This window comes from Gavia stellata, chromosome 13 (assembly GCF_030936135.1).
Source record: "Gavia stellata isolate bGavSte3 chromosome 13, bGavSte3.hap2, whole genome shotgun sequence".
Taxonomy (NCBI): domain Eukaryota; kingdom Metazoa; phylum Chordata; class Aves; order Gaviiformes; family Gaviidae; genus Gavia; species Gavia stellata.
The window spans coordinates 3,837,043-3,909,131 of NC_082606.1; the positions used below are offsets into that span (position 1 = coordinate 3,837,043).

General features: G+C 39.5%; 1 protein-coding gene across 5 annotated transcripts; it reads right to left on the reverse strand.

Annotated features, from left to right (window-relative positions):
• Positions 1–11,908: 11,908 nt before the first annotated feature.
• Positions 11,909–56,620, reverse strand: HMG20A (high mobility group 20A). 5 transcript variants are annotated; one of them, XM_059823793.1, is made up of 11 exons: positions 56,605–56,620; positions 53,917–54,035; positions 31,513–31,605; positions 29,272–29,419; positions 27,675–27,890; positions 24,583–24,715; positions 24,170–24,201; positions 18,938–19,013; positions 17,885–18,100; positions 17,084–17,227; positions 11,909–14,681 (listed from the first exon to the last, which is right to left on the reverse strand). In XM_059823793.1, exons 3-10 carry the CDS (start codon positions 31,599–31,601, stop codon positions 17,091–17,093), a joined length of 1,047 nt encoding a protein of 348 aa, XP_059679776.1. In that variant the 5' UTR covers positions 31,602–31,605; positions 53,917–54,035; positions 56,605–56,620; the 3' UTR covers positions 11,909–14,681; positions 17,084–17,090. The 5 variants fall into 5 exon arrangements, with proteins under 5 accessions (XP_059679776.1, XP_059679777.1, XP_059679774.1 ...); XM_059823794.1 differs by lacking the exon at positions 56,605–56,620 and adding an exon at positions 56,336–56,382 and having other exon boundaries at positions 53,934–54,035; XM_059823791.1 differs by lacking the exon at positions 56,605–56,620 and adding an exon at positions 56,336–56,382.
• Between the last annotated feature and the right edge of the window lie 15,469 nt (positions 56,621–72,089).

Sequence of the window (72,089 nt, forward strand, 5' to 3'; positions counted from 1 at the left end):
CTTTGGAGCTTCACAGATATAGACAGCTCAGGTGCAAGGGACCAGGAAGAAAGGGAGAGAGAGAGAGAGAGAAAGGATTATTTATTTCTTTTTCTAAACCAGGGAATGTTGGACAGGAAGGATTTTCAGGGATATAACCTATGAGGCTCTGTAGGGAGTGATAGGGAATGGCTCCCCATGAATAGAGAGACTAAATGGTCCGAGCGGCGAGTAAGAGACTGTTTGGTCTGCAGGACAGGAAGGGAACGGAACTATGAAGAGCTGTTTTGAAGCACAGGGACAGTTATAGAGGGAAGAAAATCAGAGATTCTCATGTAGAGAGCCTCTTGCACCCTTATCCACCATGTCTTTTCACCAAATCTTGAGGCTATTAAGTATTAGCTGTAATTCATTCATTCCATCGCCCTCTCCTCCTGGGGATGGCTGGGGGTCAGGCAAGGAGTTACCTTGATAAAGCTTTTTAAGTAGATTCACTAATACAGAATGAAGTTTAAAAAAAATGCTCCTGGCACTTTGAGTGGAAGCTGCATTTGTGATGACTCTTTGTTCTCCTAAGCACTGATTTCTCAGTCTGACATTACAGGCAGATTTGGAAGGGATATGAGATTTAGAGATAAGATAATTCCACCACCACCACCACCACCAGATTAGCCCCAGCCAGTACAACGAGCAGTTCATGTCACATCATGGCAGTACAGCTCCTTAACTACAGCCTAAATCCCTTCCCACTGTTTTCATGGCTGCACTGGCTTTGGTCACTGAGAACCTACCACACGTGAAATTCAACCGGTTAGTTTCAATAATTTGGGGGGGGGGGGGGGGGGGGGGGAACAGGTGACAACACAAACATACACACATTCCTGAAAGCAGAGCTCTACTAGGAAAAGCTCCTCTCCTCCATCTCTCCTTGAGCAACCAAGCATATGGAAGAAGCAGGCAAGATCAAAGAAACCATCTCCCTGGAGAACCTGAGGGTAGGATTTGTAAACGCAGGTGTTTCTGCAATTGGGCATATGGACTTGCCCCTAAAATTCAAGCTGGTCAAACCTGAGAACTATGAATTTTCAACTAAATCTATGCATTTTTTCCCATGGGCATAACTAAAATGGAATCTTCTGACAGAAAGCCATTTTGACAATTTTCCGACACATTCTCCCCAATACTGCCTACAGCAGGAAGCAGCAAGATTACATGGTAGAAATACCACCTTGTGGGAGAAATAAGCTCCAGGTAGTGCCAGCACTTACATATGGTTGAATATAACTGCTGCAAGCATATTTCCACTTCTGTCTCCATCAGGCTGGCAAATTATTGCATATATATTCATCTGATACAAAGAAAGTGGGCTCTTTGAAGGTTCTGGGGTTTTTTTCCTCCTCTGGAAAAAAAAAAAAGGGGTTGCTTTAATTGGAACTACTGGCTAAAAGCCTTTTTTTGGAGCAATTGCACCAATTCTGTTCCATTAGCCACCATATGAAGCCAGATTAGGAAATAACTTGATACGTAGCTGAAAAAAGAAAGTAAATGAGAACAGTACAACAAAACCCTCTGCCTAGAAGCAATAAAGCATCCAAGAGTATTGTGGGAGGGGTTGTGAAGAATGCATACCCTTATTTATGTATTTCATTCTTTTTTGAATGATTGCAGAGTACATGAAAGCACAGGACTGACAGCAATAGCTAATGCTCTCAGAAGATGTCATGAACCATGGTGAGCACGTCTAGATAGAGAAGGCAGGTATCTCTGCAAGCTCTAGTGATAAACCTCCATCCTAACAGATAGTCGTCCCTGTAGTTCCAAAGCATTTACTCCAGATGCCCAACAAGCATGTGTCTGATGTGTTTGCTCTCTCCCAAGTTCATCAAGAACAGCTACCCAAATAACCTTAGTCTCTCAAGGCAAAATTGTATTATCAGTTCCACCACTTCAGTCAATACATTCAAGGGTCCACAGGAGATCAAAATTCTGCTCAAGTCCTAGATTATTAGAGCTTGCAAGTGACAGTGGCTGAGTCTTCAAAGTGTTCTGAAAGATACTAACTACAGACTATGGACATATTAAACAACAAGGTACTGTTTTTGCAAAATCTTTCTGTAGTAGAGTTTATTCAGACAGATGGGAGGGCTGTCCTCTGTGTAAGGCTCTGTTCTAGAAGCTCAGAGATTAAAAACAAAATGTAAATTCAACAAGTGAATATTCATAAGATGGTAACTTCACTATACTATTTTATATTTAGAAGCTTTTGCTTGAGAACATACCTCCCAAAACCAGACATTTAAACTAACGAACCACCCAGACTGACACTAGCTCTGAACCTTCTCATCACAGAAGCTCAGCAAACAATGTCTCTTGGGAGATCTGGAGCTGATGGGAACCTTTCCCTCGTGGGCAGCAAATGAGCCAGCTCTAGATCTACCAGTGAAGCCCAAAAATCTGATGTGTTTTATCCTGTTCACTCCTCTTCTCCCAACTTCACACCACAGTAATAAAACAAGATTTCTCACCTGTGACTTCCCCCTTGTGTAGAAGAGAAAAGGTGGGAAAAGGTCATTTTGACTAACTAGTTTTCTTCTGTACACAGCTCCATCTTCCCAGCATGATGACCAGCTCTTAATCACAAAGCAAGTTTCCTGGCAGCGGCAGTCCTTCCTTAGCTGGAACAGCACTCTGTATTCATGCTCCCCAGTTAAACCCCTCGTAGCAGCCTGTCATTTGTTCTACATCTTCCAAAAAGCAGTGGAAACACACTTCACCCTGACCTGAGTGAGGAGCAAGACTGAAATTCAGAAAAGACTAAGCAGTGAAAAGAAGATACAGATTGTGGAGCGTGGAGAATTTAGGATCCCGAGAACAAATCTTCTGTAATGGTAATTATTTAATATGCAGTTTCTGTAGACAATAAACCCAGACAGGGTTCATTAGTATGCTAAAAATCAGTTTCTAAACTGATACAGTTAAATTCTCTAAGACTGTATGGATACTGATTTTAATACTGGATTATTTCATTTTATTAATACAACCACACCAAAATTCAGTACTTTGATAAATATACGTCCAGACAGACTACAGCTTTATGCTTAAAGATGGTTTAAAAAAAATATCACATTTTCATTATATTGATAATTTCTGGCTAGGTGAACAAGCCCAGTCAAAAGGTTATTTCTGGCTCCCACACTCATTCATGTCACTCCTTCTCTTTTATCCACTATAACTTCCTGATGCATTTTCTGACTACTATGCCATGCAAACAAAAAGGACTGTTTTCAGAAGACTACACAAGACCTTTGCCACCTCCTTGTATAGACAGCATTTCTACTTGCATTCTTAAAGGCCAGAGCTTAAGAATAATGAAAGTAAGATTCAGCTGCAATATTTGTACTATTTTAGGCAGCACATCTCAAACAGAAAAGAGATATCGCAAGTCTACCTTAAATAATGATAAAAACACCAACAAGAAATTACTATTTCCAATCCCTAATTCTTTTAAACGTATCCAAAACTATCATTAGAGGTAGATGATTTAACAGAATAATGCCTATAGACTCCTATTCAGATCACAGTGATATTTCCTGGACACTGCTGACACAGGCTAAGACACAGCCCCTTTTTCAGGCAGCACTCAGTCTAAATGGATGATGTTTACTCTCTTCATTTGCACAATAAAAAACTGAAGCAGAGAAAAACTAATGACATGCCCCAGAACTCCATCTACACAAGTTCTTTTATCATCCTCATCACTGAAATATTTTTCGCTAGCATGTTGACCAGACCATGAGCCAGAAATAGTATCTGTCACACGCAGAAAGACTCTCTCAGACCCTGGAAATGGAACCTAGATGATCCGGATCCAGGCTCAGTCCTCTCACCTCACCCTGACAACACCTTCCTCTCAACAGATCTCCTGTGATGTGAAAAAGCATTGGCCCTGGATAGTGAAATACTGGATTCAAGGAATTTACTGCTACAGAACTTCAGAGTCAAACTGAAATTTCCTATCATTAAGAAAAAGTAGCAGCAGTGAGGAAAAGTAACAAAAGCGTTTAAGTGACAGGACTGACATTTTTGTGATTTGAAACTCTCTCATTTCTAGGATTTTAAAGTGCTGATATTTTATCATCAAATTGGAACCCAGCTGGTAAGTATCAATGATATGAGAAACTCAGCAGAGAAACACTGACCCCATTATATGTGAAAGAGCATTGCTGTTTTAGCTGAAGAAATGTTTGCTTTTTCAGTCTTGTATTGCATTGCAGGACTTCCTCTTTGATTTTTCTTAGGAGAAACCCCATGCAGATTCCTCTGTGAAGCTGTACTGCAGGATTGGAGATACTGGACAAGTCTAGGAAAAGCTGCTGAGCCAGTTTCGGCTTCCCTACAGATTGATAACCCATAACCACATATATAGTTGCTGAAGACTGCAGATTAAATCCTGGCTCTATCGAATTCAGTGACTAAATTTTCATTAATTTCAAGGCAGCCAAAACTTTCCTCTGAAGCTTTGGCTCTACAAAACAGTCAATGTAGTTGTGAAGTATCTACTACTAAATCAAAAATGTCAAAACCACAAGACAACAAACTGAACTGAGACAAACAAACCTGATACTTCATATTAGTTCAGGGCATAGGTGTGCTCCAGATGAGTTTCTGATTAAGTTAGTGCTGTCTGTCCTCTATAACCAGCATAAACACCACATAATGTATTCAGGCTAGTTCAACATAAGTGACATGGTGTGTCTCATTCACATTAAATACATACTGCCTAGCAATGCAGCAACATCCAAATGGTTTTTAATGTTCATTAAACTGTTGCCTGTGCCTTTATCATGAGGAAGTTGTAAGACCGCCTGTGTAAGAGGACTGAACAATTCAGCTTTGTGTCCTAAGGCATGGATGCTGATCTATGCCATTCTTCCTCACAGAACAGCTGCATCTGAGAAAAGGCTTTACAGAAGTCTGTCACGCTGCACAGTCAGTCAACTTTAAGTTGATTTTTGTTCTTTGTCTTTGATTTTCCCTCTGTCTTTGTTCTGCTGATGCTTCAGCATTAGAGGAACCCATTTCTTTAACATTATCATGATCTTGGGCTGTAATTTCCTGTAGGTTCTGCTACAACATCATTGAACTCAACCACCAAAGAGCCTTATTAGTAAAAACTGACTTCAGAATCCACTGTTGTTCTTATGCTTGCCCGCACTGCCAAGAACATTTAACACCTCTTTTCTTGTTGTATGGGACTGCGTCAGGACAAAACAAGATAGGAAAAACAAAAACAAAGCGTGATAAGCGTTGGTAGATGGTAGTCTATAGCATAGTTTAACTAAAAATTGAATGCCTAGACAGCAATTGTCCATGAAATACCACGTGACACTCAGTATTGAGTTGGTACCAAAGCAAAATTGCATCTGTGTAACAGTCACTTCCTAAGGAGGATCTTGGAATTCCTTCTGCAGTCACTTATATGAGAAAAGGAAGTTTATACAACGTCAAAAAGATTCAGAAAGACGAAGAAAGCACCAAATGAACGACTCCATGCAAGCCAAAGAGCAAACTCCAGCAGTGAATCACAGGGGAGGCCAGGACTGAAGGTGAGAAGGCACAAAGATTAAGTCAAGAGTTGTGATATATTGAGGAAGATGTAGAGATCAAATCCTGCCTGTGGTTATGCCCATGAAAACACGCAGAAATCAAAGGGCTGCATTAGTCCAAGATGGGCTACTAGATTTGGAAACAGACCAGGTGCAGTACATATAGATCTATTTCCTGAAAGAAGGGAGATAACCCTCAAACTCAAAGTGGGACTACCAGAAAAAAAGAGATGCAAGAGATGCAATGAGAAAATATAAACATCACAATAAGGCAAGCATGTCAAGGCATCATTGCCAAGCTCAGCAGGTATGTTACAGAGTATATATACACTTCATCTGGCTTCAGACTGTTCCTTTTGCAGGCAATAAAATTACTGCACAAATCCCAGAGAATAAACTGAGTTAATACCCCATTAAATACAACAGACTTTCAATTCAAGGTAAGGACGTGCCCAGATTAAGCTACCCCTGTACAAGCTGGCCCATGGGTAATATACATCAGTTCTACTGACTCATGGTCTACAAAAAAAAAAAAAAAAAAGAAAAAACTGAGACGCCTGGGAGTAAACACCATTAGGAGGAATTTCTACAAGGTAAGAAAGGATACGTTCTTTGAAGCATGCTTAAACATAACAACATATTCTTTCCTAAATATTCTTTCTACAGTTGAACACATACCACAAGGGAGAAAGCTAGGAATTTGTTATTTTGTGTATTTTCTTTTATCAGCAACATGATCTTGCCCCTCGCTCTCCTCCCCCCCAGATTAAGCAGTCTTGATTTTATACCTTCAGTTTGTTTTGTCAGTATCTGGCTTGGAAACTGGTACCAGAGGGAATGGCGCTGTTGCTGGGTTGATTTGTTGCCTCCATTTCACAGAAGACAAGATAATTTAAAACACTTATTTCCATAGTTTTGCCTTTTCTAAACACTTCAACTGCTGTAGTTGTGGGCCCCTTCCAAATTCACTACTCCTCCAGTAACATACGTTGAGAAAAAGCTATCTCTATAGAAAGTCTTTGTTGGCAGAGACAGTAGATTTTAGCTGATTTTAGGCTGAAACAGCTTAGCACAAAGGAAGAGGGCAAGAGAGGGAAAGAAAGGCAGGACAGGAGAACACACAGATAAGGGCAACAGCATAAAGTCAGGAGTTAGATTTAGATTGTCATGTATTTACTGACAACTTTAGGTGCTGAAAAGGGGATGGTTCTCTACAGTCTGTGCTCCCAAATAATTTCAGCGTACAGTCTCATGAAACAGTGAGCCAAAAATGCAAGCAGGATACCTCCAGAAAGAAGTTCCTGCTTCTCCCTTCTCTTCTCTCTGATCCTCTGCTTACTTTGCGCAAATCCTAGTGCCTGCCAGACCTCTACATGAGCTCAGCCAATTCACAAAACACAGAAAACTTTCTGCAAGAAAAAAGCTGGGTAGTTTTCTACTATTTTGATGAGTTAATGAAGCTTACAGTTGGGCAGGAATGCTCTTGGCTGGAGTAAGATCACAGTGAAGCAGCTACCACCATGCTGTATACGCTCTAGCTCCAGAGAGCTGGCAGTGCTGTTTAAGTGTGAAGCTGTTGCAGGCTCCCAAAATGAAAACCAGCTCTGCAAAGACACAGTAGTACGTAAATACCAACAGTTGCAAAGCTTCCATTACATGGATTTATGTATTCACAGCTCCTGCTAGTTAGGAAGCTAGAGAAGTCAGCTGTGCTGCTTTTACATATCAGCCAACACACAGAATCAGCTTTAGCCAACTAGAAACCTTTACCACAGCCATTCCTTGCTGTCAGAATGACAACTTCAAAGACATGCAAACTGAGTTTGTTTTATTTGCCGTACCAGCTTTTCCTTGTAACACAAGAATGCTTGCTGTACCACTTCCACCCTGACCAGCCCTCAAAACACAGTAGGAAAAGCATAATGTATCTGCATGAAACAAAGAAATAAAATAATTATTAAAAAAACCCACACAAAACCCAAGAAAGTACTATCTGTCTAGAACAAAACCAAGAAATTGACTTAAGTTTCTACATGCAGCTCTCTGGCTCTGGTTCCCACTAACAAGCTTTTCCACTCATTTTGAGATACCAAGATTTATCATTAGAGGGCACTGCTTCCCCCAGTAGAAAATGGGTTCTTTTCCTTATGTGGATAGGTATTTCAGACATCTGGAAATGCACATTTTACCACATAACTGTGAAGTCTTGAAACCAGGGTGCAGCTGGAATTCCATTTTCAGATTTGCTACTTTTTCTGCTCAAAAGCACTTCAACAATGTATGGAATTTGCAGGTCTGAATCCAAACTTAATGAGGCTAAAAACTCAACCATTTCTGCACTAGCAGTAGGTGAACATTAACCTCAAGAATAAATACAAATTCTATTCCTGTCTCCTCTTATTCCTTCTGTCCTTATCCTACAAAGTCCCTTAACAGATTTTTAATGGGGTGAGGGTAGAAGATAATTCTTACTTACCTTTTTCAGAAAAAAATGGGTTGTAAACAGAATTTGACTCTGTGCATTTACCTATGCCAGGGACACTCATTATTAATGCCAGTAAGCAGAAGAAAAAGGACACCCTTCCCTCCTGCATATCAAGTTCATAGCATATGCTTGAAAGCCACATACCGGTATACAGCTACGTTTCTTCTAAAGGAGCAGATGCTCTACGTCTGTAGAATTGTTTTAAGAGAACTGAAATCTTTTGAGGACAATGTTAACATCCTCCATAATCCATACTTACACAAAAGGAAAACAGCATGTGTACTGCTGTTTCAGAGCATATACAACATTCATGCTAGAAAACCCACAGTCCTTTCCGGGAAAGGTGTTAGATTAATTTTCCAGAGCTTTTCACCCTCCTGGACTCAGCCATCCTGCTGGCTTGCACTTCTAATAAACTTCACACATCTCTTCCCCCAGTCCAAACAGTTTACTTCTCTTCCTCCAATATTAAAAAAATAAAACCAACTTGGGCAGGAATTTGAAGTGTCATAGAGGAAAGGAAACTTCCTCTGAGAAGAATTAGAATACTAATACAGTTGTAACATCCATTTTGAAGGGTGAGGGTTGAAAGAGTATGTTTATAGGCCTAAAATTTCAGCTTGGGATTTCTCTGCAAGTGTCCTCAGCTTAAGCAGTATTATTTCAAATAAATTAGATGAGGAAATTCTCTCTTGACTAATACTGGAACAGATTTAATAAAACTAAAACTGCCCATATGAAATAGAAAGAAAAATCCCATGATACTGTTATTCCAGATTGAAAACTAGACCTCTTTCTGATTCCCAGACAGCCAGGTATTCAGTTAATGCGCGTATCATACTTCTACTCAGTTCAAGAAAGCCAGATAGATATCTAGCAGCCAAGGATTTGGACAGGCAGAACTATTTATACATAAGTATTTAGAATCCAAATTTATAAACAAAAAGATCAGATGGACCTCAATGCACAGACATACTTGTAGAGAAAAGGGAGAATGCCTTTCACCTTCCAGAGCATGAGTGACCAAAGCTACAAACCTGTAAACAGTAGTATTTAACAAACTTTAGGAGATGAACCATTTCATCAACAGGACAAGAAAAAGCAGAGGATCTTAGAATCCTCTTATATCTTCTAATAGCTTGCATCAATTCATTAATATACAAGCCATTATGATTTAATATCAACAAGACCAAATTCTTCAACCATGCTGTACCAGCATAAGCACAGGGCCAGCTGTGGGGTCAGGGTAAATCAGCACCAGAACCCCGTTGCCAGGCCTGAGCAGACACGCACATACGGAATGAATTCTAACAAATTGCTTAAAATATTTATGCATATGATATTCCAATTAAACATATGCATGTTATTAAGTCTGGAAGAGTATCCTGTTTATGTTCTTTGTAATTCCCTTCATTTACTTTTCCTAAAGCTTATATTCTATAAACAGTAGCACTTGTGACCAGCTGGAATCTTTTCCAGTTATCAGCAGGACAATCAAGGTTTTCTGTTTATTAAAACCAGAGAGCTTGTCAACTCTTTAATCAAAACTTTCCTTTCCACATGCCACAGGCAACCTACCTAACAAATTAGCAAAATGTACTGATACCTACACTTTCTTGGAGAAGCTTGTATTTCCACAATCTCTAATGTAAAACAACTTCCCTTTTAGTATTGCAAAAATAATTTGTCCCATGTTATATTATGAACTGCTGGACCTCCCAGCAGGCCCCTTCAGAATCCCACTGTACTACTTATCATGTTAAAAAGAGAATACGTTCTCTTCCCCTAAATCATGCAAGCTAGGGCAGAAGTTTTGCTACACAGAACAGTTTCCGATACCAGTGAATTATTTACATATACTTATAGAGGAGGATGGGGGCTTAATTTCTGATGACACAAACCTGGATATAAAGACACAGCATGAAGAAGATGAAGGAAAAGGAGCATTCTAATTAGAACATCATACCTGGTTAGCAACATGCCATGGCTTCAAATCCCATTAATGGGTTAACTGGGTACACTGCTTTTAGTATTCTTAAGTGTAGTCTCATTAAGTAAGTATTTCCAGATATTTTTTGAAGAATACATGCTTCCTCAGGATTTTTGTTTTAAGATGCACTTCATTATTTTTTCTTTTTATTTCTGATCTATAACACCAATGGGGCAAGTAATTTGGGGAGTCAAATCTTTATGAGTCTAAGGCTAGTCAACTCAGTGGAAGCATTTACAAGTAGAAGCTGACCTCATGCTTAAGCACTTCAGGATCAGGACCTAAAACCCTAGGGTAACTATTTTCATATGACCCAATTCTCCACTCACCTGAACAAGCAATCCCTCCTCCTACATTGTTTCTCTACTTTTCCATCTCTATGCAGATATTTCCAAGTATTACTTCAGCACTTCATGAAGTAATTAACAGAACCAATAGCATAAGAAACCCCTCAATACTAGGAGCAATGAGGAAGAAAGCAGCAGCAAAACTATTCATGGTTCACAAGCAGAAAAATTCTATGGCAGAAGTAGAGGATAGGGCTGAGCGTACTCAAGACTCTGAAGGATACAACTGAACTGAGGTGAAAGATTAAAAAAAGACCTAATTTCAGGTTCCAAATACATTATCAACAGGAATCTGCCTGAGGAAAGAGGAAGTCATCTCTTCCACTTAAAGGAACCCAAAGCCCTCAGATCCCCCTAACTTCCCTTAAATGATTATTAATCATCAGTCCAATTGACCAGCAGCAGAGTAAACAGGGGGTAACAAACAAAAAAACAGCGGAAATATTACACTACACTACATTGTCTTAAATTGAGCATGACTGACCATCATCTGCTTCCGATGCCGTATAAGCACCACAGGTTAGCAAGGAACTAGATCTTTATCTTATAATGAACTTATTGCTGCTTTGCTCTTATTTTTTTCCTCCAGGTGTGCACCTGTTTTGCTGTTACTTTCTCCAGTTCTGGACTAGCCAGTGTCACATGGCAGCTATTCTCCTATTGGAGATTTCCCTATATTCCTTCTATTTTTTTTTTCCTATATCTTTATCGTTTCATAATTGGTGTTTTACAAAAATCTCCAATGGGTTGTAAATCTAAATGTGCAGTCTGTCCCAGATAGCAGACAGTATCTGAACCAAGCCTGCTGGTATGCAGAAAGACCAGGCATTAATTCGGCAATAAAAATAATGAGATGTGACCACAAAAGTAACATAAAGACATGATTGCTTACAGCGATGTGACTTCAGAAAGAGCACCACAGTACAGGCAGAAGTCATCCAAACTCCTCCACAGAGGATCTACACCCAAAGTAGAAATTTCCTGAGGCTACAGTTTGGTTCCATACTCAGCAAGAAGGGAAGATAAATGATGAAAATCTAGTAGGGGAAAAGAAAACCAAGTAGGGGGGTGATAGGTATGATACAGAAGGTTCTTACAGGAAGAGAAAATAAATATGGTGGTGGGAAATTAGGGAGGACAAAGGATGTCAAAAAAGGGCTGAGGGAGACTCATAATGTTTTTCAAATTACTCAAGTTGAGGAACAGAGATGACAGGAAAGGCCCTGATAACAATTAGCTATAACCAAAGATCTCTGAAGTCTTCATCACTATAAATAATAACTACTTCCTTTAGCTTTTTCAGAGGGAGATATGCTTAGGATGGAGAGGGGGAAGGGGCACATTATTTCCTTTCAAAGGTTAACATGGAGTTGCCAAAACCCCTCAGACGAGAGCAGTGCTAGTAATAGTTCTTTCATGAAAATGCAGTTAAAATTGAATCAGAATGGATTCAATGTTGAACAATTTTAATGAAGCAAGTGTCAAACAAGCACATCAACTTCTTAAAAACAAAGGAACTCCAAAGTTTAATTACAAAAACATTGTACAGAAAACTTGGCATCTCAACAATTCCAAACACATTAATCCAGTAAATGGATTCTGTTTTCATATATTTCTCTTAGCATTTCTTTAAGTGACAAAAGCATTTTATCCCACTCTTCTCCTTGACACCCACTTCATTTTTTACTTTTTTTTTTTTTAATCAGCCAACACTGAAAAATGTAAACTGAAGTGACATTCAGACAACACTGGAAAGACAAAATCCATTTTTATAGGGTTAATCAATGTAAATAAGAAGCTTCTTAATGAGACAAAACATCTGTCACATCATCGGTGAGCAAGAACTTACTCTTTCCCCAGATGCTTTAAGATGGGTATATGCCACCTCCCCTCCTTGCTTATGGGAAAAAGCAAGAGGTTTCTCAGCTCCCAGCTAGTAGCGTCACCTTAAATTTCCTATCCCATAACACTTAGATGCTACTCAACAGAACGATGTATTAGCAGTATGCCATGAGTTGAGAGCTGCATTGAATTTACGTAAGCAGGGGCAGCCTGCAGCCACCCACACCTTATTTTACAGTATGTGTATGTCACAGCCTGGTACTGCATCCTACTATCATATGACATAGCAATTTCTGGAGTCTTTATGGCCTACAACTCCAGGTATTAGGTAAGATGCCAGACTGAACTTTAGAATTTTGTAAATCAACTTTTGGCTATGCAGTGCATTTTGGCCACTTCAGTAAAAGTCAAATATCACCAATTCTAAAAAACAAGATACACACAGGAGATGAAGGTATCGGTGCTTTTTCTGGAGACATTATTAACTTGTAGGATTTTTTTGCCCCACACAGTATTTGTTATAGAATCCACTGAAAAAGTTCACACCAACACCAGTTGGTCTCATCCACGGTAAGGAAAATGGAGATCAATGGAGCAAATTGAGGTTCCTTTTTGTGTAGTCTTGAAAATGAGACCGAAGACAAGAGAAAGGAGTTTCCTCCCTGAAGGAAGACTTGAATTTACACAGAAATCCTTGCTGCTTGGCTACAGCAATAAGCCCGTGAGCAAGCAGAGACCTGACATATAAGGTGTTAACCTGGAGATGGCTTCAGGCAAGCATGAAGTCCATGTGTATCGTGTGGGAAAAGAAGAATCTGCTTTTTAATCTTCCAATACTTGCGTTACAGATACATTAAAGTGATGCTGACTGCAATGCACTCTAGTAGTAAAAGCAATCTCCAGTTCATAACAGGGAAATCTTAGAGATTTCTTAAGGAGGAGCAAGGAGATTATCATGTGGAAGAAAGAGCATTTCAACCACTACCACAAAGCCCAGAGATGTCCAACAAGTGCTCAACCAAAGTCTGAATTAACAACTTGACAGGAACCAAAGGGCAGCAAATGATTTGCATAAGTTAGTGCAGACAGTAGGCGCCTTCATCTTTGACAGGAGGTGCAGCATAGCTCAGCAAGATTACAGACTCTAGCATGCAGAGTTCTACTTGATGTAAGTGAAAGGCCATTTAGGTCACACTGGAATATAATATGCTCAATGCTATAGGCTCCACAGGCTGTACTTTAACTGTACAAAAGGTGAAAGCACTTACAGGCTGTAATGTAGAATTCTGTGGGCTGCTATGTGGACCGAGCTGCTAATAATTTTCTCTGCTCTAGTAATTCATGCAAAAATACCTGTGCTGCTTCCAGGCACATTGCTTCCCAGCACTGTGATTTCAGGAGGACAAAAAAAAAAATGTAATCCCCCTGCCCATTTCTCTTTTTATAGACTACTGTTCTCATCATGAGATCATTCTCTCAAAAATAAGGCAGTAACATTAAATTAGACTGAGCAACATATCAGAGGAAGGGCAAGCTTTGTGTTTTTAGTCGAAAATGGAGATTCCTATTTTCTCTGCTGAGAACTAGCATTTCACTTTCTATCTTGATTACCACTGACCTTTGCAGTAGTAAAATGCTCCACCAAACATTTTCAAGAGATAACAGGAGACCTTCACAGAAGAGCAGGACTCTATGTGCAAGAGAGGTGCTTGAAGAGAGGGGGGGAAGAGAGGAAGTCTGTCTCATAGTAGAATCAAGTCACAAAGCACCAACCACAGCCAGTCTCTAGCAGGGAGCAAACTCACATTGTAGAAGTTGCAAGCTAACACAAAAAACAGGATTCTGCTTGAGAAAAGCTTATATAAACATAGCAGGCAGGGTAGGACAAGACAGTGCACCAAGGAAGACTGCTTGTTATAGCAGAGACCACAAGCACTGCTATCCAGTACTGCAAGTATCAGATAACAAGATCAAAAGAAGAAAACTGAAGTGGAGGAAGGTAATCCCACAAGATAAACATGAAAACAAAATAAAAGACACTAGAAGAGAGTAGGCAATATAACACATCGAAGTTATTACTACAACACGTAGGCTGATTTCATTTCACGAACTGCGAGATTTCATCTCCATAGTCAGCCAGTCCACAGAACATATGCACCCTCACAGCCAGCAAATTAATAAGAAACTGAAGATTGCACAAAAGTTGCATGCTGATAAATGTTTACACAGAGGACAGTTCCAAATGTTTAGTGGGCGGTGTCCGTGGCTTCTTAAGACCTTTTAATGATTGATCTGTTTGTCTCACTGACAAACCACAAAGGCAGGGACCAGGACAAACCTGCAATTCTGCCTCCCACCCCTAGTCTTTCCCTCATGGCTTCTTATTCCACACTGGCCAAAAAAATTTGTAAAGCATCCCTGGGTCACGAGACCTGCAGACGAAACAGAAAAATATGTGTTAGACGACTACAATCTGCCAGGATTAAATAGGCACCGTGACATTCTTTTTTGGATGGTTTATCTGAAAACACAACATTAAGTAGTATAGCAAAGGAGCCTACAGAAACAGATCTGTAACTGAATTCCTATTTCCATCCAAAGAACAGAGTGCTAAATAATGAAAAACTTCCTCTTCTCCCCCACATACTATTTGCATAAAGAACTTCTCTTTACAATGCAGTACAAAAAAACCGAAACATTCACCAGTATAGTCCAATAGTCACTAAATACAATGTCCTGAGCCACCAAACACACCTCACTTCTGTGAAGTAGAAGTGGTTTTCAAGAGTATCATAATAAATAGATTTTTCTATGAAATTAATTTGTAACATGTCTCAAGCTCAAACAGACCATTTGGTTGATAGAGATTACATTCAGGAGAATATACTTCATATGCATGTTAATAAAGGGACAATGACGAGGACAGTCTGCTGATACAGTTTAATTGGATGCCAGCTGAATCTTTCTATCCAAAGCTTCCCTCTTTTCTAGGGAAACCCTAATTTTTCCTAGGTTTGCATCCAATAAAGCCCAAACTTCTTCCTTTCTAAGATTTTGTCAAAAAATATTATCATTGCCAACTGAACATCAGTGTAATTAATAGCCCTACAAATTACTTGAACATCATATCTAGTCACATGCATGTATTTATATAATGAAAGTAGGTGATTATTAATCACATTTTTAATTGCCTCACACTGTCTTGCTGCTGAAAGGAAGGAAAGTATTGGTGGGAGGGGGAAGAAGGGAATGGAGTCCTATTTTTTTAACTATGAAGTGGAAGGAAGAATTCTAAAGCAAGAATTACTTTTTCCAAACCAGTTAGAGCTGAATCCAGTTTATCCAAGAAAAAGATATTTGCATATTTAGGAACACAGAAATTATCCATCCGTTAGGAAATAAGAATCTGCCTGACATAAGAACCAATGTCTAGATTTTAGTAGCCTTGAGATACGATTTTTCTGGCAAGGTGCTTAAAGGACAAACATCTGTTTCAGAGGCTGGCATGCCCTTCTAATAACTGATTGATGAGAAACTGCTTTCCCTCTTACACATTCTGTAAAGCCTCGCCATCCCCCGATTCTCTTTCTGAACTTAAACGTCCTAATTGAAAACAGTATACGAAAATGAGGATGTTGATGAGCAACTGAAAAATCCCAGACCTGGATCGACAAGCTGTTCCCTTCATAAACAGCAGCAGTAAAGGCACTTCTTTATTCTGCTGGGAGCTCAGTCATCTCTTAGAACTATAGTCCGTTCCATCTGGCTACCCTCTGGAAGGACAATGATCTTTTAGCTTAAGCCATGCTATAATGGGGAACGTGTAATTAACTGTTCTACACAGTATTACAAAAGGTCAGAATCAGAAAGGATGAAAAGCCCTGTCTTCATATTTGCAGATGGCACAACAGCAGCTTTATTTGCATTTCTAAACACTATTCAAGACGTGTACAGTAGATCTCTACATAATAAATGCTTAAATAATGCAGGTATGTACATAGTTAAAACAGAAGTAGGCAGACTCCTAAGGGCTGTCTAGTGCTGTGCATCACGGGGAAGTGGGGGAATAAATGCTGTGGGAAATGCAATGCAGACCAGTAATGCAGAAAGACTGGTAATTCTTTGTTGATTTGTTTTTCTACTCAGTTTCCTACTACAGCTTTTTAGGCTGTTAAACAGAAGCAAAAATACAGAAACATGAGCTCAGTAATAATCTATGCATAAGCCACATGATCATTAAAGCCTCAGCAAATGCTACATATAGCCTGAACCACACATCAGTGCTTCATTTACATGTAAACCTTCATACCTGGAAGAGCTTGACTACAGGTGCTATGGGGTGGGTAGCGGTAGAGTATTTTCAATTTATAACAGAAATGAGTTCATCTGTAACCTCGAGACATAAAATTGCACTATGACCGTCAGATTCTACATTTAATGCAGAATTTCAGATTTACTTCACTCAAGAAAGGAACTTTCTTCTACATTAGTCACCCCCTCACTAAAATGTAAATAATTGTTCTTCCTTTTTTACACCATTCTGTCAGCAGTCTTATTCACCTTACACAAATACAATGACTAATAGGAGAAACAACTATTTATGTCTCTTATATAAAGATCTTGGCACTAAAGGGAATTTCAGAACCCTTTAATGCTGTTGGATATTTTCAACCCCATTTGACTTTCATTAAGTCAACCTGCTCCTGTGGCTTTGAGGAAGAAAACTTTTTGATTGTACAAAGTGGTGATCAGGATCACAAGAATCAGTGTCAGAAAAAGTGCCAGAGGTACAGAGTAGGTGCAAAACAAAAGCGGCCTAAGAGCGAGCACTTACCCAGTCACTAGCGTTCAAGTCTGTTTACCACGTCTCTGACTGTGGCTATGAGGTTCTCGTTCTCCTGCGGGTTAGCCATAATAATACTGTGCAGCCTATTCATATAGGAATCAATAGTTTCCATCGTGGGTGTTTCCCCACTACCTGTAGTTAACACAGTAAAATAAGCCACAGAATTTTTAGATGACCGCAGCAATTCCAAAAAGTTAAGACTATGCTAAGGGCAATTTGTGCCAACAAGCAAACTGCTAAAGGAGGCGATTTTGCCACGCACTGCCTCTTGTGACAGATTCTGTAAAACAATGTCCTCCTAACTCCACAAAGTGAGTAGTTCCAATGATATCAGGACTAACAAAGCATGTTTTTCTTAGATTTGGGTCTCATAGTTGATTATAACAAACTCTTTCAGCTGGGCATTCATAGTATCTAAGTGGATTCCCTGGCATCTGACAATACAGATGCAGCCTTTCTTTTAATCAAGGAACTTGCAGGTCCTGTCTTTACTATTTAGTAAGATTTTCACAAAACAAGTGAAGGAGAGCAAGGACTGAATGTGTGTCTCACTTTATTACGAAGAGTAAGAGTAGTAAAGAAAAAAGCCATGTTGAAATAAAGCACTGACACTAAACCTTCCCCTGCATGCATTTTAAGATTTCATTATCTAATAAAAAAAAAAGCCTAGAAACAGCCAAGACCATAGAACTGCAACAGCAGACCATGTGTTGTAAATTCACAACATCGTATAAATATTAGAAGTTAAATTTAACATGTCACACAGTCATAAGGAAAAAAAAGTCTTACCTGGTAGTGGGACTCCAGCAAAGCTGGTTGTGAGTGCTTGGCGTAAGGTCTCTAGATGCTGTTGCAGCACTGTGTTGCGGCTCCGCTCCTGTATCACATCCACCTCCAATTTCTCCACTGCAGTACGCATACTCTCCACATGTTTCTGCAGAGCAGCATTCCTCTCCTCAAACTCCATGTTGGATTTACGCAGCTGCCGCAGCTCAGCTTCACGTGCTGTGAACATCAACCCATTCCCATGTAGTCAAAAAACTATAAAAAACATATCTATGATTGGTAGGCAATGAAGCAGAGTGTTCTAGAGTGCTCAACTGAGGATTACAAATGGTGTAGTTTCAGTTTATAAATGAAAAAGCACCATATCATGGAGTACCAATAGTGCCTACAGTAGTACTTAAATAGACTTAATTTCTAGAGAAATAGACAAATTAGAAGATATTCAAAGCATCAGAATGGAAGTGAATAGGGGAATTGATTAGGAAGGAAGACTGCAAGACTGATGTCAAATGCATTCAGTATGACATAGCTTAGCAGCAGTGGTAAAAGGCCTACAGACAAGATACCAGTTACAAAAATACGTTTCTATTGATCATCAGGAAAAGTATCTGAGGTCTGTTCAGTCAAGAAAGTCTCCAGGAAATCTGGCAAAAAATCTTGAACTCTTGGGATATGCAGCTACAAAAACCAAACAGAGTAACAGAAAATGTATCAGTGGAATCTTCCAGATATGCAGGGGAAAAAAAATAAAATACTGCTAACTAGCCTGAATCATCATCATGCTGTATCTTAGGTATTTCTTAATCCTATAGAACAGCAGATCCAGCTTGGACTGGCTGGAATAACAGCAAGTGGAACTTAAACATCAGAAACATTCTCCAAAAAGGATAGTTTTGGAAGACAAAGCCAGGAAAAACTGCTATTGCAGCCATTGTGTTCGTACAGAGGTACATTACTTGAGCAGAGATGGGAGAGTAAAAGGACTCTTCAGCTGGACAGCACCTGGCAAAAACTTTGGAAAAGCAAAGAATGGGACCATGCAAAAGTTTAACTTACCTTTACTATGATTCAGGAACTCTTCTGTGAAGATTGGAATATCAAAAACAGATCTTTCCTTTGTATCTGCTTCTTTCTACGAAAGACAGAGTAATACATAGCTAAATACTGTTTGTTTTCAGGAATTAATGAAATTGTTTTTATCAAGGAAATAGAAAGAGAAGGACAACCAAAACCTGAGGCAGATAAAGAGCTGGATAGAAAGAAGACACTTCCAGCTCCTATCAAGAAAGGCTCTGAAAGGGTAGGTCTCAGATTTTTAAGATACAGGTTTAATAAAGGCCAAATACCATTACCAAGAAATACCATATAACATACTAAAGTATAGCCTTTTGCCCTAATGACATTACACATCAGAATCATTCAGTTTCAAAACTATCTGAATTCATTTATATTTTCCACTGGAAAGCATTCCACCATCAACCAACTGACACATTCTGAAATAGTCTATACAGGAATATCAACAAACAGGAGATAAAGCAAGCAAAATGCACAGTAAGTTTTATGATTCTTTGTCTTTCACTACCAAAGTGAAAAAGAAAACAGCCAGGAAAAAGAACAGCTAAAGAAACTTTTCCAGTGTACCAGTTCCACATGTCTGTTCCAAACTGGAAGAGATGTGCATTTTGGCTCCAAAAGACATGGGAGCTGCACAGTGCTTCAAGCAAGCCGTATCGTTTTTGAAACATTTAGATGGATTCTGCCACTACTGAAAAGAAAGTGCATAAACAAAATTTTTAAGAGTCTATGGGGAAAACCTGCTTACAGAATATGCAGCATCTTGGAAGGATAAAAATGAATATGTATAGGCATATTTTGCTGTCAGAAAGCAGTCATTCACCCTGGCTATGGCAGGTAATGCGTTAATATGAGGGTTTCAAGGAACTGGACTGTTGTCTCCTGCATACTGCAAAACCAAACACTGCAAAATTTTTTCACTTTAAGACACGAGAAGTTTGTCATCTTAAGATAAAGCCTGTAGCCAAGGGTTTCCTGTCAACTTTCAGATCTCTTCCACCTAATTTCTGATAAACCTGGTGAATTCAACTATGTGAACTTGAGGCTATTAAAATTTAAGAGAGCATTTCAGGTGCAGAAGATTTGACACCAATTTATGGTTTGTGGCTATAATAGGCTTTCTTTAAAAAAACCTTTTAAGTCAGGAAATGCTCTATAACTTAGTCAAAAAACCCTAAAAACTTAACTTGACTCAAGGAAAAAAAAACTACCATGATATACTTCAGTCACCTTTTCTGCATGTCAAAATCAACAGAAATTAATGCTTGTTTTAAAGCCTGCATTGCTATTGACAAAGCCAATGCAAATTTGGTTTGATAAACTGCAGCAACTACAATCAACCTGTTACTTAATATAGAAATAAAGTTAAGCATGAGAGAATAATTGTGAACAAAAGCTTTTCAAACCTTTCAAACACCACAGTCGATAACGTACCACAAACTCATCCTCCAAAATTATGTAGTGTCAAATATGATTTGGTACACAGCAGAAAACCCAAATGTTTTACAGCTGATAAGGGAATTCTGGCACCTGAGCTCAGAGTATCATATTGGTGTCTGCCACATCAAGGGGCTAGATGGGATAGGCTGAATACCATTTGGCAGTCAACCAAGATAGACAAGACTGAATGGAACTTCAGATACTCTGTCTTTACCTGAGGAGACTGTGAATTGATTGTTTTTAAAGTAAAAGATAAGCTGAGTTTTATCGTCCGGTAGAATTACAGCTGAGAAGCTCTGTATTTGCTGAGTGAGAACTCAAAGCTCAGTTGGCCTGAATCAACTAAAGATGCACTAGAGACAGGCAGGACTAGAGGGAGGGGAAACAAACTTTCCCAGCTCTGTGAGACACAGTAGGGTGTCGCCAGGGGTTCATGATCACACGTGCTCTTCGCTGAAGTTTTGATACTTGCTACTATAGGGAAAAAGCCCCAAGAGTATATATTTAGAAATGAGAAGTCACATACAGAAGTGGCATAATGCGTTCTTTTTGTCTGAACACTCCCTAGATAGCCAGAGATTAATTTCACCTCAAAATCTGGGATCTCAACATTAACGTGCACTAAGAAATGTTGGCAGTTATGAAGCATGGTTAAAACACTTATAGGACACCCATCTTAGATGTTCTATTTCACGCTTACTATTGCAACCTGAGTGCAAAGAGGCACTGGCTTGGATCATCACCGGCTCCTAGAGAATAGATGGTGGAGGAGACGGTACTGTGAAGAGGAGAGGGTATTCTGTTTGCAGCCCTAGGATACAGGTTCTTCAGGTAAAACAAAAAAATATTAAAGTGATTAAATGAAACTGTTCAGCTTCTGAAAGGCAACCAAGAAATTCTACTAAACAGAATAGTGATAATGAAAACCATCAGCACTCTTCCATTACAGAATACATTACCCAGCAGGTAAAAGATCCTCTTGAGATCTCTGAAGTACTTAAGCCACTCTGAGGTTCACTCACGAATAAAATCATAATGTTTTGATTATCTCCTATTAAAAAGGCCCAGTCTGTTCAGATTGCATATCATTTTGTCATCCCTCAAATCAAAAGAGAACCAAAATTATTGTTTCTATCATTTGCCTTAAATAAGACTGAGATGCTTCCAGAATGTCAACAAATAATACCATTCTCATCTGGTTATTAAAAGTAAGGTTGATCTTCGGAGGTTCCAGAACAAATCAGACTTGAAGTTCTTAGAGACATGGTGAAGTATGGTAAAGACAAAGCTGAGACTTGGGGCGGGGGGGTGGGGGTGCAGAGTTAAGCTCATCCTTCCTTGTATGGTTAGGTGCAGACAATGTAAAAGAACAGATATAATAAATATACTACTTGATAAAAAAAAAAGTGTTCTCAGAGTAGATGGTTTCTTCTTGTGTGCTCATACTCCAGCAGCCATTTCCCTATCTTCAAAGGCTGTAGATACTATCAGCCTAATCATACTAATCTCCCTGATGTGTGTATAAATCTTTGAAATCTTGCCAGAAAGATCACAGAATCATTAAGGTTGGAAAAGACCTGTAAGATCATCAAGTCCAACCATAATCAAGTCCAATCATAATGTGTAACTGACTGCATGAAGCAGACCTACTCTGAATCAAACAGCTTGAAGAAAGAAGCAATAACAGAACAACGGAGAACAATTAACAATGGTTTGGTCACTGCTGATGACAATTAATAGTTCTAGTGTATATTCCTGTATGTCTATTTATTAAACTAGGATTTGGAGGAAGAAAAATGTTCTATTTCATGCCCACAGATGAGCTCATTGAGACAGTGTCTCCATGTTTTTCATGGCTGTATCTGCCTATTAAGTTTCCTCTCACCTTCCCAAGCCTCATCCTTTTGTTATTTTTTATTAAAATTAGTATTTGAATTGTTCATTGCAATACTTTTTGGAGGTATATATTTCTATGTACAATATTTAAAATTAGTTCAACACTGATTCACAGAAACTAAATCTTGAACACCTAAGTGGAGTGAGGGGAGAAGGAAAGGTGTCTTTGACCTTATGTTCTTATATTCTCTCAAGAAATAATTTAATCAGATCATACCTACTAATAACAATAATAATAGTCAACATGGATAAGAAAAAGCAGCAAGACAACAAAAAGCTTTAGTCTTGCTTCCAGTAACAACTTGAGTATGTACTTCTAAAAGCAATCTGAATCTTTTCTGCTTGATCCTTGCCTGTGGAGGACTGTAATACTTGACTCCCTCACACAAAAGATGTGAAAGCGTATCAGGTGATGAGTATGTGGAATTTTATAATATAAAGGTGAAAAATGCTTGAGCAAAGGCACAGGCTTTCAGAAGAGGACGCCTGCCTAACATTTTGCTAGCTCAACTATGTAATAACTATCTGTTGAAGCTTAAAAGCCCCACAGGGTATGGAGGACTCCTTTTTAAAACCGCATTTATGACATGAGAGTTCAGCAATGATAACTTGAGTTAGAAGGATGAGAGGTAAGACTCTGAATTTGTAGTTTGCCACCTGTAATTTAAAGGTTATGTAAATGTCACAGTCAATCTAGAACTTGAAGCCTTCAGTAATCTGTTTTTGTACAATTAAAGACAAACTTAGATTCAGTGACTATAGAATCAGAAATCCTGGGGACCATGTACTTCTACAGATTAATCTTACTGCAAGTACTTCATTTAAGAGTTAATAAAAAAGACATCTTGAAAACATACTACCAAAGCGTTTTCCTGGAAGTGAAACTTATTTTCCTTAAAGTAGACAAGACCAGTAGCTGCCTCTCAGCAGTGCACAGCCCTGTCACTATTGTAATGAACACATTAAAAAGCAACTTGATTGCTTTCCCAAGGCAAAAAACCTCACAAAGAAAAAAAGATATTTCAGAAAGGCTTACTGCTTACAAGTGAAGAGGCTATGTATAAACAAGATTTTTCATTGCTTTTTGTTTGCAGTTTATTGGTAAGTATGGAGTAAGCTCTGCGGCCCTAGGTAATACAACTGGAGAAAGTTTCAGCACTTCAAGGGAGGTATACCATAGTCAGCCAGAATGCATAAGATTTGTGATATGCCTCATCAACTAAAGCATGAGCATCTTATCTCCAGACATTATTATGCTCTTCCAATATTTACATATGCAAAGGGGGGAGGGCAGGAGGGGGTTTAAGCCAGAGATCTCCCAATCATTTGGTTACTTTACCCATTTTCTTCTCAAGCAAGCCGCAAGCATTCATGTTGCTGCAGAAAATCAGTACCTCAAAACAGCAACCTAAAGGTGATAACTTGGAAGGTTTATCTAGATCTCAAGCTATTTGTAAGTTTTACCTCAATGTTTACTTAATTCTCTGCTTTGAAAAATTTCAAAGTAAAAATTTTGCAAGTTGAACCTCTAACACATTAGATACTTAAAGGCTCAATTACACTGACTTGCACCCATTGATTTATTTAACATTACAAAACAGATCTGTTTTAAGTGTACCCTACACTCCCACTCTATCTTGGATCATTTGCACCTGCCCAAGACTTAGTAAATTTAGTTTTCCTCATGCTAATGTGAGCATAAGATTACTCAGTTGTTTAACTTTTGACCAAAAACTGCACAGGAAGAGGAAGAATTCATACTCTAAACCTCTGACTAGGGTCTTCAACGGGCAAAAACTGGTTTTTATTGAATTCACAAGAAACTTTTGTCATCTGAAAGTCTACCCACTCATGTAAGGGGAGAACAAAGAGGTTTACCTCATGATCATGGGCTGGCTGTCTTGCTCCATCTGAAAAAGAAAAAACAAACAAGAAATCCTCCAAAAACACAAGATTTGGGAAAACAAGAACCAAAGAATTAAAGCAGTTACACAACCATAATTAAACAACAGTTATAGACAGAAAACTTGTGCAGCTTTCCTCCTAAGTCACTTAGAAGCTGTGTCTAACTTTGACACTTTTAATGCGCATCCTCCAAAACAATCTAGATTCAGTTAAATTTACATAAATGTGATCACTTTACACACAGCTGTTGCAAATGCCACAGAAAGAACACATTAACTTTTTAACAAGCCTTTAAATCAAAGGCTTTAAATGAGTGTCAGGCCACATGACAAGTTGGGAATCTTCTGTTTTTCTAGCTAGGCACATATTTTTGTCCCATTCAATACCTTGTCTGTGTGATTTGCCTTTTTGTCTGTCCTGTGCTTTCCTGCTAAAGACTTTGTAGGCCTCAGTCTTCTGATACTGCTCCAGCTCCCGCATATAACGCTCCTTATCTCTATCTGCTTCATCAAGGTATCGCTGAAACAAAAAAGTCCAAGAGTTTCAGGGAGTTTCCTCCCCTTCAGGAGGAAGGGAAGAAAAACAACTTGTCAGATGAAGTGCTGATCCATTTCACCTATGCAAACAGGAAAGGAGTGAAGAAACAATGAGAATGTATATGAGATGCAAAGACATAAGATTTCTGGATAGAATTACTGTATTCTGGTGTCCCTTTTTCTCTCTTTTTTTTTTTTAATTAAAATCACTGTTAACTGCTTTTTGTTAGACCTAGAAGTAACCTGCTACTAAGCTACTCTACTCAATATCACCTACACATTATAGACCAAATACTTAAGAATTGCCTTTCTGTGGTCGGGGTTAAATGCCACCAAACAAGAACACCTTAACAGATCATGCTTTAAGGTTCAGATCTGTAACAGTGGGGTTCTAATACACCCTTGTTTTCATGCCCCACAGACAAAAAGCACTACCATTCTACAGCCACACACTTTGCCCATCTGAGCGGTGAACAAAACATCATTGCTATTGGAAAAGAGCAGCATAAAGATAAAAGAGCCTAGGTTATATCAATTTAAGCCATCTGCATTTAGGTTAAAAGAAATAATTTTTTTCTGGCCTGAAGATATTTCACACATCTGCATAATTGAATGAGCTTAACTGGAGAATACTTTAGCGGAACTGGTGAACTGAAAACCATTTAAGGAGTGGTCACAACACTTACTAATGGGATCCTTTCAAGAAAAAAGTTGCCTTCCCAGTTTTTTCCCCCCAATGAGTTTAAAATTCAATGGAAGTAAGTATTATATCAGAGTGAACCTTAGTCACCTGGTATACCTTTTATTTTCACTAAGTCATCAAACGATAGACATAAAGGTTATAAATTCCATGCATTTCCAACATTGTTTTGACCCTGCTGAGAACACTGTTAATGTTCTGGATTGGGGGTGGAAGTTTGCTGATGCTGGGTTTGCATTGCTTTTGGACATTGTATTCTTCCATAAGACATTAATTCTTCTTTTCCACCTCCAGCAATGTGCTGCTGAAAGAGTGCAGTAACTGAGTTAAAAACACTAGTTTTTCCTCCTTAACTTGTGTTTTGGATAGATTGTTTTGAATCAGTAAGAATGAGCTCTGCTGCACTAGATTTAAGTAGATGTCCTAGGTTTTCTAGCACAGATCTATACATCTCATGAAATATTTCCCCATACAGGGGAATAGCAAAAAGAATGATTATTAGGGTGTTTGCTTTACGACTACAGTAACAGTCTTTTTCTAGGGGAGACTCACTATTTGGTCAGTCCAGTCAGTTCAACTGACCTGTCCTTACATGCACCAAATACAAAGGGAAGTAGCAAGACTACAGGGCTGGAACATGGGAAATGCGAGACTTTCCCTTCAACTTCTCTATCAGACAGCTAGTTTGCTAATTGCTGGAGATCAGCCTCAAAAGCAGAATGTCAGACATGCTCTTCCCCTGAATTATGGGACACTAACCTGCACAGCAGTGGTATACTATGACTCCACTGCTTGCTTCAGGAGAATGACTTCATAGTTGTTAGCTAACCAAAATTAAGCTTACTCAGCTTCAACAAGAATTTTGGGCTGTTGCATTAGAGACACGGGTTCTGAAGGTGCAACGGCCTTCACTGCCTTAATAAAAAGAGCAGGAGAAACTGAAGGGAAGGCAGTCTTTTCCTGACCTGCTATAGGTTAGAGGTTCACAGCTTTCCTCAAAAAAGGACAGATTCCCCAGGGATTTAAAAAGCAGCACATAGAATAGAGATTTGAAGTCAATCTCCTTTTTCCTAGGTTAAAAAATCTGTCTCAGACTTGATAAGAATATGTTAAGGGCGGGGGTAGAGGGGCAGAATGTCTTACTCTCTTTCCCCCCTCTCCCAGCAGACAGCAACATCATTCTCACTACAGATGTGTTACCAAATCAACTGCTTTGCCTTTACACACATTTTCCATTACGGTTAAAATGCTATGCCTATGCACCATTTTATAATATCTCTGTATAACTTGTATTCTGCAAGCTTAGTAAAAAGCAACAAAAGGAAGTCCGTTTTTTGCATCATCCCATTTTTCATCCAGCCATCAAAAACTTTTAAACATTATTTTGCCCTTCAAAAGCTTAAATGTCCTGATAAATTCATCTGATAGCATCAAGTTGCACTGCTTTGCTGTAGTCTCCAACTGGCAATCAGGTGTAAATGGTAAGACATCCAATTAGCAATAACAAGGTCCAGTCCAGAAGGAGTTAAAGAACCAGACCCAACATTGCCTTGGTCTTCATTCACGTATCAAGACAGTGTGGATGGCCACAGTAGTCCCAATTAGAAGACATCACATTGTGACTGAAAGGTGGAAAAAAACCCTTTTGCTGAAGTAATGTCTGTGGAAACTAGAATATATAACTCTCACTGTCTCATCCATCATACAGATCTCAACTTTCTTTCTAGGGCTAGCAATACTTAACCTGTCCTTTCAGGTCTGCTCGTCTTACTATAAGACACAAGATATTTATATACATTGATGAGTTTGTAAAATAAATAGAACTGCAAAATCCTTCAAGCAGCTCTGAAATCCCACCAAGTTCTCCTCAGCCACAGCAAATAAATGCCTGCCCCATCCTTCCAATGGCTTTGGCCTTGGAAACTGGTAGGTCTCAGCTGTATCTGAGTTAGGTACAACAGAGTTACACCCAGCTGAATCGCATAAACCATGGTATGTCTCACTAGAGCAATCCCCCCTGTTCTGAATATATTCTCGCACTACCTAGAGGATACAGTTCTCCTCAAGTCACACCTGGATGAGATGCTATGGCTCTACCAGGTTCATTATTTGAACTCTGGAGGACCTGTGCCCCTTATTTTGAAATATATTCCTAAACACAACTTTAACTTTGTCACTAAACAACAATATTCCCATTTAACAGTAATCATAATCCAACAAGGAAAAGGGAGTTTAATGGTACCCGTTTCTCCTCAGGAGGCAGTTTACTCCATTCATTGCCCAGCATCCTGGTGATCTCTGGGAAAGGGACTTCAGGCCTCTTCGCTCGAAGCTGCTCCCTACGCTCATTCATGAATCGCACATACCCTGTGAGGGGGGATTTGGGGGCATTGGTGTCCCTAAGGGGTTTCTTCCTCTTTCTCCCTTTGGCCCAGCCTCCTCGTTTAGTTCTTTGCTGCTGCAAAATGAAAATGGAAGAAAATTCAGATTGAAGGAAAAGAATTACCACCTCTGGAAGGAATAAATATTCATGTCTCAAACATTTTCATCAGGAGTATGTTGCTGTAATACATCCTCTCCATGGATGTAAGTTTCAATCCTTACTTTAGAGCAATCCTGACTTTCCTCCAAGCAAAGCCAAAGAATTCTCATTGTGAGAAGTTGTTTGCAGTATCTCCTGGTCCACAGGGACAATCAAAGAACATCTGCATCAACTTCTGATCGTAAAACCATGAGGACTGATAACCCATGAAATTACCATCTTAACTAATGCAACTGCAATATTTTTTTTTTTCTAAGTTGTTTGTTTGATTTGGTCTTTTAAAATTATTCTCACCCTCCCATACCCTCCCCCCCTCCCCAAGTAATTTGCCTCAATAACATGTTTGGAGAGATTTTTGTGTATTAGTTAACAATTGTTCAATAGTTATTTTGCCCCTTCCAAATCTTTCACCTTTGCGCATTATGTGCCCAAAATGTGGGTGAAAGGGCTTTTCTATTCTAATCTATTCTATAGGCTTTCTTTCCCACTAATCGCCTCCAAATAGAGAGATGAACAAAATCCAAAGGAGGGAACATTGTAAGATTTGCCTGTGGCACACTGTGAATCTGGAATAACATAATTACCACTCATCCTCTTGGCTTCATACCCCTACTATAGCAATCTCTGGACAACACTACTTTCTCATGCTATGTACGTACAACTATTTCAGTACTTCTAATCTCTCCCCAGATCAACATGCTCCTCCCATCACGTCAGTTTTAGTTTCCTTTCTGGAATTTTACTACTTCCTTAATTAAACGACCTCACAGCTGAAGACAAACTACAAGGAGGAATATCAAATGCATCTATCAAGAAAACCAAAACCACTTTCTTGTCAGACTTGAGTTCCTTCATGATTTAGTCACCAAAAACCAGTGTGGGGTGGTACACAAGGTATAGTCTAAAGTAGTAAGCATAATGCTTTCAAAGACATCAGTTACTCCCAAAAGAGTGCAGTGGTCTCACTTTCCTCACTCACAAGAGAGAAAATAAGTTGTGGCAGTTGAACATTCAGTCTTCAGAAAAAAGACTGAATGCAGTACCAGCCTGTGGACCTAGCCTGGGGCTAAGCTAGAGACACGCGTGCTGTTCTCTGTACGTTACGACCACCAGCTTTCCTTGGCTATCTGTGTGCAGTTTTGCAACACGGGAGAGAACTAGAAAGAATCAAAAAATGAAAATGGCAAATGGATGAAAATTTGTGATCCTACCCAAAAAAAATCTGAGTAGGTAAGACAAGTTATGACAAAACTCCATGCTTTTGCTTCATTGAGAAGTCACTATTATTTCATCTCACCTCCTCCTCAGGCTTCTGCTCAGTGTTTTCAGCAGTATTAGAGGACTCATTTTGCAGCTGCTGAACCTGTGACAAATCCTCCACCAGCTCTGGGTTATTCACAGGCTGTGAAGTTCCACCACTGAATGAACTCTCAGAATGAGCTAATCTGAAAAAGCACGTAATAGCAAAAGAAAAAATTTAATCATCATATTGCTAAATCACTTCCTCCCTCATCTTCTAAAACATGCAAAAACGTTGCAAATATATTCAGTTCTTATACTCGCAAGAAAAAAAGATTTTAAAGAGTCATTTTTGAAGAACTGGCTGTTCCATCCAAGCAACTGCTGTAACTACCATAGTTACTATGGACTTTCAAAGACAGATTGATTTCTGAAGTGTTATTTTGTTTCATTTTTAGTGAAGCTTTTGATTATACAAACAACTGTCAAGCAAGTAAACGTTTGGATCAGAAATCATAAAGCATGAATCTATACTTCTTCAAAAATACCGTAAGGTATTTGAAATGAATGGTTTCATCTTCAACTAATATACATCCTTCTGGATGCATTTAATACATTTCTCCACAAATACAATTAAAGGTTTGCGGTTGTGTATGATTTTGGATTCAACTTCATTGAACATAATCTCCTGTTGATACATGTGGGTATTTAAAGCACAAACATGACTAGCTCCCAACGGGCTCCTGAACTGCCACTATTTAATTTTGCTGCAACAGCTGTATCTATCAACCTTACTCCAAGAAAGTGCAAGCTGTCTGGAGGCACAAAAAAAAGCAAGCATGCAGAAATATTTCTGCAGGTAGGTAGACAGAGATGAGCACATATTTTGGGGCAACAACCCCATAGTCATTCTCACCACTGTGCTCAGTGGGCAAATTAATATAAGATCTTGGGACTCGTCTCAAGATTCTAATCCCTTCTTGGGTCAGGCTAAAGATGACTTGGCCTTGCCCAGTTACAGTCATGAAAATTATTGTAACAGCAGCATATGCTTCAAGTCTACTTTGTTCATTTACTCAGATCTACAGCTGCTTACATGCATGCCAAATTTTAAATATTCAAAATAATTGTTCCTGTTAATGTAGAATACAGCTATAGAAAATTGAGATATATTAACAGAATTGTTAGTTGAATGCCTACAGGAAAATTTGTCTTTAAATAGAGAGAACAGCATATTTTCATTACTCACTATAATCAGCAATTGTGGCATAATTACTAGTAAAGACACAACTGCTGGAGAGATCCATGCCTAACTTTCAGATATCAGATTGAGTTCATATTACTACCAATTAGAGAGGGAGAAAGGGAACAAAGCGTACACACTCCTATAAGTTAATTACATTTGGTATGTGTCAAAAAGAAAATGGAACAATACAGTTTCTTGGAATCACTCTTAAGGTTTGAAGAACATTTCAGCTTTCCTATCCATTACCCCCTAGCAGGGAAGTTTTCTAAACTACACATACAGGAAAAACTTCAATGTGATGTAGCCATTTGCAGTGAAATCTGATGAAAGCTCATTCAACACATTAATACCTATTAAACACAAACCTAATTTGAACAGGTAGCTCGTTTAGCAGTAGCAAGTTTGAAGTCCCAGATATGTAAATCCAAATTCAGACCTGCCTGAAGTAAATGTGTCCATATTCGTTTTTACAGGGCTTTACCTGGCTGCAAAGTCTGAATTTTATTGGTTGGTGCTTTACAAAACAGAAAAGAAACTTCAAGTATCATAACACAGCAAGAATCCCGGGTATTCCTAAAAGACAACTTATTCTGTCATTGAGATTTTAAGAGAGGCCATTGTTTCAGTCTGTAAAAGCAGAGTCAGTCTGACAAAAACTAAAGACATCAGTTTCTCAGTGATTTTCAGAGATCAGTGATATCTTTAACTGAAATAATTTATTTATCAGGGACCACTGTAGCCAACAGGTACACCCTCCCTCTCTGCCCGCATCATGTTGTCTAAATCTGTCTTAAAGACTAAAATCCTAGGGAAGCAAACTTTTAAAAACAAGAGATATTAAAGAAAAGTTTGTGATCGCTTCCATCAGTTCAGAAGAGTCCTGGTTTCTCCTAAATAGAGTCCTGTGATGTTCTATCAAAGCCAAGGGAGTGTTGCGGGATTTATTTTTTTGTTTAAATTACTTAGAGCACCCTCTTCCCACTGAAACAGTTTACCTGGCAAGTCTAGAGACAGTAGCTATCAGCTGAAAATTAAAAAGAAGTAGCTGCTTACCCAGTTACAGTAATTTCACTACCTTCCTTAGATCCATCCTCATCTCCAAAAAGTGGAGGAAGGTTGGAACCAGCCACCAAGTTCTCCATACCTCTGGTAAAAAAAAAAGCAAAAAAGGTAAGTTAATTACCTCATTGTTTCCCTTCAGCAGCACTGCAGTTTAAACAGCACAACATACCACAAATTTTTTTACCCCATAAACCAACTGGCCAGTCCCAGCTGGCTGGGCTGCCCTCAGGACAGATCCTATAGGCAGCTGTGCTTAAGGTCAGAGAAGAAAGATCATAAATGATGCTTCAATTCAGAGTTTCCCTCTTAATTGAGACCTGTGCCAATGCCACAGTGCTGCTGGAAATCACACTACAGCATTCTAGTTTATCCCTCAAGAGAAATTTTCATTCATCATGCTGGCACGTATGTACTTAGATCCCACTCTTCCAATCCACCCTCCTGTTCATCCTTAACTGTGCACCTTCACCACAGAGCTTTGTGTGTTGACCCCAAAGGAAAACTGAAACTAAGTCCCCCCTGAAGTTTCAAGTTAAGATTGTATTTCATAATTCCTTGCCCACATTTTCACAATATATCTATGCACATAGTTGAATGATATTGCTAAGTAAGAGAACACAGGAACATTAGCTAGATTATTTTAAGCTTCGACTCCCACAGAACAGTTACAGAAGCAAGCAGTTTAAGGCACAACATACTTCTCATTCAATACAAACTGTTCCCAAGTTAGAATTAGTTTCTTTTGTATCCTTGTAGCCTGCTATGGGAATCTGATGCAAGATAAGAAATCCATAATTAAATATATTTATCCCCTTTCTTCAGAACTGTTGTACAGTAGGGGGGAAAAAAAAAATCCCAAAACAAAAAGCCTTAACAAACTCACTCTACGATTACGAGCTGCAGTTTCAGCCCATTTTAAAGGGCCATATTAGTGAACTTTCTGTTCCTTCAGTGTAGAAGTCACCTTTGATGAGCTAGCAGATATTCAACTTGAGTATTGCTATCTCTTTCAGCTGGTATACTTGGGCTTTAAGCTTGAAGGGACTAATGCGAGTTACAACCTTGGGCTGCTTCCTCCTGGATTGGTATGCTTTCCACTCAGCACTGAAATCAAAGTGATCCGAGACACAAAATCCTGCTCCATGTTTTTAATATTGTATGTGTTTTCCCACACACCACTCCAGTTCCACAGGTAAAGGTTTTCTACAAACAAAAGGAATGACACCGTTTCTTGCATCTTGTATCACTTGCAGATCCCTATCACAAGTACTACGTCTGATATGGCGCAAAACTTGTGCTAACAAACCAGTGAATACAGCAGGCCACCCAAACAGGTGAACACTGTGCTCCTACGCAAAGGACTTCGGATGTGAGCGACATTTATTCCACAGCTATATTTGGTTAAAATTGGTTAAAAAACGCTATTCTCAGGAACCAAGAGGGTAATCATACATCTGACATTCTGTTTTGAGATCATGAGCTCTGCTCTATTCAATTTCATACCTCCCTTTGAAAACATAAGAATATCTACTCCCTTTAGCAACAGCTCTACACCTTCATAAGCTACTACAGATGTTAGTCAATAAATGAATCTCTGGTAAGTCTCCAATTTGTTCAGTTAAGCAAATGTTCAGTTAATGCTCACAGTAATCAGTCAAGGTCTCCACGAAACAGGCACTGTGTCAATCTAATTTCCACCATGAAGATCATTTAAGTTTCCAAAGAAGACTATCCTTCCTATACAGAAGGAAACTGCAAGAAAGTAGTTACCTTCTCTCATTTTTCAGATGACATTCACCCTTTTTTCTCTTCTGCTTTTCCAACAGTTGAGATCCTTAGATCGTCCTTAAGAATCCCATCATTCTGCTTCCTTATCTAGAAAATAATTAAAGCTAAGCAGACTGCTTCTAGGCAGTACACACATTGACCTCTAGTAGAGAAACATCCTTTACTGATGTATAGGAAAGACTCAACCAGGAATGAAGAAATCTAATTCCTGCTCTACTATTATAAACCATGAACTGAGTATAGTTTTGGGGCCTCAGCCTCAACAGAGAGGTGGCAAAGCTGGAGACTGTCCAGCAAAGGGCTGCCAAGACAGCCAGGGGCCTAGAGCACCTGACCAGATAAGGGATGTTGAGGAAACTGGGCTTGCTCAGTCTGGCAGAGGAGGCTAAGGGCCAATCTAATAGGTGCCTAAAGCTAACTGATGAAGTAGCAGAGATGACAGAACCAAACTCTCAGCAGCTATATTGGCTTTGCATGTTCAGGTTGGACACCAGGAGGGTAGCACAACATTGAACAGGTTACCAGAGAGGTGGTGGTGGAGTCTATCCTTGCAGATTTTTAAATGCTCAGTTACGCAAAGCTGTAACTGACCTCAACTAGTGTTGTTGGCCATAGTCCTGCTTTGAGTGGGAGGCTGGACTAAGATGACCTCCAGATGTCCCTTCCAAGCAACATCTGCAGTTCTCTGAACCGAAACTCTACATTGTGCTTTCTTTCAAATACTAGCCTCTCTGACTGAAAAAGGAAGAAAACTCAAATAATACAATCCTTTTAGGAAAAGTGGCAAGATACTCTGGTAGAACACATAGGATTTTAATTCTTAGAGAAGGAAGCGCAAATAATACTTCCTCACACATAGAAAAGAATCTACATCGAGGCTGGGGCTTTATGTATTACCAGAAAATAAGAAAATTCAACTGATTTGAAGAATGAGCTCTTCACTGATGCCCAGAAAGCTGTTTAAGCACAGCTACTAAATATACAACATAAATTGCTTCATGCAGTTGTCAAGTAAGAAAGCAATGAAGTTTTGCTTTATGTTACACAGTCTTTTTGTTTTGTCAGTCAAAAGCCCTAAATTAATTTCTTCAAAAAGGAAGCTTAAGCAACTAGACTGAAACCTTGCAAATCTATTTAAAAAAATATATCTATATGTAAAAAGCTTTATGCATGTCTGAAGAAATAAAATAGCTTGCTTTGTTGTCCAGGCACCTCCAGCAGCCTTCTTAGGGTCAAGGACCTCCTCTCAGCCTCACCACGTCAATCTACTGGCACTTAGCACTCCCACACGTGCCTTAAAAGAATACACGTCCTCTGCATCTGAACATACCATTACCAAGTGCTTTTGTCCCTCATGCCCACTGTGACCCTCTCACCAGGTCCCAATATGTCTGTTCACATCTGGACCTAGTCAGCAGCAGCAGACTTTAAGCTTGCTTTCAAACTGTGGGGAGGCAGCCGGACCTCAACCTTAACAACATATAAACAGAACACAAACACAGGAAGCTGGGAGAACACATGCTTCATTCTTTGATTTTTTTATTTTTTATTTAACCCATATGCTTTAGATGCTAACTCTCTCAAATGATACTGAGCCACATCCTAAAGAAAATTTAACATCAGTGAATTTACAATGGCTTCTAATCTATTCCAGAAAGCAAGAAAACAAGACAGATCCCCAAAAGCTCACCTACACAAGTCTTTCAGTCACATTTCTCATGGATTACTGTCCCATGCCTTTGCTCCAAAGCCTCTATCCACTAGTTTCAACCCCACTGCAAAGCTACATATTCACTTCAGGTACGTAACAAAATGGGCAAAACAAAAACCTGAGGAAAAGAACTGTAATGGGGAAGGAAGGGAATTGCTGCTTCTCTAACTTGAGCCTTCACAGAATTCACAGGACTTGAAAAGGACAGTTGGCAAGTCCCATCTAGATTTGTTCTGAATATTTGTGCAGCTTTGTCAATTTAAACTCTGGCTAAAATGCCTAATGAGACACATTTGACTAAATTCAAGGCACAAGAAACAACGTACGGTTACTTTTTTAATGGCTAACACATATATCCCATTTTCATTTTTTAACTATGTCTACCCAAATGCAAAAATAAAACTGAAATTGATGTTAAACTCTAAACCTTTACAAGCACTACAATTCAATGCAAGTAAGCACCACCTCCAAATAAAACTAATTCAAACCACAGCAGCACTGAGTTCGCTGTACTGCTACACCACTAGTTGTATTGGCTCAAGGAAGCAACCAGCGAAGCAGGAATACAGAAAGACTGATTTATTCATTAACAGCAGCATTTGATAAAGTGCTTGAAGAACCGGGGTTTATTTTGGGATAGATCAGTTCTGGAAGATGCGGCATGTACTCAATTATATTTCCTTTACAACTTTTGTAGGGTGGAGCAAAGACTACAGCCAAACCAAAACTGTAATGCTTAATCTTACCACCACTCGGAGTTTCCATAGAGATTCTGCTTCCATTTTAAGCACAAGACTGCTCAACCAGAAACACTGTTCTCAGAATGCCAGCAGCAGACATACCTCTCACTCTACTATGAATAAGCCGATACAGACAGCAATACGTTTTTCTGACCTTACCTTAGTTCTAAACACTCCAGGCTCTCCCATGCACTGATTTTACTCCCAGGTGCAGACTCCACAGGAACTTGAGATTTAGGGTTTTTTCCCCTTGTATTTCCTACATCCAGCATAACAGTGGTCAGTCGTGGAACAGCAGTAACAACCTGACCTACAGAGGCCGGAAGAGTTTTTGGATGTCTGGTTTGGGGCGCACTACCAACCGATATTCAAAAGGGATCAAAAACCAGAAGCAAAAAAAAGTACAAGGATCAAAGACAAGGAATGCAAGGTTGAGCTTCAGAGAACAAAGCAGCATTATGTGTGCAAAAATCCAAGATGAGACCAACAAAAATACCAGTGAAGAACAAGTTCCCTACCATTCCATGCTCTCAATGTTTAAACATTGATAAGATTTCCAAAGATCCATTAGTCACCTATACTAACATTAGTTAAACCTCTTTATGAGCCTAGAGAAGATTCTACATTATTCTAAGCCATCAAAAAATCTGGCTTCATTTATCTTTTTCTTTCCCTCCCTTCCCTCATCTCTCAGGGAAAACAAAGGCTTCACAGTGCAGAAAATCTACAGCAGTATTCTGTAACTTTCAGTTTACATTTTCTAGCTGGACACTTCACTTGCATGCAATGAGAGTTCATACTTAATACTACAGAGTGTACCAACATGGTTTGACAGTATTGCTTGGGAAATGCAAGAAGAACTTATGCAGCATAAAGATCTAAGTACTACTGCACACACCAATACACAGGGAAGAATCAAACAGTAGGTAATCAAATACCTTTCAAAACCAGAAATACAGTTTAAATAAACTTTCTTAATTTCTTCTCACATTAACTTTTGTAGGCCATGCCATATAATTGTAATATTATTCTAGCAGGAAAGATGAAGTAGCTGAGTTGTATTTTGGGTAGAGTGAAAGCTATCATATGATCTAACTTCTAGTCACATCCGTACAGTAGAAAGGAAAAGTTAAAAGAACACAGTTATAAAATCAGGGTGAGAACAAATGTGTAACAGGGGCTAGACAAGAGTGAGTGACTCTTCCATAACATCATTACTATGGTTGCTTTGTTAACGATGCTATTATAGGGCAGCAGACCTAAACACATGGGTGATGCAAAATCTAAAGCCCAAGTTTTTTTAAGAGCCTTTTATGCATGCAATAAATGAAGGGTAGAATTTATCACAGTCAGCCTTTTCTTCAAAGAATCAGATCATTTTATCCCAACAGCAAAGATGCCATTTAAAACGTGCAATCAAACAATTTTATCAAGCAGACCACCTCAGTGTAACACATCTGCATTCTTATTTTTCAAAGGAGACAACTAGAGTCAGAGTAGAACATGTTCACGGCCAGACTGTTAACAACAACGCAAGCTACAAGCAGCAGTCCTTTAACACTGTGAACTGCTGTCTCATGGCTCACCCCAGATGAAGAAACAGTCTCTTCCAGACCCAAAGCAAAACAATTACTATACACTCGCCAAAGTGTTCTTTGCTTCCACAAAATGCAACTTGCTTTGCTTGTGTAAAGTGATTCACAACATATATGAAATGAGGCTGGACTCCACAGTGTCTGCACAGGTGTGGTCATGCAATAAGTCACTGTCAAATGCAGACTGACTTCTTACTCATCCCAAGGTCACATGGGTATCTTAAGATGGCCCTGAACACTGGAAAAGGGTGAAAAGAGTCCTTAGCAATGTTGCCTTTTCAATGACTGCATCATATCAGATGATCTTAAGTGAAAAAAATAAAAAGAAAATATCAGGAATTACTATTTAGTCATCCAATTAAAAGGTAAGGTTATACAGTTAAGCGTATTTAAATATGAAGTCAGCATCAGAAATCCAGCTTACAGCCTGATTATAAAACACTGCAGGAGTTCCAATTACCTCACTGCTCTAGTTTTAGAAATGTTATTGCTGAGTGGAGTCTTTTTCTCCCATACTTCCTGTTCCTGAAGTCTCTCATCCTTCTTTGCCAGAACAAATAGCTCCAAACCTTACCATTCGGAGAGTAACAGATTAAAAAAACATAATAATAATCTTCTCCTAAGTCACAGAAGAATCACAGTATTCCTTATCTAAGCATCAGAATCTAAGCAATTCATAATGTAAATAATTTAAACTCAGATGATTTATTGAGAGAAAAAGCCAGAGGATCATCACTTCCTCCGTCTGTCCACATGTAGCCAGAATATCAGAAGAAAACTGAAGCAAGTATATCTCCAATTAAAACCACAATGCTTTTGGAGCTGTCAGAGGAAGTTCAGATTCTCGACAGCAGCATTTTCTTCCATCAAACCAGAGCAGAAGCATATTATCCAACATCCTTGACTGCAAAAATCAGATTTGACTTTTTCCCCTACAGGCAACTCATTAGACAAAGGTCTTTGTGACTTCAGGAAAATCGCAAGCCAGACCTAATGGGATGAAGGTTTTTTCTGTCAGACCAGAAAGTATATACTAGAAACAGACAACTGCTTTTATTTTTACTTCTTGCCCGTAAAACAAACAAACACCACTACAAAGACTTGCAGGAAAAAAAATTCCAGAGTTCCACTGCATTTCCAAGCAGCTTAAGAAGGGAAAGATGTAAAGCTTAGTTTTATGCTTAGTTTATTTGGATCTTTGTGGCAAACGCTAACAAAGCTATTAATACTCAAACCTTAGTAACAAGTGCCAAACATCTGCAAAAATGTATTTTTAAAAAACACAAGTGTTCAAGTCTATATTCTACTCTTATTTATACAAATGTATTATGATGGGGCATATACAAGGTATCTCATGTATATAAAATCCTCCTGTTTTCTGAAATTTAAGCCCTTATTCACACAGGAAAGGTATATACTCAACTCTGCAGACAAGAGCAAGAACAGCTCCACACTGAATTCTCTCTCCCTTCAAATGCATGAAAGAAATTTTGCATCAGCAATAAACAAGCTTTTTAGATCACTCAAGGGAAAACAAAACCCCGCCATGCGATGACTGTACAATTAGTTGTGCTATCCACCCCTAGATAGCTAAAAATCAGTAACTGTGGTACTCAGAGGGAAGGCTTTGTTATCCAGCCCTTCACTGCAGGTATTAAGCCTCTACAGATTAGGATAGTTCATTTTATTCTGAATTAACTTTCTTAATGGCAGTATCAATTGCCATTTAAAATAATAACACTAAAATATACAACTCTGCAAAATTAATTTAATCCTCACGTTATAGATCTCACATAAGAAAATATAAACCACTCAGATCACAAAAAATAAAATAAAAAATTCTCAAGATTTATTCTGATACTTAATTAATCACTCTACCTCAGGTAAATCCAGTATTTACCTACCAGGGATGGCACTGGCTTTTGTAATTTGTCCGTAAAGCCTCCTCTGAATTTCCAGTTACTATAGGCAATTTAGTCTGCCTCTTCACCTGGTCTGTCATTTGAAAATTTCTCTAGGATCCAAAGACCTCATATTTCACAGGACAAAGTTTTCCAATAGCTACTTTTACATTAACAAGGCAAAAGGGATACCCCATAAAAAAACCCCACAACCACAAACTATGTAACAGACACAAACCACGCTTGGAGCACAGACACTTCTCTGAAACCACAGTGATTATAAATCATCCAAGACTTTACCAGATCCTGTTAACTTCCCCATCGGTAAATAAATGGTTACTTTCCTTCAAAATTAAAGTTCAGTTCCTCTGATCATTCATGTCAGTAAGACTCAATCACTTCACTGTTTGTGGAATGCAAACATGAAAGTGCCATGAGCATTAAAAAATGTAAATGAACAGCCTGAAGTTTTTCATGGTGTCTGCCCAGCTCTAACATTTACCAGCATCACACAAGTGAAACAAGAAACAGTATTAATTAATGCTTGAGGACTACTTTGATTTAAAATACCAGACAAGTATTCTGAACTAGAGGTAACTCTGAATGTCAAGGAATCCTGATCCTGACTGGCCAGTGAAATGAAAAGTTACATATTTGAAAATAAAATAATTGAAGAGTGGATACACCTGCTGAAATTGAAAAGTTGTTTTGAAAGTATTTTAGCACTTTTGCTCTCTCTCAAAGCCTTACTCATCACAAAAATTGTCAGGGGAATACAGCACATACTCCTAGCTCACTTAAACTCTGGGAGAAGAAACTCTGGCTGCTGCCACAGAGGAATACAGATTGGAATTTCTCATGCAGATACCCACCAAAACAAGTCATTACTGACCATTTTACAGAATATGGGGTTGAATACTTTGGATGTGAGAATATACTGAAAAAGAGATTGAGTATATACTTAAAAGAATGACTCACCACAGGCTTCATGACCCAACACAAAAGCATCTACTCTGACCTCAAGAGCCACAAAGACAGCATGGAACTGGATGTTTTAAATGCACTGATATGGGTAAAAGGACAAAGGTTAGAGGAAATGAAGTGTGGGAAGAGTCAGTAATTCTCACACAAAACAAGCAACTAATTCTGCCTGTTTTCCAAAAAGACCCATCTTCAGAAAAAATATGACATACCAGCTTCCATACATTTTTGCTCTCATTTTCTTGCTGTTGCCTTGCACTATTCCAACACAAAACAAATGAGTTTGAGCAAACAAAAACCTGTCATTTAGAAGAAATCACAATTTTTAGATCGCCTTAGTTGTGCAAAATAACAGGTAGATAAATGTTCACTCTGATCTGCTATTTCTTTCCCTTTAAAAGATCAGTAGAACTGATACTAGCAAATTCTTTCTAATAGCAAGAATAGTGAAGATCTGGATTGGACTGCTTCTAATCTGTTCTTAAAGCTCTCTGGTAATAGATAAATATGCATCAGAAATGAAAGTTTGGATATATACTGCAGGAAGTGCACCAAAATCCCTTTTCAGCCAAGGCTCTTAACAGTCTTTAATTTGGGATTGTTTCACGCACATCATATCATTGGCATCACAGGATAAAAATTCTATAGACCTCAGAAACAGACTGATGGAAAAACAAATAAGGAAAACAAGCACGAGGTTCAAGCAAGTATCAAGATACCAGTGGACACCGCTTACAAAACCTTGCCTGGATACATGAAAAGAAACAGAAATAGATACGACAGCACGGTCCTGCCAAAGCATCCTCTCCCCTGGAGCAGCAGATAACTCCTTCGACCAGTGCTAACAAGATTTTAAAGCTGTCTGAGGCCACAGATGAAATGTGTAAAGATAAATACTATAGGGAAAGACTACATCCAAAACATGAATACAAAATTTTGGGGAAACTGGAAAAAACTGTGACTATATGCTCTTACTAGGCACATACCGGGATTCCCCTCTCACCACCAAAAGGGAAAGCACACAGAAATTTTAAAATCATACAAGAACCCAAATACTTCCATGGCTCCATAAAAGAATTAACTTACATCAACAGCAGAATGCAGACAAAGTTAGAATAAAGCTTTACCTATCCTCATCCTCACCCTCCAAAGGCAACAGGAAATTATGCTATTTAGCATCATGAATGGAAAACAAGGGAAAAAAACAACAACGGCATAAGCCTACTGGAGTAGTCTGACTGCTCTCCAGTTTTAAGTAATAAATCAGACATCCAGAGATGTGTGTGAGGTATGGGAAGAGGTAGGCAGAGAGCACATTTCTGGAACACCTGTAGCATATATCAGGAAAATACTTAACTTTGCAGATGAAGTAGGATTGAAAAGAAAGAAACCATGCCAGCAGCATGCCTAAATATCCTAGGCTAAGTGCTCAAAACACAGGTAAACATTTGCAATATTTCATCTGATCCCCAAGCCACTTCCTGTAGCCCAGGCAAACTGCTGTGAGGACAGTGGCTAACTGCTTCCTATCGTCTTACTGATGCTGCAATCTTTTCTTTGTGCCTGTCCTGTCTTATCATAGGCAAGAAGTCAAAAGAAGCCAGGGAAAACAGTGACTAAATGCAGTGCATCACTGCCTAGAGCTTGGAGCCAAATAGCAAACAAGAACCCAGGAAAAGTGTGGCTAAGACCTGTAATAATCTGTTCTTCCAACTTCCCTCTTCCACAGCTGCTCCTCAGATGCTGAGAAGAAGGAACTGCAGATGGGAAACGCGCACAAGCTCTGCAAAATAGAGTTGATCTATGTACACAATAAATTTACTCCTAAAAGAGAATGTAAATCTTTTCAAATAGGCTGAAGACTGAACAGACACGAGGACACGAGGTATCGCATGTAACACAGAAAATCTCAAGCACTTACATTTGAAAGGATTCCTAATTCATGTTTAGATATAAATGTTCTGAAAGATATTTGGCATTCAGGTTTGAGTATTTGCCATATTTAGCAACAGCAAAGATTTATACTGCTTTTACATTTCCTTTTGATGATTTCATTTCTATATATATTTAAGTAAATATGATTCCTCTGAGCTAAAGCATAAATATTATCCCAACACCCCTATATATGGGTAAAGAGGCATAGCTTATTTAAAGAAGGTCATATAGTAAATCTCTAAGAGCTAAGAATAAAACTAAATTTCAGAAACAGTCTTTAAAATGCTACCAATCTTAACCCTTTTGTTTTGGGCATCTCAACTAACTGTTAGTCATTGCTTGGTTTCAGACCTCTAGAAGCAGTTGTGAGAATCTGACTTGAATAGCCATTATACAATTCTTACTGCAAAGAGAAATAAGAACTAAAGTCTGAGTGATCCCTGACAAAAGGTCAGTAACACTCTGGTTCACACAGCATTAAATAGTGGGAAAATGGAAAAACATTTGTATTTTCAGAAGGACTATAACACAGATTTCACCTCAGTATAACCTCATAATCCAAAGTTCATTGCCGTGATCAGAAACGGACAAAGCAAACTGGTGGAAAACCAGAGTTTAGGCAATACTCTGTCTTTTCTGATTTCTAGAGCCTAAGCATTTTACAACAGAAGTCCAGGCACAGTACTGCAAATTCAGGAAAGTTACACTTCTTGGTTACCTTTTGCAGCCTGTTAGAAGCGAGTACATGGATTACCTGAGTATCCATTACCACATTTAATCCTGAACATTAGCTCAGGGGCTTTTCAGTTAGGCAACTGTCTTTTCAGGCACCAGCACTCCCTTTTCATTTAAAAAAGGCTCCTCTGAAAAAGCACTCTTCCGTATTTTACTCCTCCCCGCATCCCCCAGAACAAAGTCAAAAAAGCATAGCATTGCTTTTTTAACATTACATTTTAAAAGCAGAAAGTATTCAGCTTTTATGAAAACTTTAGCAATAATATTTGAGCTTACAGACTTCCCGAGAGAAAACATCTATTACAGTAATGGAAGCTTGGCTTTCCTGGTCTTTAACAGTCTCCCAAAACAGCTAATTCCCACCCTGGAACTGTTTCCTGACCTCTAGAAAGGGTCATCTATGTTTAACTGTAGACAAAATATGCCCATGGCATTCCAAAGCTCCGTGGTAAGCTCACTAAAAAGAATCCAGCAGGTTCAGTTCACAACTCAACAGAGCTTTGTTTCTCGTGATAAAATATCCACTCCAGAGGAAACCCTTAAGTAAGTAAACCTTTAAGTAACCCTTACCTGGCTGCCATAATTAGCACACACTGATTCTTCCGCAATGAGTACAGAGTTCTCCAAAAATTGCTTTGTGGTAAGTAACAGCAATGAGTAAACCTCCAAGAGCAGGTTGCAATGCATAAATAAAGAGTTCTGAGAGACCATAGGGGACTACTGCACCAGACACTACTTAGGATCTCCCATCCACAGCATAATGTGCCTAGGTATTCAGAGTTTAGCATGTAAAAAGACAACAAAAAGGAGAAGCCTATTATTTGAAACTATACCAAGTAATCAAGCTGATGAGGAAAGACTATGAAGTTTCAGCTTGTAAAAACTGTATTTTTTTGACAATTGAAGCTTTTTTCATTTACAGCTAACAATTCAATTAAGAAGAAGCAGAAACATTCACCCACTTACACCGAAATTTTCCTCTACTCAAGTATCCATGTCTTAATCACCATTAATTTGTTTGTATTCCTATTTAAAATGCTTTTCTCAGTAACATTTCCTAACATCACCTGACAATCACACATTTTATACGTAAATATCTTCTAACCATACAAAAAATCTGCAGATTCCAACTAGTTTTGCTGACTAAGATCCACTCAGCAAAGCATTAATGAGCAAGGCATGTGTCTAGTCACCCCATTTTCTTTGTTGGCTGTTCCTGCCCAGTTGTGGAGGAAGAAAAAGGAAGCAATGTGAGAAAAGTCCACATTTTCTGGTATACTGAATTAACCCCACTTCCATAAATTGAGAAATACATCTCTTGTATCATTCACATTTAATGACTCAAGGACTGCTTCAGACTTAAGGACTGCTTCAGACTAGAAGGGACTGCTGGAGGTCACCTGGTTCCAACACCTACTCAAAACCAAAATGAAGGTCATCTTTATGGCAGACACTACCATCGTAGACTGTCTGGCTCAAAGCTTCTGGTCAACACAGAAGTAAACCAGCAAATGCCATCACTGCCTTTTTTTATTAGGAAGGCTACCAACAACTGAAGAAATAAGCACTGTTTATTCTCAGGACAGAGACAGTGATGAATAGAAGACAGGACATAAAAGCAGTTGAAAACATTCCTTGCAATGGCCACAGGAATAAAGAAGAGTATCAGACAACACCTCTCCCAGTCCTGACAAAGCTTGAGGGACAGAAGAATAAAAAGACAATTCTTCTCTCTACCTCCAGAGCAGGGATGGAAAGTTCTCACTTCATTCATCTATTACCTAGAAAAATCCATTGAGAGTAACCTTAGCAAGGAATCCAGGATCATGTCACCAATTACTGAAGCTACGGCTGGACTTCCAATATTATACTGCCCCTGCACAAAGATTGCCTCGTCCTCTGTATTAAGCTCAGATTTACTCTCAACTCCGAGTACAAGCAACAGTATTTACCCCAATTCAAACCATCTCAACAAATTGTTAAAAACAATGGCAAGTTGTCATTTCAGAGAGGAGTTATGTGTTAGGCTCACTACACAGAACCCAACTTTCAGTGATTTCAAGTAGGTTTAATTCAGTAGCACTTTTAAGTAGATTTTTTCTTTTCTTCAAATGAAAAGCTTAGCTCAGGGCTGCTGTGCTTGCCACTCCACTAATTAGTCCACTTGTTCAATATACTCTGTTCTTCAAGTGGAGGACACAGCATAATGAACTGCATACACTTTCACAAGATTATAGGGACAGACAACTGAGAGATGAAGAAAATACTGTAACATGAAGCTCTTCATTGCATATAAGCAAAAGATAAGTTCTCACTTCTAGCCTCACAGAGGATATACTATTATTTGCATGACAACAGGGGTTTAAATCTGAAAAGAAATAGAGTCTCCACTATATCAGAAATTGAAGAGAAGTTCTGTGCCAAATCTAGAGTAAGGTTCGCAAACGAACACTCATGCCACTGGCAGCACCTAACCATCTTCACAGCGATACGCAAGCCCTACCTGAAAATCCAAATATTTCCTCCTTACTACAAGTACGGCAGTTCAGACTTAAGAGTGACTGCTGCCACGAGTGAGGCTGGGAGCTATTATGTTTGAAGGTAGGTCTATCACAAAAATCAGAGGTAGAGACTACTGAAAAAACTGCCAGAGAACTCACTGGAAGAACGAACCCAGGGAATATTCCAGTCTCTTGATTCCTTCAAGAATCAGCTGCTTAACCATACTGTAACCTCAAAGTGGTCATTTAATTCTAAAATGAAGGCTAGAGGCACATTAGCTTCAGCTAGTGATTGTAGAGACAACATCACTTACAGAAACAAATTCATTTTTACGATGAGAACTGGCACCTGATGCCTTAATTTCTCACTATGGCTTTAAAAATTAGATCTTATCAACCTCTCTGCATCCTCACATCAATACAATTTCTTTCAACTCTATCACCTTCTTCCCACGTGGCACGATCTCCTTATGGGTTTCAACAAGCCTCCCATAGTCTCCGAATTTCTCAAAAGCAGTTACATTGGTTTGTCACTGCCAATTTAACACAATACACTTGCAACCCCCTCCTATATGTTCAACATCCAAAAAGTGACTGATTTGTCATTTCTTCTCTATTCCTTCAAATAAATTGCCATTCTAGTTCCTTGTCAGCTTTGCTGATGTACTGTCTAGCTTCTTTGGGGTGATTACTTTGCATTTCATTTATCTTTTAAGCACTAAGTTATTTAGCAGTAGAAAGTCACAGCAAATGCCAGGAAACTTGTTTCTCTGATCTGCAAAAACTTCCAATTGCTGAAATTTCTGTATTTTTAATTACAATGGTATACAAATACATCCACAGCAGTGAGATGCTACAAAGCAAGTTCAGAAACAGAGACACTCGCAAGTCTCAAAAATGGAAGTATGACAGATACATTTCCTATCATAAACTGACAGCTCATTTGCATAAAATTTAGCTGCGTATGACAGACTAGCGGACCTTTTTCATGATAACTTTCAGTTATTATATTACTGCAAGGCTGCATTATCAGAATCCTGCCTCATTGCTTGCCCAGATTCATCTATTGGTCAGTCACTGATCCACATTCACATAAGCTGGAAGGAAAAAGCCCAAACATGCAATAGAGCTATAGACCAGTAAGTGCCTACATTTATATAGCATTATTTAAATGTCTCCATAAAAATTCAATTATAGACATCTGACAAACATTACTGACCTCAGACTCGAGAATAAAGAATTGTGCATCAATAAAGAAAAAACTTTTTCAAACATAATTTCCAGAAGTCTATATTATAAAGACACTGAGACAAAAGCTGAAATTAGATTTTTTTGCAAAGTTTCTAGCCTTTACTGTGCATTTGAAATCTCCTGTCTTCCCACTCTTCCTCACTGTAAAAAATTAAACCCTTTGTATGTGCTTATTTGCATATCAATACTTACAATACTCGTCGACATAACAGCAATGCAAGAAGATAAACTTTAGGAACACGTTGGAAAGTTTCTTGTAATCTATTATTTTCTGCATGCTTTGCAAACCCTTCTGATCAATGTCTTTTCTGTAATTCCCTTGAGAAATACTTTGTAGAAATGGCATTGGGACAGAATGTACGTTTTTACAATTGGCAATACAATTATGCAAGTAACTTACCTAAAAAACTTACCTAAAGCATTTTCCTACAGAGAAAATGCAAGTAAGCCATCTATAAGAGTCCACATTTTTTCATACTTGTAATGAATGTTAAGTTTTTATAAGGTTAAAACAATATTAACAGAAAAGGTTTCTCAAGTGAAGAAATTATCTTTGATATTAGGATGATTTTCATTTCACTACTCATTCAAAACAATTCACATAAAGTCACACAGTCTAAACTTAGCTTGGAGTAATTAATTCTATAGCTTTTTATATTAAAATGTAAACAGATGAACAATCAAATCCAATCTTATGTCAAGGCAAAGACCACTTTGGTTAGTCTAACACAAATACTTGCAAGATTTTTGTACTTCAAGAAAGTTTCCTGGGCTAGAACTAAAAAAGCTTATTTCCCATCTGTAAAACCGCAGTATACCCACACATACAGGCTAGAGGAGATGAAGGCGATTGCCTAGACTGACCCATTTAGCATTGGCCACCTATTCTCTATTAAAAAAAGAAACACGAAGAGGAATTCAAAGCTACAAAATGGTTACCCAGTCTTGTTTTAAAGGCTGACAGTAAGAGAAGCATCACTGCATCAGTTGTCCCACACGGTAGTTATGCACGCAGTAAGTTTGTGCAACTTTCTATTGCAGCAGTCACATAGATTTTGTTATGCTTTCACAGGCGAGACCCTATAAGGTAAGAACCTATATCAATAAATTCCAATTCAGTTATTTGATAAATGTATCCTTTCATGATTTTAAACAAATGCAGCACCTCCATTCATTTTTAGGACTGAAAAATATACCTTTAACTCATTTTTAGGCTCTGATCTTTTTCCAGTATGCTAGCAACCCTTTCTGAATTCCAAAAGTAGCTGTAGTAGCACCAGCTGCAGAAGACACGTATTACTACCTTGGCTGTTAGACTCATCTGTTCTTACCTAACGCTTAGTTGCTCAGAGCTTCACTAAATGCTATGTTCAGCTGGATTATCCAGTCACTTCCAACACCTCTTCATGTCACTGCTCCCAAGGAGGCCTTCGCCGCCTATACCTGTCCTGAGGTATAATAGTTTAAATGTGACTGAATATAAAGTCTGGTTTGCTTGAATCCAGTCTTTAAAAACAGAACTAAACCAGGTTAGTAAACCACAACTATTGAAAAAGCAGTTGTCACATTACCTCTCCCCAAGTAACCAAGAAGTTTTAAATTGATGCCATCTTGTTCAAAGACATCAAATTTCAGAAAGCAGGATGAATCAGGCACTATTCATGACTTTAAATTGACATTTAAAAAGCCACGGATCACAAACTAATACAATTCAGAAGCTTTTTTCTGCCTTTCTTTTTCCTATACTCAGAACTTAAAAAAATACGATTTGTGCTTCCACATTTCAATTAAATGTTTGGTGTTAGTGGACAGTTTACAGAATCCTAATGATGTCACACAATGATTTATACACTACTGTCAGCTGATAAAGCAGAATGGGAAACTGGCAAAATACTGGTGGCATAAGTTGAGCATTAGAGGAACACAATTTTCAGGCCTCTTTCTCAGGCTTTGCATATTTTGATACAACCTAGATTTAAGGATAGGTCACAGAGTAGTAGCTTGCGGCTGCAGAGAGGGGAAGGTCTTGCTCCCTTCTCCTTTCTCAACTGATTATGGCAATCTTCATAGCTTACCAGATTTGTCACAGAGCTGCTCTAACTCCCTAACTCTTCCTTTTGGGAGAATGGCAGGGAAGAGGGGAAGCTGGGTGTTTTCCACCAGCTGAGGTACATAGTCGAAAGGACTCAGAAGTCAAATAAATACCAGAGTATATTAAAAAACAGAACACATTTGGAACTTCCCACTTCCATGCGTGGTAAACAGTCACATTAAGCTACATAAGCCACCCCCAATCACCAAAGATAACTTGTTGGACTCATTCTGCTAGTAGTCCCTTGTAGAGTTTTCACATAACATCAAGAGAAGCATTCAGAAAGGTCATCTGCCTGCATGAAGATAAGCCAAGTGCTAGGAGGTGCAGACAATAGCTCTCCACTGCCTAAGGCTACAGTTCTATGGCAGCCTAAGCCTATTTAACTACTTACTACTCATATCACATCATCTTCAGCCTGGCAACTCTGTTCACTGGACAGGTCATGTGTTTCAGCATGCTAAAGAAACAGAACAGCTTTTAGTTCATTTATCAAATCAGTTTATGCCAGAATAAAGGGTGAAATGGCTCAGCAAAGGATCCAACAAGCCCTGCAATTGGCAGAAGAAAAAGGGATGCAAGTCGCACAGCCAAGAGTTAGCAACTTAAATTTCTATAACCCTATAGTCTGAGACTCAGCTCTCACTAAAATTCTAGTGGTGTCAGAAATGAAGAACTTTGAAACTATTCCAGTAACTGAGAGCCCCAAAATAGTCATAAGTGGGAGGAAATATGATTACCAGAAAAAACTAGGATTATCTCATAAACTGACTTGACATTCTCAGGTTCTTTTCTTTCCAATCTAAAGCTAAACATTTATTCTCCTGATGAAAGCTGAGATTCTTTCCCATGAGTCTGGAAACAGGACTTGAATTCCACAAATTCTGATTCATTTGTTCTAACAAGAGATACTTAATACACTGGCTCTTCATATCATGTATGAATTGCAGCAAATATACTTCCTTATCTTAATTAAACTGAGCAGAAGAGCAATTTAAGTCTATTCTGTGATGCTTCCCACATATTGAAACAATGAGGATTTAGTCAAATATTGGTTATCTTGATTTCATTTCATCAGTAGCATGAGTCATATGCAATACCAGCTAAAACATACTGTAAATGCACTCTGAGCCAGAAATCTGCTCCAAAAGAAGACTTCAGTATGGTTACCTATGATAGTAACTGACTAGATGGCAGAACTGAAAAAAACTGCTATGCCATGTTTTTTACATAACTACACTGCTCTTCAGGCACACATGACGAACATCTTTTTCCTGTCATTATTATTTGATTTTGCATTGGCAAAGTTTAAACTCCAATAGAAACAATGAACCTTCTAATGCTACACTGCCTCCACTGAGTTTTCCAAATTTCTCCTGGTTTATCACTGCTTTGATACTCTGTTTTGTATCACAAACCTCCAGCTCCCGTTTTAGAACCCTCCTTTGTTGAGACAATCACAAACGTTCAGATCCAAGCAGCAAGAACTAATGTAAAACCTGCTCATTAAGAAATACATCCTGAAGGAGAAATAAGAGCATTTTAATATTCCTATATAGTTCAGGACTTTTGGAGACTCTGAAGATTTGCTCATCTGCTCTAGAAATCCTGTAGAATTTGTGATTAATGAGATATTCCAACAAACGCTTGTGCATTTGAAGATATGGTAGCTTTAAATGGAGTATCTTTCTACAATAAGTCTCAAACTTTTTATCCTTTAGGTATCAGAAGATTTCTTTGTCAATGCACTAGATAAGTGAAAAAGCAAACAAGGAAGATTGTGCCTATTCTTAAAGTAAGCTGTGGAGAAGTAGGACATGAGAGGAGCACCGTGCCAAGGGAAAAGGTTTAGGATGCCAGTAAAAGAAAAAACCTTTAAAACAAAAATGTACACCAAGCTTTCTTCTCTTACCTTTGTGTGCCATTTATCCTGTACTGGGAACATTCCTCCCCGCCCCCCAGTCTTCTTGGCAGAAATGCGATGTTAGCGAACCCCAGATTTAAAACTGTGAAAGAAGATTCAGAGTTTACTGTTTTCAGTACTTCGCTTGGTGTTGATCTGGTTTCTCTGTTGTATAGCCTCATACTATTACCAGAACCTGTTTTGCCACAGCTCTCCACCGCTTTTCCAACTACGGAGACTGACACTTTCTCTTTCCATAATTGTCAGGCACATCGTATTTTGAATAGTAGTATGGGACACTAACTCCACTACATCAGAAATTCAACCTTTGATCAACATATAATTATGGCCCCAGAGTCATAAGCCTGAGATTATTACTTAGCCTATTCTTACACAAATTACAAAGACAGTCCATTCTTATAAAAAACCAGTTCATTTGCATTACTGATGCTTTTTCAATTACTAGTTTTCAGCAAACACTACTCCAAAGTTAGAAAACAACATACCGTCTTAAGTCCAAGGATTATGAAACAGCAGCCAAGGGAATTCAAAGAGAAAAGCTGTTTCTTTCTTAAGTAACAAACGCATAAATTCACAAAAAACACTAATTTATGTCATACTACTTACCTGAAATAAAACAGAACAGACACAGCTAAGTCAGACCTGCTTTAACCACCGTTTGGTCAAGACTGTCTGAGAACCCATCCAACTAAAGCATGCAACTGTACTGTAGGCTTATGTTCGTATTTAGGTCCTGCCATAATAATAAAAAAATATTGCTCAGTCATCCATTAAGCTTGTTTTTAAAGAAATCCCCAAATCCCTCTCACTCCCAGCACTTGCTGGGACATCGACCACATCCAGGGGACAAACCAGGTAACAGTTGCACCGTCTCAGTAACTAGTTACCCAGTGCAGTTTAACTTAACATCACAGCTAGTGGCACCTAAGGGGATTGCCCTACTCCTCCCACAAACCGCATGGCTGTGGTGCACACAAATGCAGCAAGCTGGTTCAGGGGGCTAAAGTGGAAGCAAAGCAATGCCCTCTCCTGACAGGAACATCCCCTGAACTGCTGCATAATCAGATAAGCATCAGGATAAAGAAAAGGAACAGAACTGGCCTTTCAGCAACTGTTTATTGTACCAGTATGGATCCAGAGCAGCTAAGGTTGACTACCCTCTCAATTTCATAAGTTGTACAGTTTTATGTCACAGTTAAACCTTACCACTTCCCCATCTTATTACTCCCAGTCTTCTTCACAACCAGCCACACTTGCCTCCTCCACACATACACTAGTGTTCATACAGACTCTTTGGTTTTCAACTTGGACAAGTCCTTGAACTAATTTACCAGCTAGATAAAAAAGTTTTCATCTCATAAGCTCTTCAAAACGGTTTGCCAAAACCACGTATTAGTGCTAGCATCAGAGGGCAACAGCAGCAAAGATTCACTGGCTCAAGCTCCTTTGGAATTACACCCCCAAGCAGAAAGCACAAATCACATATACCACCACCTAAAGTCCTAGCAAGTTCTACAGATAAGTAGACTTTCCCCTGGTAATTGACTAAATTGCCAAGAAACCCTCTGTGTTCCACACTAGCTGGCAGAAGAAAAAAAAAGGAAAAAGCATTCAGAAATAAATTCCATCAGTCTTAAGTCTCTTGATTTCAATTAATAACTGACACTTTCACTATCCTCATTCTCTCATGTACTTCACACATTTTTATCACCAGTAACAAACCTTTATGCCAGTCTTTTGACCAAAACAACTCTTCCCATTTTCATGCTATCACAATTTTTTGAGCTACAGGCTAAGGGTGTCAGCTGCTCACCTCATTACTTATCCCAGCCATAATGCCAAAAAGACACATTCCAAAGTCTTAGATTCCTTTTTACCTGAAGAAACAGTACGAGAAATCCAAGTCATAAGAATTTCAGAAACAGTGAAGTATAAGATTTATTTTGTTATTCATTGTACGCATGTAAAATATATGGTCCAAGAGACTGAAATCAGTCAGCTGAAGTCAGCTAATGCCCTAGTTTCCTGCAGAGGAGAGCAGGATAATTTGTTTCTAGGATCAAAATCGTTAATAAGCCTCCTTGAAGACAACTTAGCATAGCTTCCATTTAACATATTTACTATTTTAAAAAAATCTAGTCAGTAATATTTTTAATGCCATTTCTGAAAGACAAGTTTTCTTCAAAGTGCATCAGCATTTGCAAGTAAGGTCAAGGAACAAGGAAGATCTCCTAGGAAATTTAGAACTTATAAGTATTCAGATATTCCACCATAACTGGTTTTGTTCCCCTGTAACACAGAATGAAGATTTCTCCCAGATAAACATAGTCATTCAAAACTAGCTCTAGCTGCAATTCACCAAAAGCTATCCTTAGCAAACTGTCAAGTAGCCCCCTTCAGAAACAGAATGTCAGTCTCAGGTTTGTCCCTAATAGATAGGTATGAACAATGCAAGTTATTCCTTTAGTAAGAATTAACCCTCTGTTAACACAGAGACTTAAGCAAACTAGTTTGGGGAACTCTCCAAAGCCAATCAAATTACGGATAGAAAGGGCATTTTATTAGTGTACATGTACAACTAGCGAAAAGAAAAAAGAAAACCTTTCTTCATTCACCTATCGTCCTCGAAAAAGTACATGCATGTTCCCTTGAGTTACCCTTCTCTCTCACAGACCATTATCAGAAGAGTATCCCCATTATTGTAAGTGCAGCCTCTTCACCTCTATTCTAACATCCAACAGTTTCTCACAGCACGTGCCACAATACTCAAAAAAATCAGCCCAGCTCTGCACACACTTCAGTAACGGTGAGTGGGAGTACTTAAGTTTTTCAGCCACAGTCTGGAGAGGGCAGGAGGTACGGCAGGAATTCTGAAACCTATATCCGCTTGTTTCAGTTAAACATGCTCTAAATTTGCCTGCAACCTTTGTCCCAGTCAGTGGTTAAGCTTGAGAAAAATCTCATCCAAGAACTGGCCCTAAAACAAATCCTACTTAATCAAAGAGAAGCGCTTTACTATGGAAGGCTGAGCTTGCTTAGGCAGGCAAGAAGGTATACCTCGCTAATTGGGCACACCTTGATACTAAGTGAGCCTTTATTTAAATACATTGTGAACAGATGCACTAACAAGGAAAGCTTACAAAGTTAACCTGAACACATTAGTTTACAACTTCCTCAGTTCCTGTGCTCTGATACTAAGAAAAACTTTGTGATGTGGGTAGAAAGCAAAACCACAGCTCACAGTCACTGCTTTCATACAGAAGTCTAGCTGCACCAGGGAAATCAGCACATCTTCTCAGTTCTCTGCGCAGTCCGTGGCCATCAGACACAGAAAGCCTGGGCTTGTGGAGGGAAGATGTCCTGCAAGAACAGAAAGATGAAACACAGTAAGAATCTCTCTCCTCTTGGCTGCTTTGCTGCAAAGTACTAGAATTTTTTATAGTCACCTCCTAACAGTCAGGTACACATAGAAGAGTTGAACCCTGTTCTCAGGTGCTAAAGAAACACCCCTGTAAGAAACATGATTCTCTTCTCCCTTTTCTGAGCCATCAAAGGTGTACCTGTCACATTTCCCTCTGCGTGCCACACCATGAGCAAACAAATGAAATAAATATTCAATTTACAATCAAGACGGTGGGGTCAGATCACACAATCTTCAGTTTTTCTATTTTGAAAACTGCTAGCATCCTATACAAAAGCTAACTTAAGAATTTTAAGACTAATCTGAATACTCTGCTTTAGCCACCAGTTCTAAGCCTGTATCTCCTTAGAATTAGTAATCTCAATTCTATTTCCAGACACACCAGATTTCTACAGACAGAGAAAAAATTAATCACTTTCCCTCAATTTCCTGGACTCTAAAGTTACAGTATTTGCCAGCAACTGGTATCATTCTAGAAATGCTGAGTATCTCATCCCTTCTAACAAGCATATAACGTAGGTGTGTAAGAAAACAAAAAAAGATAAAACAGCATTTCACTAATACCTTCAAATACCAGATAGTTTGCGTCCCTACACATACGGCCTGGATTTAAAAAAAAAAACAGGTCATGAAAACAAATTCTTTGTTTTCAACAGCTAGTTATATTTATACTCTGATGAAATTAAGAATGATCACTTCAGAATAACATACACAAACTTGCCAGAGCACAGTTTCCCTAAATTGTTGTGCGCAGTTCCACCACTACATGGCCTTAGCCAAGCTTAGTCCACGTACACAACTTACTTTCCCCGGAAAAGAACGATGTTTTCAAAGACCTAACAAGACTTTACCTGCTGAAAAAGGCAGTAACTGTAAACCAATGAGGAAGTTTCCCCTATAGTGGCACTAGCACTAACATGACACCCAGCTTCTATTTGCTTAGAAGAGAGTAGTCCTAACCAAATTTTGACACTTAAGTGCTCTAGAACAGTGGTCTCTAAAGTGGGTCACACATGCAAGAAAATCCACTGAGGTGTAGGAAGAAAACGTTTTCTGTAACATTAATAAATAATACTTTTAAATGGTGTTTATTTCATCTTTATCTTATCCTTTCCTAAATTCTATTTGAGTATGCTTTATAATGAATATATCAGTACAGTAGTAGCCATATATAATTGATAAATCAATAAATATACATAAATTGTGGCTGCATGCTAATAAGGTTTTTTTACTGATAGGCATGTGCAGCCAAAAAAAAAACCATCGGAGGCCACTTCTCTAGAAAGCAGAAGCTCCCTTTCTCTGTGGACAGGATTTTCCTTTTTTCTACTGAGGAAAAAAGAGGATTTATATTTGTCCTGCCTTCCCTCATTTTCCTAGATGCCGCTAAGTTAACCCCAAATTACACTAATCTTCCTCACTCATATAAGATGATTTTGGGGTTCTTTCCTTAGAATAGCTCCAACAGCCTGCTCCGCATCCACTCCTAGCTCTCCTCCAAAGCCCTAAACCACGACATACCAATTAGTTTCACTTTGCTCCAGGAAGCGAGGACCAGGCCAGTTTCACTCTAGTGCTGGTATTTCAGAGGATTTGAATGAATGGCGCCTCACGAGGCACGTGGCTCCAGGGTTTTCAGTGCTAGGGTTGGGGCTTTTTTTGCCACCTCAACGATACAAAACTTAAGTTGCTCAGGAACAGGCAACTGAACGTGAAAACCTATTACTGGAAAGAAGTACCAGAAAACCACACTATGATAAATGACCTGCTTGACAAGGGAACATTAAGTGGACATAATGAAACAATAAATACATAGAATTAAGGAGCCATCAAATATTATTACTTCTTACCACTTTGCGGGAGCCGAGGGAAGAGATGAGGGTTACAAGGAAGAACACAGAAAGCCAAGTGCCTAGACCCTCACCCAGCTCTTCCCCCTCACCCAACGCGAGCTCTGGCAGATCCCGCCAGGCCCCTCACCGGTGGGCCACAGCAAACAGGCCGCCCGCCGGCAAGCTCGGGGCGCGGGGAGAGCCGGAGGCCGTCAGCGAAGCCTGCCAGGCCTGGCCGCTGAGGAAGGCCGGCGCCGGGCCGCCGGCAGCGCCGCGAGGGGGGCCGCTCCCCGCCTCACCGCTGCCCACCGCGGCGGGAGCGGGGCGCCCGCCGACCCCCTTCCCCCGCCCCGGGCTAGGAGAGGAGGAGAGGAGAAGGGCCTGCGGCCGCGGCCCTCCCTACTGACCTGCCGGAGGGCGGCTCTCCCGCAGGGCCGAGGGGTCGCCCGGCGGAGCTCGCTCCCCTCAGCCCGCGCAGCCGCTGCCGCCTCCTTCACGCGCACGGCCGCATTACCGCACCCCCAGCCCGCTCAGATCTCTCCGCTCCCACCTCAGCGCGGCCCTCTCGCCTCCCCCGGAGGAATCCCTCAGGAGAACCCTCATCCGGGCCGCGAGCACGCGCCGCCGCCCCGCTCGCCCAGCGGCCCGGTACGGAGTAGGGGTTCAAACAACACACCGGGACTACTTTTGCCCTCACAGGCGGAAGCACACCGCTCTCTGCGCGCGCAGGTGCACGGCCGATTTTAAAGGACCGGGCGGCGCGCTGAGCGCGAGGCACGCTGCGAGTTGTAGTCTTCCCGTGCCAGCCCCGCCCACCTCGCGGCGGCTCCTCCGGCCGCCAGCGGCCCTCGCGCCACCCGTGCCAGCGCCGCGCCCCCTCGCTGCTCCCCAGCCAATGGGCGGCCTCGCTGCGGGCGAGGGGGGGGGTGTCCTCCCTCCCCTGGTGCGCGCGCGGGGGGCGGGGCCGGTCCGCGGCCGGCGGCGCCCGGAGTTAGTTGTTGCGCGCGGGCGCGGCGGTCGCAGCCCTGTCCCGGCAGTCGGTTCTTCTCCGCGGCCGGAGGCTGCGGGAGCCGGCCCTGACGAAGCCTCCTCGGCGCAGCCACCGCCTCCCCCTCGCCGCCCGCCCGCGGGAGGCGCCGTGGGGCCGGGGAGCCCCTGCCAGGTGAGGGGCCGGTCCGAGCCCGGGGGCGGGAGGGGGGTGACGGCCCCTCTCGCTGTGAGGGGAGGCCGGGGGGCGGCGGCGGTGGCCTCGCGCCGGCTCGTGCCCTGCCCGCGCCGCCGGCTCGGGTTTCCTCAGCGAGGCCCCGGGCGGGGGCAGCGAGAAGGGGCCCCGGCGCGGCTCGGCGGGGTGTGAGGGGAGCGGCCGGGCGCAGCCGCCGCCTGCCCGCTCCTCCTGAGGGGGTCCCGCCGGCGCCCTCCCCGCCGCGGCCCCGTTGCTGCGCCCGGAGGGTCCGGCTGGCGCCGGCAGCCGCCCCGGGGCCCCCGCGAGGCAGTGCGGCGCCCTCGCCCCCAGCCGCGGCGCTGGGCCCCCGGATCGCCGCCGACGTCCCCCGGGGCCCGCGGCGGCGAAGGGCGCTTTCTTCTGCCCACTCCTCGGCTGGAAGTTTTGCGGCGTTATCCTGCGCTCAGTGCGTTGTGCCTGAGCCTGGCGGGGAGCGCTGGGCGGCTTCGGAGCTGACGCCTTCTAGGAATTTCACGACGATAAAGCCGCTGTAGGTGCCAGGTGGATGCTGTCCCTGCCGAGGCTCTGACCTTACTCTGTTATTACTGTGTATTCCTGACATAAAAGGCTTTACGTGTACGTGTGTAGCTACATTCCATCCTCCTCTCAGGCTTTCGATGCTTCCTTTTCTGTTGAAGGTTATTTTGGACTTTCAGGTGGGTCGGTCTGTTGGCCTGTTTTTATGGCGGGTGAAGTTGCGACCAGACTGGAAAGGCTGGGGTTTGCATTGGGACAGCAAGTGAAACAGTGTAAGTGCGTTGCCGTGGCTAGTTGCTTATCAGGCAGCTGGTATCTAGCACAGGATGGCCAGGCTGCTCTTAGGTGAGCTCAAGGAGGAGGAGGAGTGTTGCCTGGTGGATCTCTGACCTCGACTTTGATAGGGGTCCCTTCTCGGAGAACATAATTTCTGCTTGTTTCAGGTCTTTGCCGTTTTATTTTGTAGAGCTTGGCTTTCATTCTTCTTTAATCGCTTCATAAGGGGCTCCAAAGTTTTTCCCCTTACTTGTCATGGCTTAAAGGCTGTGCAGTGTCTGCCAAAGCACTTTATTCTCAGATATTTGGGGAAAAAATAATACCCAAGATATATGGGCAGGAAGGAAAGGACATGCAGTTGTTTTAGGAGCCAAGACTTTATGGAATTCCAATAATTAGGTTCTATAGTTAGGAAGTTTACTTAAAAGCTGAACAACTACCTTTGTTACAAATTAGGTGCATTTAATTCCATGTGACTTTTGTTTGACTTACAACCTTATCTAGACAGTTTGATTCCAGTGGTGTAGCAGAGCAGGAAATACTTGTGGATATTTTATTTGGTCATTTTGACTAGTTAGAGCTCTTAATCTAGTTTCACGCTGGATTAAAAGGTTTTGTCTGTAAAGTAGCTAAGATGATTTATCCAGATGAAGCTTCTTCCTGGCAGAGCTACTGCTCCAGTGTGTTTTCAGGAAAACCTAATTTTGTTCTCTAAAATGGAGAAGTGTGCAAGAAGTGAATTACCAATTTTTCCATGAGTAACTTTCCACGATTAATCTTACGTATTCGTTTCATGATGGATTTACCTTATTGTTAAGATATCCCATGTAAATAACGTAATTCACAGACTTCCTAAATTACTTTATTGGATTGTTCTGTTTGGCTCCAGTGCCTCTTCCTCACCTGGACAGCCGTGGCAGGTAGGGTGTGATTCCTGAGCCTGGGCAGGAGGAACCAGCTGTGGAGCGAGGAGCCAGCAGGCTTTCCTGCCCGGCCTTTGTGCCAGTAGGCCCTTTCACCCAGCTGCACGTGTGTGGAAACGAGCAATTGATAAGAGAACGAGCTTCACTCATGGACACAACATTTGCATTTCCTTTTCTTTTAGAACATACATTAAGCATGTAAATAAATAGACGGCTATTTTGAAACAACAGCATTCCGTATGTAAGTCTTATGGTTGCTTCAGTGAAAGAGAGAGTGAAGAGGCAAAATACCATTTCAACTTCTTAGGTAATTTGTATTTCTGACTTTTCAGCTCTTTAGAAACTCTACTTGCAAACATATTTACCAAAATGTGTGTTCTTTTCTATTAATTTTCAAATAAAGGAATTGGTTGGAATCAGTCATTTAAAGAAAAGTAGGGGAGGGGATGCTGTTTGGCTAAATGGCTCCGAAATGTTTTCTTGCCTAAACAGGATAGTGAAATATTAAGATAAATACTATACTAAAGTTATTGATTAGGGTCATAGACATTGGTAATCACCGTTAACCTTCTGTATAGTGCTAGGAAAAATACGTATGTGAAAAGCTTACTGTAAGTTAACAAGTTGTAACATGTTTTCTCTACCTTGTTCATGAATTTACACCCCTATGTCTCTACTTTCCTTTTCCTTTTTTCTGTTTAGTCTTTGCTTTTAGGTTTCCCTTCTTCCTAGAGCTGCTCCTCATCCCAGCTGAGAATTAGACCCTCCCATCCCCACTAGTTGTCCATGTTTTCTTTTCTCTGAAGGGATCTGCAGCTTTACTCCTTTTCTTGTTCTAGTTGTTTTCTGATGAGATTGCATTTCGGGTGGTGGTAACTCAATAGTCCTTTCTCTTTTTTTGTGTGTATGGCTGTCAGACCCTCTCTTCCGCACCCCTTGAAAAGGCCTCAATTGGGGGTTTCTAGGTACAGCTCAGAGATAAGGTCTGTCTCCTGCTAGCTTCCACGCTGTTCCCACTTCCTGTGCTGCTGCAGCTCCCGAGGAATCCTGCCGAGCTGCTCCCTCCCGTGTAGTTGGTGTGTCATAGCTGACAGTCGGGTATGGGCAGAATATCGAAATGCAAATGACACGGGTATAATGAGAAGATAGCATTGCCTTTGTGGAAAGCACTGGTAACGCAAGCATTGCGAGTACATGTGATGTGAAAAGAGACAGTAAAGAAAACACCTGACGTGGGGAAACTGAAAATAAAACTTTCTTATCTTCCTGCTATTAATGTGTGATAACTCCAGATGTTTTTAAGCTGCTTACGATACAAAAATCATAATCTGTAAAACGTGTTTTGGTTTATTAGTTGAAGCAAAGTTCAAAGAAATAATGGCAAGTTATTTGCAAGCCATAGCTAGTGTTTACTGCCTGTTAGTGGCAGCCAAAAATCACCAGTGAGGCCAAATCGACTTTATACGGATGTAAAGTAACGTGGGTTTTGGAGGAGAAGATGCATGGCCCCAGTCCACAGCCAAGGGAAAGAGGCTTCGGACTCTCCATGCTAATACCAGAAAGGGTTGATGGAGCGTGGTGCCACTTTCTGCGACTGCGTTACCTGTGATAGGCTGGTACCTTGTCTGTAGAGTTTTTATTGGTATTACCAGTTCTCCCACCCTCTCTGCTCCCACACATGACCACTGTTTAAGGACTAAGCATTGCAATGGGATTTACATTGGCCTAAAGCTGAAATACTTTCATTGTTTCATATGTATCAGCACAATAATGTAGAATTTCCATTACCATACAGTGTTAAATTCAGAGTGGAAAAATACAGAATGCAAACCGGAATAAGACTTGCTAGTTGACATTCACTATTTTAAAGCAGGGTGAAGTAGAAGAAGTGAACGGTATACATTAAGAATGAGAGAGCTTTAGTATTTCTGAAGTGTTAGTGACAAGGATAAATGACTTGTTTTCACTTGGTAACAATTCTAATTAGTTGTCCAATATTTGAGCTGTAATTTCAGTAACTTGTGGTTTGATATCATAGGCTGTGTGTTTCCTTTGGGGTTTTCCAAATCATAAGCAGAAATTATCAACCATGTGAGACATTTTCAGTCTTCCTTTTTCCTAAGATAGATAAGTGGCTGAGTCACTAAAGCAATTTCTTTCCCAATACCTCTTTAAGTGGACTGAGTTGATTTGAAATTGCCTGATTGTTGAAAATGCGGATAGAGGAAAACTACGCAGTGGCTGTGGCTCTGAGGTCACTTTCTTTAAATTGATTTTCTTATGGGACCCCATCGGCTATTACAAAAGTTACCATGTTAGATTTTCAAACACTGAGTTACAAAACAGCTTTACCGCAGATGTTTTGGGGTTTGTCTGTTCAGATGACATCAAGAACAACAGAATTTTAGAATGCCCCTGGAGCCTGGTTCACCATTTCACGCTTCCCTGTAATCATATATTGCTGCGCAGGATGAGTGCAAAATCAGGTTTAAAGCATACAACTTAGAGAAGTATTTTGTAATCAATCTGTAACTGATTTTTTTTCAAGTGTTTGATTTGGGAGAAAATTGTAATCCTGACTTTTTGTGTAAGTACTTGGAAAAATCTCAAACAGTAGATCCCTTCACAGGCTCACTACTCATGCCTGCTATATATGGGCCTGGCCTTAACTGAGATGCTTTTGCATGAATTATGGTAGCAGTAACAAAGATTACAATTATGTTTATTGAACATCTGCACTCGGATCACTAAATAGTTATGTTTACATTTCAAAGATGTGTAAAAAGTATTTAACAGCATTCATTTGCTATCTGTACCTCAAAATGCCTTCAGAATTCATGGTTCTTCCTGCTTAGAAGTCTTTCTTAGTTGCCAGCTTTTAGAGCAGGGGATGTTTAATTTCCACAAAATGAAATGCTCGGGGGGGGGGGGGGGCGGGGGCGGAATTATTTTATCCTTTTAAAGTGCAAAAAATTATAAATGTTACCTGGGAAAGACATTTTTAAATCTTTCAATTTGTAGGCTTTATCCCACATTTCACTTGAGTAATACTTCAGTTCAAAAACCTTACATGCACTTAAACATAAATGCTGAAAAATGCTCAACCATCTTAATGCAGTCACTGCTGACTGCAGGAGACATTCTTAGCGAAGTTTTTGAAATCACAGTAAACAAATGGATAAAAATCATGCCAGGCTAAACATTGTAGGCTTCTAGCAATACTTGTTTTAGTAACATCTTGTCTGAGGCACCGGTTCAGTGTGCTGCTAAAAAGTAAGATCACTGACTTCACAAAGTTAGTGCTATTTCAGAAAACACTGCTACTAGCACATAATTTGCCAAGTGCAACCTTATTGGTGTTTAAGCAGATTTGGATTATTACATTATTTGATAGAGGTTCTACAGGAAACTAGTGATACATTCCCAGTTTGACCTTAAATGTTTTTGTAAAACCATTAAGTGCCAGTCTCAGTCCTAAAATGTTCTTTCTTGGATAGATGCCTGTATTTATACAGGCCTCTCTACAAAGCTCGCCAAAGAAGGAAGACAGTATATGATACAAAAGTTGTAAATTCTGCATGTATATATTTATATCCAGTCTTCCAGCTCTGAGGCTCTTCCTGTCAGAAAAACCTTCATACACATTCAAAAGACACTTAAATGTACGCTATAAACATGGACAAATATAGACATCCTTCTGTGTTGAGTTCATGTATATTCCTTCTTATTGTAAGGCTCTGTACATATCGCAGATGCTCTTGCTGTTGTCTCAGCTGCCAAATAGCCTCTTAGTGAGTATCCTTGTTTTGCTTTTATACTGATTGGTGTCCTTTCTGTGGGCTTTTTTAATGTGGCAAGAGGAAGGAAGAACAGCTTAAAGAAGGAAAAATATTATAATCTCCCCCCCCAAATTGGCCAGTAAATTCAAAAACACGTGCGTCTGACAGTAATGGAGACGCTTAAAAATCCTATAGTTCTTGAGTTGAAACTGTCCTTGTGTAACTATTGGTCTTTCAGCACTTTTTGTCCTGAGGCAAGTTTTGCCTTCCTCTCTACCTTGTATGACCCCCTAATTGTTGTCTTCAGAGTAACCCCTGAGCCTGTTTGGAACCCCATTAAAATCACTGATTCTCTCTGTAAAGGCTCAGAATTACATCAATATTGCTTTAATAAACTTTGAAGTTTAATGCAAATATATACAAGCTCAGAGAGAATAAATATTAGTATAGAAGTTTTCCATGAAGAAGTCAGTCATGTTGTGTAATTGTTTTTCCATTTGCTTTAAGCCTTGCTAATTGTCTTTCTCTGCTTCTCTCATCTAGATTGGGTAGTTTTGCTTAAAAACAGGTTGCACAATATTCTCCAGTCTCAGACTTTAAGTCTGTAACTATATGGTTAAGAAGTGTGACTCCTACTGCTTGGAATGATCCTTGGACAAGATAGTTTATTTAATGACTTTTGTACTGTAAACTGTAGACATTCTCGGTTTTTAGAAGCAGGAAGATAGCTTGTAGTAAAGATGTAGAGAATGTAGGGCACGTGAAAACTCTCAGTATGATCAGTTACATATGCTTTGGTCGTGCAACAGTTTGCAGTCAGTTGTAGTCAGTGGAACAACTTGCTGAACTTGGTGTTAAATATACATCCAAGGCATAAATGTTGACTATCTTAGAGCTTTGTACCTATAAAATTGTGTTTCCATAATGTGGGTGGTTTTTTTCAAAATTTGGTTGTTTAAAGGCCTGCAATATCAGATTATTAGCACGAAAGTCTCAAACCTGCCCTCCTGCTGATGAAGCTGTCAGTAATGTCTCTTTCTATTCTACTAGCAAAATGTAAAAAATGTTACGGCAGGCCTTCTTAAAATGAAGCAGACTCATATTTAAAGGTCACTATCTCTGGCTAGAAAAGACTGCTTGGGAAGTGCAGAAAACGAAGGCATGTTAGGACAAAGCTTGCTGAAGCTTGAAGTGCTCTTGTGCCTATGAATTTTGCCTAGTAAGTATTTCTTGTACAGCAAAGGCAGTATCCCTGTTACAGAAAATGTCAGTACAAGCAGAGCTTAAAGTACATTTCATTTACCCTGTAATCTGTGTTGGTTCTGGCTGCGGTATCAGAATTGTCGTCTTACTCCATGAACCTTTGGCAGGTAGGGTGCTGCTTCATGGTTCCTTACAAGTTAACCCACTTATCTTCTTAGAGTGGGAGCGAATCTCTTCCAAAGGTGTTTTTTTTAAGGAGAGTTGTTCAGAAACTTGTACACCAGAAGGAATGTTGCACTCTGTGTATAAAGTACCTGTTTGTAGCAGTTGATCGAGAGATACTGTTAGTAACAGTTGCCATGAAAAACCTCCTGTGACAGCATTGCAGGTTTAAGGTGAGATTGCAAAGTGGTTAGACCCAGATTCCTCAGCTGCACTGGAGCTTTAGTCATGGTGAGTTCTCCTGTGATCTGTGTAATTATCTCTGGTTTTCTGCTTGTTGGAATGTGAGAAGTGTTTGATTGTTTTGCTTGTTTGTGCAGTTGCTTTCAAAGAGAGAAGCTGAATCAGGTTCCTTTCTGATTGGTATTGCCACTCAGCAGCAGTATGGTATTCAGTAAATACATTCTTTAAATACAGGATTGCAAATCATACTAGATTGCATAATATTATAATAGCAAGAAGTGGTGCATTAAAAAAAAAAGCCCAGTTCTCACACCTTTTTTTTTTTTACAAGCCTGTGATTTTTCTTTGTAGTGCATAATGGTGATAACATTACAGGCTTTTTTCCTACTCTGTCCTTTGCAGATTGACTTCATTGCTTATGGTTGTACATTATCTTTGTTTATCAGTATAAATCAACAGAGCTATTCCTGAACAATGGAGATAGCAATGGACAGACCTTTTGAAGCCAAATTTGCAGACTGAGAAACAGTGTTGTATAGAAACATGTTGAAAAAGATAACAAGCACGGGTTATCGGGGCTTCTGCTCAACCCCCTACAGAGGAGATTATGGAAAAGGCTGTGTAACAGTATTTTCTAAAACATTCCTACGAAACTGCCAGGGCACTTGACGGAAGGTTCATGCATACACTAATAATTCATATGGGAAATAACAGTAAACTGATACAATACCAAAGCAACAGCATTTAAATGTAAGTGGGAATTAGATTTCTGAAGATTTCAAATGTTACATATATGGGGTTTTTTCCCTAGAGTTGAGTACCTGCAATTCTTTGCATATTAAGTCACGGTCTGTCTACCTAGATAGAAAGCTGACTTTGGCTGTCTTCACATAAAAGTTGTTAAGCATCCAAACAAAATGAAATCTGTGTAATGCAGAAGGAAATGTGAATCCATATAATGAATAATGTTGTCTTCAGTGGCAAGCACTGCTCACTGAGAGAGGGTTATAAGTTAAGCCAGTAGTCCCTGAAATTGTATTATATGGATAACACACTGAAATTTTTTTATGTTGTGTTGGCTAACAGAGTTGGTGTACTTTTTCCATCAAATAAGAATCACAAAAAAAGGTTGAAAATATGCTGGAAAAATAAGAAGCCAGCGTTGGTTCATAGTTGCAGTGATTGTGCTGGATGCAAATAGCTGAGCTGTGGATAAAAATTATTGAAGAAATGAAATAATTCAATATCAGTTTCTAAACAAACGTATGCTCTGCTTTTCCAAAAATCATAGTATTGTTTTTAGTGTATAGGTTATAGCGGAGCATTCATCAGCAGTGTCTTATATCAAAGTCAGTTTCTCTACAACAGAATGGCTTCTTGGATTTGTCTCTCGCTTGTAATGAGCGAGATGCTTGTCCATTCAAACTTGTATTTCAAGTGATATGGGAACAGTTTTGATTATAATTTGAAAATTTTATTTCTTTCCTTTTTGCGAATATGAGGCAATAGAGGGTTTCTTGTAATTTCTGTTTGGTTTTCTCCTGCCAGTTTACAAAATGTCCGTAACTTCGGTATTTTAAATCTGTAGATCCCAGGTACTTTTAACGTAGTTGATTTTGCTACATGGTTCAAGGTTTCTTCTCCATCACTGTTTTTCCCTGAGCTCTCCCAGAAGTTTCAGGGGTAGTTTTTCTGCAGGGAAGATAAAGGTGTATTAGATTTATGTATGTTCATTGGATGGTGCACGATACAATATCTGCCCTGCCTGCATAATCAGTTTGAGAGTTCTGAAAAATTATTTCCAGTGAACAGTTAAAAGCCTGGGCAGCTCCTGTATCCTTCTAGGACTAACCAGTACGGGACTTACTGTCTCATAGGTGCATTTGCAGTCATCAATCTGTACCAACAGTTTTTCTTGAACATGCATTTTTTTTTTTCTTGGCAGTGGTTTTATGATCTAGTTTAGAAGGGAGAGCTGTCACACCACAAAAAAGAAACTCTGTTCATTAGTTTGAGAGATGAACTAAACCTCAATTTGTATTCCGAGAGCTTAAAAAGTACAAGGAGAATGGACAATCATATCTTCACAAGGCGCCTTTCTCAGGCTGATAAGGAACAGACTCTATACATCCCATTAACTCATCACTTTCATATCCTTGGGTGTACATGACGGTGTCATTTAAGAACAGAAAATATGCAGAGAGCGGAAGGGATATCATTCTGGAAAATAATTGAGCGGTACCGGAAAAATCTGAAATCTAGCCTTTAGTATAAGGAAAAAAAATTGAAATATAAGTCCACCTTCTTTATTTTTTCCATGAGAGAGAAAAGTGAAGACTTCTCCTTATTAAGATAACTATCTTTTTAAATGCTGCTTTGCTAATTGCTGTAACCCTAAAGTGTCTGCACTGTTTTACAGGGTGTGCTAGGACATGTGATAAGCATTTCCTTTTGGAAAAGCTGTACACTGAAAAAACAGGGAACATAATCTCTTCTGCCTCTTTAAGATGTGTTGGAATAAATGTGTCTTTTTGAAAGGTTTTTTTGCATATTTTTCAGATGAGCAACTCTCTTGAGCTTTGTGCTTTTTATTACAAAACATTTGTTTTTAAAGTTCTAAGCATGACCTCAGGTTTTTATTTTGGTAAAGTATTTGCTGCTTGTAGCCCTGTAAAACCTGAGAGATTTTCCTGTCTTCTAGCTCTGTAAGACCTGTAGTCCCCTACAGTTCATATGGGAGGCTTAAATGTGCAGTCTTTATAGTAGAAAAGATTTTTCTTTAGTACTTTCAGAATTCAAAATCATTGGAATTTGCTCTGTAAAAAATTATAACTTCCTGAGAAAATATTGGCACAAACTGTGGAAGCTGTTAGTTTTTGGAACTTGTGTTCAAATTACTTATTTTCACTGCTTTATTTCTTCTTTCACTTCATAGGTAGAGGCTAGTGGACAAAGCAGACTTGGGGCTGAAGGGCCTACTTTGGAATCTGGCAAAAAGGTGATGACTTAGAAAAGAGAATATGCCTTTGGGGTGGGGGGGAAGTCCTTGAACTGAAGAAATAATTTTAGGAGCTGTGGCTTATTTTGGTGTTTGGCTCTGCAAACTAGTCAGTTCTGGCACTTTCATGAACCAACTTCCGCTAATTCATATCTTGCATGTATTCATATATTTATCGTTTTATAGAAAACAGTTGCTAATAGATCCATTTTAGTATTTGTGAAAGGTAAAGTATATAAATTCGGTTGGTAGTTGAAGAGGACTGTCTGAAAACATCTTTGGCCATGAAGATTTTGGACAGACATGATCATTCTACGCTACATTTCTCTGAAATCCACAGATTAAGAAAAGATTTATGTCTCAAAATGAACTTTTTAGTGTTATTGGGAAGAAATATATTCTGCAAACTTTCATTCGAAGGCAAGACATTTTTTATTCTTTTCATACCGCGAACTGTGTGAGCTCAAATTTGTCTGGACGTGTATATGTATATCTTACAGATACATTTGTGTTGCAGTGGCTGTTAATGCTGTTTTAGGGAGTAGTATTAGTCTCCAGTTGTAAGAGTCCATTTTTATCGGCAGAGTAGTGCAGTAGAAGGTAATGTTGATTTAAGAACTCCTCATAGCAGCATATCAGCCTAGCTTTTCACTGTCTGGGGAGTGTGACTGAAGTTCCCGTCTCTTTCCAGAAATTTGGTCTGACTTTCGGTTACTAAATTTTTTTTCCTTTAAAGTGCTGTTTAAGGAAACATTTAATAAGCATCCCAGCTGCCTGTGCGTTGGAAGCAGACAGGCAGTAGAGTGAAGTGTCTTTTTCAATCATCTCCAATCAAAACCCAAAACTCCATAATTCACTGATTTAGCAAACAAGAGAACTAAAAGCTTGCCAGAACTCAATTATTCCAGAGTTTAAAAGAGGACCCAGAACACTCTCATAGTCTTACTCACTTTGCTAACCCAGCCTTTTGAAAACAGCTATGGTAAATATTTATTTAGTTGCCATAATACAGTATGGGTATGTCTTTTGACCTCAGCAGTTAGAAGCAGTAGCCCAAGTCAGTCTGAGAGTTTTAAGTCTTTAGTTCAAATGGTAAAGTTTTATGGCTTTGTATCACAAAGTATAGTTCTAGAGGCTTATCCTGGCACTGTTATATTTTGTTTTGGTAACTCTGTTTTATTGTCATCTATTTTGTATAACTTGCTGTCAAAGCACATGCTGGGTCATGTGTTACGGTCTGTTCAGAGCAACCATAGGTTTTGCTAGTTAAATATTTCTGTCTGTGAGTTGGAAGAGCTACACTGCAGATCAGAAGCTTGCAGTCAAACCTGCTGATGAGTATTTACTTTTCTCATGGCTGAATACTTAAAGTTAGCATGTGATTTGGGAGTAATCTTTGGGAATTAATTCCTGTATTGTTCGGCAACAGGAAAAACTTGGAAACTGGGATGATGCTTAGTTTGTTGTTAAGTTTTCAGATTGTTTTAATCAGAAATTTCAATTTTAAGATAGGAGAAGAGCACCTAGAGTAAATGGGGTTTTGCCATTTTTAGGGCATGGAAGATCCTGCCTTTAAACTCCCGAGTCAGAGACTGAGTAAATGCTTTTTCAGTAAGGAAGCCCCATTTTTACAAGTTTCATCATTCACCTCAAGATCACTTTTTCCATCATTTGTGACAAGGGATCTCACAGGCTGTCTGCAAAACAGTAAAACGCATTCAAGTCTTATGGTATTGTCAGGTCATGACTAAAGCTTGATAAGTTGAGAATGATTGGCAGAATGACATGCACCCATAATTTTTTTAACTTTTCTGTAAAATATACTGAAATCTAAAATAGGGCATAGTGTTCTCAACAGAATGCTGACTGTGACAAAAACTTTGTCAATGCAAACATTCTCACTCCTGGAGCTGAATCAGTTGGAAATAGCAGCCAAAAAGGCAAAGTGGAAACACCATTAAGTTGTCTGAAGTGTTTAGTAGCAATGGTCTGCATTAAAATAACTTGGTGAAATTAATTGATGCTTTTTGTTATTTCTTTTGCATAGCAGTTTTCATATGTCCACCACAGTCTTATCTTGCAGCCAGGAAGTGAGGCTCTTTCTGCACTGAGATTCTGAAGCAGGCTGATGTGGCTCATACTTCATTGCAGAGATTTATTTCTTCATCTGCATTGGAGATTTTGAAGCACTGGCTGGTTTTTAGCAGGCTGCTATTTTTGTTTGATTTAAGAATGTACAGAATAGGACTGCTGTTATTAGAGCTCGGTGGTAGCTTTTGACAAGTCCTGAATTATTTGTACAGTAGTATTGTACTGAGAGTACACGATGCGTTTTGAGGGGGAAGCCAGAACAATGTGGTGATTTGCTTGTGTGGGCTAATATGACTCATTTAGAATGAACTCTCTTAAAAGTTTTTTTTTTTTTTAGGAAAAACTGACAGGCTAACCTCAGGTTTCAAATCAATTTAAATTGTCTAGCAAGCTGTAAGTTTCCCTTCAATTCACAAGGCCCTAGCAATTCTCCCTGGTTTTGGGTCAGCAGTTTACAAACACTGCCTGGACCAGTGATCTGTGAAATCAATCTTTGAGTCTTCCTGATGCTACCTTTGAACAGTTTCATTGATGGCAAGGTAGAAATGACTGTCAGGCCTCAGGATTGGATTGTAAAAATTCTAAAACTTAAAACATACAGAAGACAAAATGTTGGTTGAAAATGCTTGGAAAGTTTCTCTACTCTTTGAATGAGAAAATTTTGGTCCTGAAATTTTCTGGAGGTATGTTGCAAGATACTGAACAGGAATGTTTTGGTAACGTTATGATATTGCATTAATATATTCAAGACATTTTGCCCATCTTAGAAATTGAAACTACTATATGAAGCAGTCTGCTGGTTGGCTAGTTGCATGTTAAAACTAACATTTTGTGGATTCAGAAATACTTCACTGCTTTTATTATGTGAATGCATAAGATAGATTATATACAGCACTTCCTAGTTAGTGAGAAGTCAGTGGTTTTAAAGATTTAAGTCTAATGAAATAGTAGTTATACCTGCCACATGATCTGCTCCTCTTGTTGAAAACATTTGTTTAATGCTGAATTGTGGTGTTTTTCTCGCATCTAGTTTCTTACCTACGTTAGTAAAACGTGCTTTCTGTTGTTGCTTCAAACATCTGTGACAACTGGCTTATTGTTCCCACCCTGTGCCAAGTTGTGTTTCATATGAAATATTTTTTTTTCAAAAACAATTGTTTTGGGAGGAGTTTCTTGCATACTGGCTCCAGCTAGCGTGCTTCAGTCTGGCAGTGTGTTTGGATATCCCTGTGAAGGGTTCATATCTTTGATTCATCTACCATCTTTTGCCCTTATATTTTCTTTCAACACGGCATTACATACTCTCTCGAAAATACCTACAAAATATCATTTGTTCTGGATTGTAGGATTCACCACATTGTAGGTGAAAAATTACTGTGGTGTGGAAATCTTAGTCCTGCCTATGTGTGCTGAAAAATTGATGGAACCAGTTACAAAATCTGATAGTGTTGGCTGTTACTAATAACAAATCAAGTGGGAGAAATCAACTGGTGCTCTCGGGTCTCGGAGGCACATAGGGTGCCTCCCTTAGAACTCAAGCTGTATGTAAGAATAAAAACAGCTGTTTGAAACGTCACAGCAGCCTGGGAACTGGCCGTACAAGGAGCACTCTCTTTACAAAGATAGGTCTGTCTGGTCTGTCTGATTCATATGTTGCATGTGTGTTAAAGTTCGTGGGGCTCTTTGTCTAGATGTTAGCTATGCGTGCGTTTAATCTTTGAGGTGTTTGAAAGCTTCTCTAGATATTATTAGAATGGTAGAAAGGAAGTGGAAAAGAGGGAAAACAGACTTACTGAATATTTCAGCAGTTGTTTGCCAAATCACATTTTGGGATTAATTTCTATTTTAAATACTACAGGGGCTGCCAAAGCTGGCAAACTGTGATCCCCTTTGGAAGGGGGAGGAGACTTCATTACTTCTCTGCAGAGGAGGGACATCACTTCATTTTCCTGTTGTTTTGTTTTTCCTTCTGTAGTGAACAAAGAAATTCTGGGGGAGAAAAGTAGAAAAAGCCATTTTTCAAAGCCCTTCCAGAAATTTTACAAAACAATGGGTTTGATTTACACTTTAAATGTGGTTTCCTGTCTTCTCTCACATCATTTGCATACCTTTAAAAATAGATTGGTTTAACTTTATTTTATAGGAATGTGTCCTTTCCTCAGCCAGTACTGGTCGGGGTATTGTTTCCTTGATTATTTCCAAGTGCATATAAGCAAGAAGCGATCAAATTTAATCACCAAACAATTGGCCAGGATTGCAAAAAGGAAAGCTGATTAGAATCGCCAAAAAAACAGGCTGCACATAGAATAATATGTATGCTTAAATAACTACAGCCTACAGTTTAGGAAGATAAGATGGCTGAACAGCAAAAAGAAAAAAAAAAAACTGGGAGCCAAAAAATATCTGGGTTTTCTTCCTGCCTTTGTCATGCCTCACTTGTAGCCTTGGCAACTGAGACAAAGAGGTTAAGAAACTTGTTCATTCTTAAAATGGAGATAAGATACAATGTACAGCTTATTTTAGTCTCGCTTACTCCTCTGCAAAGTGCTGGAAGTGAAGTGTATTAGTTTTAATAGTATAGTCTATATGATGAACTTGTTTATTTAGGACGAGACAATGAACCCACGTTTAGTTGTATTACTGTGCCTAGCTCTTAGACTGATCTTTTGTTTTGATCTGTCAGTCTTTCCAGATTATTTCAGCACCTTTTGTATCAGGAGGGTGTTTTGGTCAAACTAGACAATTCTCGAACTTTCAGCAGGATGCAAAGTATCTCCAGTACATAAG

Bases quoted from the DNA above. Each gene is read 5' to 3' on its own strand.
- HMG20A (XM_059823793.1), bottom strand. From the start codon at position 31,601: ATGGAGAACTTGGTGGCTGGTTCCAACCTTCCTCCACTTTTTGGAGAT. The intron at 29,420-31,512 runs GTAAGCAGCTAC...GTGCTTTTTCAG, and splicing joins AGTGAAATTACTGTAACTGG to ATTAGCTCATTCTGAGAGTT. The intron at 27,891-29,271 runs GTGAGATGAAAT...TTCATTTTGCAG, and splicing joins AGCAGAAGCCTGAGGAGGAG to CAGCAAAGAACTAAACGAGG.